We start from the raw sequence: 72,089 nt of genomic DNA, 5'->3' as shown, positions 1-72,089 counted from the left end.
TAGAGAGTTCACCTATTTTTTACACACTTGAACTGTATTATAAATCACTTGCAAGAGCCCATGACTTCCTTACATAAACACCAATATACCGTTATTAAAATGAAAATGTACCTTTTTTAATTAAGTACGCTTTTACGAGCCTCTGAACCTGAATACAGACTCTATCGAGAAAATTACGCTGTTTATTTTTTCCACTGATTAAATATAATATATGTCATTATGTATAATTAACTATATCTGCATGAAAATCATCTTTTTCTATCAAGAAAAATTATCAAGCTGTTCCGAAGTTACTCCTTTTCATCAATCAAACGAATACTAACTCCAAGCTCTTCTGTCATTCACATAATCCTGTACATGACGTGCAGGATACGAATGTAGACAACGAACGCATGGGAATTTTAATATAAGGAACTTATTGGCCATTTTTTACTGTGTGTTTAAAATTTAGGTAAATATATACAGTTATATATTATATATTAAGATAAATCCATTTTCCTAGAAAGGATGTATTATAACATACGATTTAATTGCGATGGAAGGTCATACGAGTGAGTCAGTAAAACACTGTAGTTATATCCGTAAAAGGAAGTTCTTAGAATATATAAATATAACTTACGAGTACAATTTAAACAAGCTTAATATTCGAAATTAGCAATTTGCAAGTGTAAATAAAGTGAAGGAAATAATTGAAAAACGCAATAAATTTTATGCAGCGCTCGAAAATTCTGTAACACTGTTTTACTTACAAACACTACTTCAAACGATGTGATTGTTCATTGTATACATAATTTAATTGAATGAAATATATTTTATTGTACACCACAAACATAAATAAAGAAACACACAGAAAAAAAAAAGTAAAACAAAGTTAGTAAAATACAAAAACAAAAAAATAAATGTTGATTACGAGTGTTTTACAATGGGCGGACTTATGGCTATTTAGCCATCTCTTCCAGACAACCCAATCTTAATTATGAAACTAACGACTAAAATTGCACTATTGAATAGTTATATGTCATCATTAAAATTAAAGTACTTTGTCACTTTAGAACCTTGGTGGTAGGGCCTTGTGCAAGCCCTTCTGGGTAGGTACCACCCACTCATCATATACTCTACCGCTTAGCATCAATACTTTGCTTTGTTTTCTGATTTGTAACAATTTTTAATTTTTATTTCTATATAGTTTAGTCTTTATTATGAAAAAATATTATATAAATAAAATATATGACAATGAGTTTGCATTCCTTGTCGTCATTTAATATTAGCTTTCGCTAATTTGAGGGTAGATTCGGTATAATGGAATTGAACTACGTAATACCTTTCTTTTAATAGTTAGAATTACATATTTGAAATCGTGAATGAATTGTGCATGTTAAAATCACGAATAAAAATGCTTAGTTTTGTTATTGTTCAAATAAGTAAAACGTAATATCGGTACTTATGTATTAACGCCAAGTCAGCAAAAAAGAAACCTAACCTAACTAAAAAGGTTATATTTATTTACTATATATAAAAACTAAATAAAAAAAAGATCTAACCTAACTTATATTAGCGCATTCGCAGATTTTTTTTTTTGCTGTGGTGGCGTTAATACCTAAGTACCGTAATATATTTTTGAGTAATCTTTAATCACATATCAATGAAATCATAAAGGTTTCTATCTTTATATCTATAAAACATCGCTGTTTTGTAACGCATCACGCAAAAACCGCTGCATATTTTGACATAAAATTTCCACCATAATTTTCAACATATTTCAGAGAAGAGTTTTAGCTAAACATAACATACAATATTATTGAATAACGTATAGCATAGCCACGTCAACGCCGGTTATGCTATCAAATAAATTGATCACTCATCTTGTAACTTGTATACTTTAATGATATAATTTTAGTAACGTCCGTGTCGCATAACACTTTCTGACATTCCACGATCCTTTGCGATAAGTTTCGAAATTTCGAGACTCTTTTGACTGCTTAACTCGTCAATTCTAATAATATCAACCGACTCTAGATTTAAGTATTTTATATTTTGTTTTGAACAATAATTTTAATCTGTTGCACTTTTCGCTTCATATTTATATAAACTAATTTAACACAAAGATAATGTATTTATATTTAAAGGTTAAAGTCACAAATAAGGGACATCGTAAAATACAATTGGCTTTTAACTTTGAGAATTTCGAAACAAAAAGCCCGCGCGATAAACGAAATAACAAGATAATTAGTAATGGACCTCGATACCTTTTGTTAGGATTTTACATTAATTATAGCCGAAGGGAGCAAAGGGTGCGCTTATAAAGCACCGCTAAGTATATAAATATAAAATTTTAAAATATAAGTGATCTTAATCTATACAGCTATGTATATAAAAGTCATCTTACTTTGGCTATCTCGTATTAAATATATACATATATTTGTGTTGCAATTGTGTCTGTATGTTGTTGACAAGAGCGTAGATGTTTATGAAATAATAATGGTAAAATTCTTTATTAAAAATAAATTCTTCAAAAACATTCTTCAAGATTTAATTTATATAATTTAAGATACAATTACAAATTATGATAAATTACTATTACATATAAATATATAAATAACAGATAAATACAATTTAAATTAAATTTTACCTTGAACTAGGTGAGACTAATAAATTAAAAATACATAAACTATTTACCTTACAATTAAATCAATAAATTAAATTTAATAACACCAAGTAACTCCACATATTTAATGGTTATTAAAGTTAGTTGTATTTAAGTACAAGTTACCTATTTCCAAGGAAACAATTTAGATATTATTCCTATCAAAAATATGTCACTACGTTGTAAAAGTAATCTACGTTTATGAGAATTAATTGGATTATCTAATGAAACGGTACGAAATCTCAACGGATCTTCATAACGAGACAAGCACGTTTCATCTCGATTATCGTCCGAAATAAATTTCAATTCACACGATCCCTCGTGAAAAGGCTATTTTTTTACGTTGACATTTGTATTGCGAACCTGATAACAGGTAAAACATATATTTTACGACTCAATAATGATATTTTACGCAAAACATTATAATATAACTTGATTTGGTATTGCAGAACTTCTCATAACATCCAGCTTGAAGCACAAGTTAATTTCGATATTAGATAAATCAAAACTCAAATGTCAAAATGCTGTAAAAAAAAACATTAAAAGTAAATTTACATTATTCTAGTCGCTACTATTTAACCAAAATCGCCGATAATTATTTTTCTAAATCAAGCAATTAGTCATTTCCTAAAAACAATGTAGGTTTATAAGCTTGAAAATTCATATTTAAATGAATAAAAATATGAAACGAAATTATCTTTAAAATACTATCTGATTTAATAACAAAACTGACATAATATTTGAATTAAAACTTTCTTAACTCGTAAAAAAATAACGATAGCTCAGTTATTGTTATGTCGTATATAAATCCGTTATGACGTTTGGCGTAAGCGCAAGTATCACATGCATCCACCCAACCTTTCGCATTTATTATATACTAGTTGTCGTCCGCGGCTTCGCTCGCGTTGAAAGGGGGTTGATTGTCATGTGTTAGGCAAAAATAGTAGCCTATGTACATCCTTGGAGTTCAAGTTTGCTTCAGAACAAACTTCATCAAAATCGTTTCACTTGTTTGGCAGTGAAAGAGCGACAGACAGACAGACAGAGTTACTTTTACATTTATAATATTAAGTATAGATTAGTAAGACAGAATTACAATTAACCAACAAATATACAAGTTCTATACAACAGCATATATAGCATTTTATAGCTGTATCGAGGAAAATTAATGTAGCGTATTTACAGTGCTCCTAAACGGTTAATCGCCTACGTCATAAACATGCAAGTTGACGTCACGTAATCGAATTTAGAAAATTTGTGTAATTTAATTCAAAACAACGATCAAGTATGAAAATATTTTATAAATAACGTGTACACGTTGGTTAATTGCAAACAAATTAAAACAGCACTGGCGGGTTGGATTTACAACGCCATTATGAATTTAAACTTTTGCAAAAAAAGTAAATAATGAAATTAACTGGTTAAATAAACACATTCACAATTCTTATCGACGTACAACATGAAAGCGATATAATAAATTACGGTGCACAAAGAAACTTAGTTATACTTGGTAGTACGCCTTTATGAAAGCCCATCTGGGCAGGTAACCCCCACTTATCTACAATTTCCGCCAAGCAGTAATACTAGTATACAGTTTTGAAAGGGACATGGCATCTTAGTTATCAAGGTTGGTAGCGAATTGGCGATGGGCAGTAGTGACCACTTACCAACAGGTGACCGATTTGCCAATCCATCTACCATTATCACAAAACAAGAAACTCCTTAAATGTTTAATCATTCTAATGGCAAATTTCAAAGCAAAATGTTCTTAATAAAAATATCTAGGAAACAATTTAATTGAACAAGAAGTAGTTTGAAATCATATTCGTGAAGTCAGCGATTAGCCAAATATCGTTATTAATTCTTAAGACATATGAGCAATTAATTGCTTACATAATATAAACGTTAATTCGCTTCATTGACGTAAATTCTCTACTAAAAATTAATATTTTAATTAGGTACTTGAGCTATGAACTTCGCATTGAAAATAATAAATATTTCAAACTGAAGACGTTTTTAAACATAAATTTAATAAGCTATTGTTTCGAAAAAAAAGAAAGATTGGCTATGGAAGATAGACTATCCATAGATGAATTTAAATTAACTGTAAATTTCAAATGAAAATTAATTTATTTTACTTAAAACGAAAACAATGTAAAACTTTTATTGAACTCGTAAAAGCCAATTTTTCTATAAAGTTGTTCCAATGCACTGACTAGAGATGTATTCAAAATATCACTTGGTAATGGGCTCTTCGTAAGCACTTCTTGGTGTGTACCACACAACATATATTCTACTGATAAAGAGCAAATACTCAGTACATTTGTGTCCGATACACTGGCTCACTTTCTCTTCCCACCAGAGCTCTTCAACTATTGTTAATCATTAAAATCTAAAAATGTTATGATTTATTAATTTTATCTATTTTTTCATATAAAACAGAGTCGTGAACGTTTCAAAGTTTTTGTTATAAAATTGTCAAAATAGGCTTTATATCGTGATGGAACGTATATTTAATATATTAACCTTATTAGCTATATGTAAATAATATTTAATATAAAATTATTATTATTTATAATGTATATCAAGTATTACCTAGAATGATGTTTGGATTCTAATAATATCCCTTACATACATATGTTACCTATACACATATGATATATATGTAACCTGTTTAGGTTTAAAAGTTATGATTGCGTAGAGAAATTCATGTTCTCACATGAACTGGAACGGAGAGCGATACGCTGACACAAACTTTATATCCGAAGCATCATTTCAAAAATACTTATAAACATAAAATATACAAAAAACCAATCTGACTTCAAATCCACATATTCAACTTCTATTTGAAGGACATTACTAATTCATCCCGACCTTAATCGCGTATTTAAAAAGATGAATTGAATGAAATCGCTTGAGTCCCAATCTTCAATAGAAATATTGTATTCAGCGAAACATGATCCTTACAGAACACGCTTTGATGTGTTCTATATGATATAATAAAAAAAACATACCTTAAACCTTTAGTAATAAATAATCCTGAAAAAGTAATCAATTCCAATGACTTAATATTCGAATCGATCATTGATTCGAACTCAAGAACTCAGGTTATGCAGCCGTATCAATTAACACTATCTAAACGACGGGTAATTATTAAATAAAATTATTGGAAAATTTAAAATGCAATTAAATTTTAACTTTTTCCAATTATTTAATTTAAAGAATATAAAAAAAATTACATTACATAAATGATTTCATAAATGATAAAAATGCCTGAAGTTATCATTCGTTGATTGTCATGATCGGCATATACAATCATTTAATTGTATTCAACTTACACTTGGTGGTAGAGCTTTGTGCAAGCCCGTCTGGGTAGGTACCACCCACTCATCAGATATTCTACCGCCAAACAGCAGTACTCAGTATTGTTGTGTTCCGGTTTGACGGGTGAGTGAGCCAGTGTAACTACAGGCACAAGGGACGTAACATCTTAGTTCCCAAGGTTGGTGGCGCATTGGTGATGTAAGGAATGGTTAATATTTCTTACAACGCCATTTTCTATGGGCGGTGGTGACCACTTACCATCAGGTGGGCCAATTTGCTCGTCCGCCTACCGATATAAAAAAAAGACCTTATATAACTATATAATTAATTGTCAGAAGATACAACTGAGCTTCTTGTTTGTTTCGAGTAGACATCTCAAATTTAATTTGAGTTTGTAAAGTGACATTACAACATTGCTTATAAGACAGCAACCCGAATAAAGTATATTTTAATTTGATTATTTTTGATTATCTAGTTGTCACACGTGACTATACTCGCCTTTTAATGGTTGATCATCAGGTGTTAGGCATTACCAAACCTTCTTTCAAATTTTCGAGTTATATAACGAATTAACCGACGGAATTTTATATATCTAGCTGAATCTGCGGCTTTACCCGCGCAAAATTTATAAAACACAAACTTCTAATCCCCGTTTTACCCCCTTAGGGGTGCAGTTTCGTAAATTCCGCGTAAAAAATACCGGATGTCTACACCCTACAAGGAACCTACCTGTCAAATTTTGGTATGTAGGTATTATATTTTCGGAGATTTCGTGATTAATCAGTGAGTGGTATTTCGCTTTGCTCCACTTTAATCTTCCGCTGCATCTTTCTTTTGTTTTATTACCTTTTAAAAATTAATTTCAAGCAAAATATAATATACACAGCTGCGCTTTGCAACTTCACCGGATAGAAATATAGATAATTGGCGTGACGTGAATTTCATGTTCTCGTATTTAATAAACGTCAATAGAATAATATATTCTTGACGACCTCCGTGGTCGAGTAGTGTGTACACAGGTTTTCATGGGTACGCCACTCCGAGGTCCCGGGTTCGATTCCCGGCCGAGTCGATGTAGAAAAACTTCATTAGTTTTCTATGTTGTCTTGGGTCTGGGTATTTGTGGTACCGTCGTTACTTCTGATGTCCATAACACAAGTGCTTTAGCTACTTACATTGGGATCAGAGTAATGTATGTAATGTTGTCCAATATTTATTTATTTATTTATTTATCTTTAGATAACGGAGATACCGAACGGACATCTTCTTGCAATATCTGCGGCATAGCAAGTATTAAATTCCATTTCTTGATGTTATGACAGAAATTATTCAAGACTTGAGAATATATATTGTACATCTAACGGAATTATTATCCAAATGTAATAAATCCACTTTATAGCGTACGACGAATAAACTTTTGAATTTATAGTCGAAGAGACATAAATAGTTATGTCTATTTATAGCGTTTTATTTTATACTATATCTTAATTTTCACTCGTATATATAATATTTTTATTTGCTTGTTCCACATGTATCATCCATTCCGAGTATTCTACGACTTTCGGCTTAAAAGTTGCGGCGTGAAAGTAGAACAAAGGAACTCACATTAAAATTTATAATGAAGAATTTTGCAAGACCTAATTCAAAGACCGAATTCTGAGATTTAAATTTTATATTATCGTTTGTTAGAAACATTTTATACGCGTTCATCCACATCGTGTCCGCCGATACAAGCGAGGTCCCGAGAATATAAAAAAAACGAACGTATGAATAGAAACGCAGCCAATCGGTTAATTTCTGAACCAAAGTGCAATCACTCAGGAGATACTACGAACATTTGTCATCTATACATATAATAAAATCGGAGTGTCTGTTTCTAATATTGAAATAACCGCTTTTTACCTAATCATATGCAATATGTATACACAATTTTTGTCTGTCTGTTTGTTACGGCTAATCTCTGGAACGGCTGGACCGATTTTGACGAGTCTTTCGCTAGCGGAAAGCTGATGTAATAAGGAGTAACTCAGGCTACAGCAGTAACTTGTTTGTTAAATTCAAACGCGCACGAAGTCGCGGGCACAGCTAGCTTAGCATAAATTTCATGATCAGTACTGAGCCCGATACTGTATAGCAGGTACAACCTAGTCATCATATATTCTTCAAAATCCAAAAGCCAAGTAATACTTTGTATTCGAAGAAAGACTGAGCCAGTGTAACTACGGGAAAAAGAGATATAGCATCTTAGCTCCCAAGGTTGGTGGCGCTTTGGTGTCAAGTAAGGATTGGTTATTATTTGGCGTGATATAAGAGCAATGATTAATATTTCTTACAATACCAATGTCTACGGAACGTTTTCTGGGAGCCGTCATGAGTATGTCATTGAATTGAAAGCCAAAATTATGAAATATTTATTAATAATCAATCTATCAAGTAAGTTTCTGTTGTTTAAGGTCAGATTATGGTTTTAGCAGTTAATAAACATTTAGGGTATTATTTTGTAGATCTTAAATGTAAACCTATGGATTAATTTAGTTCGTATTTCAAAAGTTTGTTCATCGGATTAAATTAAAACGACATACGATCACTGGTTGTTTATACTGCATAAATACAAGCACAAACGAGTTCAGAAAAAAAAATTACAACTCAAATAACAAGTCAATATAATGAATATTTTTCAAATCATTTATTTTTATTTTTTTGCACAATGTACAAAAATAAAAATAAAACAATAGCTTTAGATTATTTGGTTTAAAACCATACATTTATCAATCAAAGTTTTTTGGTGTGTTTCGTGTATAGAAAACACGTATTTTGGGATTCATAAAAGGGCTCAAGTATGCACTGGTTTGATGCTACTTAATAAAGTCTTTATTAAAAAAAAATAGTTTTCAACAAAACGATAAGAGACTACGAAATATACGCAAACTGTTTACATTTGAACCCCGACTTCGCGTACAAAGAACATGATAAACATGCGATAATTATAACGTAATATTTATTTAAATCCCATTGTTTCGTGAGGATTAAAGTGTGATATAATTGTGTATTCACTCATTTCGTATCACAAAGGGCGACACGGGTATTGTCTCCGAACGGATGCCGTGACTGTGACGTCTCTGCTGTGTAATAATATTCTCTATATTCTCGATAGACGTGACCTGACTCGTTATATGTGCAATGACAATATGATATTCCTCTACATTTCCTATGAATAACTTGTTTTTAAATGAAGTAAAATATACTCCTATATTTGTGTACGTCTGTGTAATCAACTATTCAACACATACGTAAGTTAAAAATCAAAAGTCAATTTGACGTAGCAACATCAGGTATAATAACAACATATCTCGTACGTCGTATGTCATCACGATATGTGTGCGTCTTACATTTGCACAATTTAAATTGACCAGCCTGAAGTCTCTCCGAGACGTTCGCATGTAAACGGGTAGAAATTAACAATATTCGATAAGGACGTAAGCGCATAATGTGTAGTCGTGTCCTTATCCTAATTGACCGCCGCTTTTAACTAACTTCTGAACGGTCAACCTTATATCACGGGTGCCTATTACATGTTGTGAGCGTTGTAAACTCGTCATAGCTAGCGTAGTTCTAAAATGGGGACCAACATACTATATAATGATATAGCTTTAGTATACTTTGGAAACTTTCTAGATGATTAAACCTTTCCTTACTATAGGACAGGATATAAGCTTTTACAGAATTTAATTTCACTAAAACTATGTACTACAATGATTTCTAGTGTAATAAAACAACCATAACGATACGATTTGAATATTTACATCCTAAATTTAACTAGAATCAAGATGGTTCAATGGTTACAATGCGTGCATCTTAACCGATTATTGCGGGTTCAAACCCAAGCAAGCTTCACTCAATTTCCATATGTATTATTTGTGTTTATAATTACAATTTATCGCGTGCTCAGTGGCAAAGGACAATATCGTGAGAAAACCTGAACGTGTCTAATTTCAATGAAATTCTGCCACTTTTGTATCCACTACCACGCATTGGAACATCGTGGGGGAATTAACTCCATCCCTTCAAAGGGAGAGGAGACCTTAGCCAAGCAGTGAGATAATTACAGGATGTTATAGTAAATTGTTTAATCTCTCGCCGAAATTTTCAATATGAATATATTATACAGTCTCACTGTTTTGTCTCTTATATGTCGAATAATTTTAATAGACTTAATAATGTTACTTTAGTAAAATTATTTCAAAGCAGTTAATCAATCCTTTAATCATTCTAAATTTAAAATTAACAGTGATCTTTGTGTATATTCCTCTATAACAGCACAAATTAAAGCATCTATTTTTATACTGTCATGTTGTTTTAAATCAAACTGGATATTTCGTGGAATGTAATTAAGTTCACACTAGCCAGTGACAAAGTTTTTACTTCAATGTTCATTAAAAGACAGTGTCATTTACGACAGAAATTTTAGAAAGCCAAATTTCGTACTTCAGTATATTCTAGAATAGCTTAAATTTTTCAGTTTTTCCGTCTTAATGATGTTAAAAAATACACATTAAATTAAACGGTTAATCAAACCAACGCCATGTGATCGATCTAAAACTAGTATAATATACAATTCAAGCTTTGGGCGGCCTGGTGTCATTAGGGAAAACGCTACGCAAAAGAAGGCAGAGGAAAAATACTCCATATCACGTATAGTAACTCAACACCTTCAGTTCGAAGCATCGGGTTTATGAAAATATAAAAATACCGTCGCTGTATCTGAGCTCACATGTTCAACAAATGTCTAATTTATGATTGCTCAAATATGTATTAATCAAATATTTCTATTTGTAATCAATAGTTTATACTTTAGTGATTCTATATATATATATATGTGATATTCTCTAACTTTGCCTTTTTCTTTCAAACGATTGTAAATAGATTTTTTTTACATTAATATTTATACAAAAATGAATACGTATTTTAATTTAATAACAGATGTATATTAAATTATTCGACTTCAAGTTCGAAAGTGGCAAATAGACGGTTCAGAAGTTCATCGAAGTGGCCGCGGGCTTGAACTATTATCAATCTCCGCTTTCCGACTTAGCGCTCAACTTGCAAATGTTATGAATTTATATTCAAAATGTTACACGTATTTTCCATTTCTATCCAATTGTTCTTAAAAACGATTTTACATTTACCATTTTCACTGCTTTAAGTAACTTAATTAATATTCGACTAGCATTTGAGTACAAAATCGTAAAGTAAATATTATACAAAAGTCAATGGCCAATGGTCTACTTTTCTATTAAGGAAAAGGTTGAGAGCTTAGTCCACCACACTGCTCCACTTCAGGTTGGTATAAAGTATTGCCACATGCTTATTCAGTGTCAGTGGTGCTCGTTTGGACTAGAACTCGCGATCCTTAGTAAAGATCCATGTATTCTATCCACGTTGCCACTTCGGTCAGCATAAAAACTAAACTAAATTAAAGGAATTCATTGTGTATTTTAATTATTTAAAAAAAAAAAAACTAATATTAGTTGTACATATATTTGTAATATGGTAAGTGAGGGTTGAGAAATGCTCGTCCAAAAATAACGTATTATTGTGCTTATAGTATGTTTGTATTGATTTAATAAGTATCTAGTTTGAACATATGGTCGTATTGATATTGAATCAAACGCTGACTAATACGCACGTCTTGTACTAAACAAACTAAGCAAGTTCGTTTGGTTACTTCGAAGCCGTCAAATCAGGTATCGCTTGATTAATAATTCCTTTTAGAGACTGCATTTAACTGGTTTTGCGTGGATACAAGTTTGAAAGGTAAACTGGGGTATTAAGAGCCAAGAGTTTATGGTATATGTTTATGGTATAAGTATAACAGAAATGAAATAAATTAAGAAAATGTATCCTGTAAATGTTTCACTGCTAAGCATACACCCAAATATATTTCCTTAATAAGTAAGAAAAAATATTTGGATCTTAATCCACTGCGCTGCCTCACTGCGGATCGGTGGGTATACATATTTTTCTATTCTTTTCAATATATGCAGGTCTTTACCACCCCAACAAAGAGATAAACCGCCTTATTGGCTACACCAGTGACAGGAGGGCTGGTTAATTTTACGCTCAGTGGATCGTAATTCCGATACGAAGACAAACTACTAGCATTATTTTTACTAATGCCTTGTGGTCATCTTCTGTAAAGTCATTATAATTTTGATCAGTATACGTTCAAAAAAAGGTTATTAGCAACATAAGTTATACCCGCGTTAAATATCACTGCTCTTTCCACGTGAGTCGAAGCGTGATGAGATGTAGTCAATATCCTTTCACATTTAATAGACTATCTATTAAAATATATATTATGAAATCCAGCAATCGAGTATATAATTGAAACACTGGAAAGCTCGCAACAAATCAAACTCTCAAATATAAAATGTCATTTCCTTTAATGTAATTTGATAAGTTCAGGAATGTTAAGCTAAGATACGATCCTTAAAGTGATATTTCGAATTCTGGACGGATATTTAGTGGTTACTTATATTTCTCCAAATTTGTTCGCAAACGCAAAAGTAAGTTTGTTTGATACGTATACAGTCTTAACTATTAGACTGAAATCTTGATTACATCATTATAATGAAATTTTACATACATCTTGTCAGGGATACAGAACAGGACATTTGTATCTCCTAGGTAACCTAACACCCGGTTCAGCTACTAAGCGTATTGGATTTTAATGTTAAATTAATAATATAATTTGAAAAGTAAATATTCCATGACCTATAAATTTTAATTTACAATCTCAATTAATAAAATCTCAATTTAGATTACCTCGGTAATATTTAGTAAACTTCGCGAAAAATAATTACTTTTAATTAATAGATAAAAATCTTTGTAGTGCTTATAAAACATAAAAGGAATATATTTATATAACATATTACTAAAACCAAAAGATTTATTTTAAATTTTATAATTAATAAAGCAGATTTCGAGTTTCAACCTTAATATTAATTCAGATTTTTACCGAACATAAAATGCTTTTACTGTGAATATTACTTTTACGTTATGGTCCTTCCTCTTGTTAGTTAACTAGCTCAAGAGTCGAATATGATTGAAGTTTGTGGTGTTTACACTACCGTGGTTCGAAAAGCACGTTCATCCTAAACTCTTACCGATCCTTTGAAGTCGTGTATGACATTATTAGAGAGAGGGAATAGAGACTGCATCTGTCTTTCTCACGCACTTTTGCTCTGATATATTTTCTGTGTTGGCTTGCTGTACTTGTCCTGTATAGCTATTCTACGCTGGTAAAGGCTGTCGTGGCTAAAATCAGTCAGGATAAGATACAATAATCATTTTTATTCATAAATAAAGAATATATTAATAAAGAATAATCAGACTAATTTGGAAACAGCCTCAATCATTCAGGAATGACACAGTTGACCAACAAACGCATCAACGATTAAATATAACTGGTGTTATATCCAACCGCAAAGTATATATATGCAGAGTTGCTTCACGATATTACTCAGTAATAATCTTAAAAAAACACAAGTAATAAACAAATTGTCTATGGCAGGACTACCAAATTTCAATGCATCTGTATAATCAATATCGTAAACAAATGTACTTAAATGTATTAAGCTTCAGTCTTTTATGATGCTATTGCAGACGAGAAGACGATGAATTCGTTTTTTATACGTACTCTCAGCACGATTACAATCTTATGGTATTATTTCTCAAGCGATAATAGACTTTACACACAATATATTTAAATATTAAAGTCGAATAAAGTATCTGTGAAACTAGAAGTGAGTCGTGAACTGTTAGCTTGTTTAACGATTAATCAATACAATTAAACATGTTAAATTGGTGTATTGACATTCAGTAACTTACGACTAAGTCTATTTCGAAAGACAAGTTTAGTTTAGTTGTTTAGTTCAGCAATTATTTCTTAACAACTTTACCGAATTAAATGCTATTTAATTTAAATGTATTGTACCGAATTTGTATTCCAGATTATTCTTAAGGCAATGACCTTATTTTATAATCAGGTCATTGTAAACGACTGACCATCGAGGGAGTCGGACGTCAAATAATAAAGAAGAAAAATGTAGTGAAATTTGTAGACACTTTTATTTATGGATAGCTGATTTAGTTATATGTTACTGTTCCGCCCGCATGAGGCATAGCGTGATGTTATATAGTCCCTTTGTTAATAAAAAAGATATTTTTCTTCAAATCGAACGAAGAGATCCTTTTTTAACAAGTTCAAACAAACATATAAAAATCCAATATATATAAATATTAGAACGCAGTTTATCAAATAGCAGGTTTTTCCACGAAATAGGAATAGACATAAGTCTATTCCTATTTCGTGGAAATAGTATAAACTTTTCATTTGCATAGGGTACAGAGAACTTTTTGGGAAATCGAAAGCAATTTAAAAAAATTATCAAAACTAAAAAAAATAAATAAATATTATTATTCATTAAAATAAAAAAACGCCTTGATTTAGGCTCGACCATCACATAAACAATCATTTTTGAATGACAGCATTGTAAATCTGTTCATTTGAAAAGAGCAACTATGCGAGTTTCTTTCCGTTTCTTCTCGCTGGAGGCTGCTTTCCGAAACAGTTGTAGTGTTTAAATATTGACGATTTAAAAACGCTTAATTGTGAAGTTTACTTGAATAAAATACATTTTGATTTGATTTGCTTTAGATCGTCACTGAAAACGGTGCACTTAAAGACAATTTTACTTTGTAATAATACATTTATTACAAAGTAATTGTCAATCCACCGTCAAATCGTCGCCAACCGTCGCAACTAAGACGTAACAACTTGTTTTCCTGTAACATCGTATCACTTATCATTAAAACCAGAAATATTATTAATATCGTAGAACGGTGAGTGAGTTGACACAGCTGAGTCTCCTTTACTTGAATTAACATTATATGTTTAAATATCCGCGCGAATCATCATAAGTAATACCACTACCATATTTTAAACATAAATTTTATCTATCCTCAAAATATAATATCGAATTTAATTATATACCAGACCTACTTATATGTTAAGCTAGATTTTACGTGTGGCTTCGACTTTATCAAATTACTTCTGCTCTGCCGATACTCGTTTCAGGATTGGTGTGCAGTCTACAAATATTCCTGAAAGTTCGAAAAAGAAATTCGAAATTTTCAACAATCTTTTCTATTTAAGATTTCATTTAAAATTTAAACTTCTTAGTTTTAACAAATGAAAAGGGTTCATACTCTTGAAAACAATATGAATTCCTAATAATTGGCATATATTATAAAAATTACGAACCAAAAAATCTTTATTTTTTTGTGAATGAATGCACATTCACAATTTTGTCAGTATTAAATACGTTTTTTCTCGTGCGAATGTATTTGTGTATGTTTCTAAATAATAACACAATAATTTCTACTAAGATTATCATTGTTACCTAGAACGACTCTTTCATAATTTAATGGTAACATTACAAATTACGAAATATGTATATTTAATGATAAAAGATAATTATTACATAAGAATGGAACAGAAATTGCTCGAAATATACGCACTGCGCTAACAATTTCAATCACTATTTCTTATTTTCTTACGAATCTCGGTAATCGTTGCCGTCGGCGCCGATGAGTCTGCCAAGTTGACCTTCCTCTAGTTCACGACCTTTATATATCGTAGGTAGCAGGAAATTCTGGTTAACTTCACGGGAAAGCTGCAGTGTTTTTGAATTCCGCTTGTATGTTTCGTTTGACGCATGCAAAACTTGCATCGACGATTTGATTTCATTATGTTGTTTTCAAAAAATATTATTTGCAACTAGTTGTTATGACTTACCTTGTTTTTCATTGTATTATTTTATTATCATTCTGTATAAGATTATGTAGATAAAATGCATCTTGTATAGACATGTCTAATTTATAATTAATTATGGTCTTTTTTTTTATGTAAGCATCTTATGTTGGTAAAAAAGTCTTGTGCGAATATTTATACAACATTTTTTTTTATAATTACAATTTTCGATGGAGGGAAGTCAACGTCACCCACAGAATGCACCAGAAATATTAACACGCCATCAACCTTGAGCACTAAGATACTATTTACCGGTAGACTCTGTGATGATCGATCCCGGTTGCTCCATTTAGTAGTATGAACACGTGGGTATGGTGTTGATTTTAGTCGATAAACTACTAAACCGAAAGCGATTTGAACCTTTACATTTTCAATCAAAAATCGATTCAATATCTGTTTGCCACCTTTCAACCTTTGTTGATTCACGTTATCAGTCGTACACAATCGACTCTTATTTCAGTACTAGTTTATGTAAATAGAAAAAGCTTTGAAAAGTACATTACTTTTTATATTATTTTAACATTTTATGTGACTCGACAGAGTTCAATCTACAGTGGTCACGATTGTAAATAGTATTTTCTTTTCAGACCTCAAGCAGACACCATGAGGAACAACAGAAGTATTATGTTGGTGCTGCTTATCTGCATTGTCGCTGGTGTCATGTCTAATCCCGTCAGAAGATCTCCAGACCTTGAAGCTAGACGTAGGAGTGCTATTGACAGGAGTATGATAAGGTTAGGCGAAAACTATTTTATTTATTTCACACAACAAACATCATAGTGCAGTCACTATTTATAATAATATATATTTTAAATCTTATTACTCGAATTTATTATTTCCTGATTTACTTAATATATTTTGTATCAAGAAAATATTACTATTTCAACACTCAAGACTTTGTATATATAGGAAGTATTTAATAGATAAATTTATAATCTTAGATTCGGAAGATCTTACCCACCGGAACCTTCAGCTAGTGACCTCAGGGACGCATTCCAACGTCCGACACGTAGAGGCAATAGCTTCCTCCGTTTTGGCAGATCTCAACCGATTTCATTCACCACCGACGACCTCATATCGTTACTCAGGACCTACGAAGACGAGTACGATAGCCCTGCCTCAAAACGTGTTTCCAACTTCGTGAGATTGGGACGTGACCCTAAGTTCATCCGCCTCGGGAGATCTACTGATGAAGATAAGGCTGGCTACGAACAAGGTGCAGATTTAGTTGTTAGTGGATATCCCCAAAGGAAAAGCAGGGCCAGGGATCATTTCATCAGACTCGGAAGGGACAGCGAGGAGTTGACCAGGGATATTGATCTTGAAGAACCTTCGGAGAGGAAGAAGAGGTCGGCTGATTGTCTCGATTGCCAATCGTAATTAATTTGTGATACTTTCAAAACCAGACGTGATCTCTCAAAATGTTTTTGTGCCAAAGTTTTAAACTTATTACGAATACCTTAAATAAAATAGAATCAGATTGATTACTTTGTTTTTATTTTATAATTATTTATTAATAAATAATGTTTAAATAACCAGATTATATTATTTACCATTAGAAAGTCAATTACTCTATAAATACTTTAATAAAAATAATGATTTTAACCGATTATAAAAATTTTGTACTTTGTTTAGGTAGCACTCTCGTCATTTTATAAAAATGGATAATTTAGTATAATCTATTAAACATAATTATATATTTACATAAAAATATTCTAATAATATGATGTTTTAAAATGAAATTTTAATATATGAAAATTGATGTTCATTCTTCATATATAAAGCAAAATACGCTTTTCCACTTAATATCTCATGTGAAATGTCTTATTTACAAATATATATATGTATATTATCAAATTTTATTACAGAACTTCAAAATAAATATTGCATCAGCTAACATCGTATTAACGAACATGACCGATCGCATCGAGACGATAGATTATATAGAGTTGCTCTAACCACATCGACAACGATTTTTTGAAAAATCGATTCCAAAAAAAAGACAAAAATTAAACAACTTTAGACCATAAAGGATTGGATTTCAGTCATTGTAGTATTTATTAGTTGTCTCGCTCACTCTGCTTACAAATTTATCTCTCTTTCTCGTTCTTAGAAACGCCATTGACAGTTATAAGCTTGAGACAATTTTTTTGGCGCAAATTATTTTTGACTATCGATTTTGTGAAGTACGATTCGATTTTTTTCTGATGCTTGCCGATGTTCAATATTTATTCTGAAGTTCTGCTTTATTTATCTTAAACTCTGATTGTGTTTCTAATATTATCAATTTAATTGGGTTTTTTGTAGTTGAAATTTCAAAGCAAGTAGTAGCTTATTGGTACTTGGCTAGTCATATATATTTTAGGATAAAATTAACATCTTTGTTGAACAATTGGTACATGTATCCAGTTTTAAGGCTGGGCTAAGGATACACGTACTAAACTTTATATAGATATAGACTCATATTTATCTCTGTGTTAAGAATCGATGTCGAATATAGAACTATAAAATTGTTAATATATAAGAAAATAAAAGGCATAAATGTGTAATGTTTCGACTGGTTTTATTTTGAAATAAAGTCATATTAAATGGACATAATAATGATTTCGTTTACTTTTAGTCCTATATAAAAAATAAATGTAATTTTAATTTTTTTGTTGAATTTTTTGCAACTATTTAAAGTATGTTTGACGTATCATTCAATTTAAAATATACTGTCATTATTACTGAGAAATATAGATATTTTAAAAACTATATTTCTCTATAAGTCTATTTAAAATATATATATATAAAAGAAGTTTTTGAAAAGTAATTAGTTTATGCACATTGCACAAGAAAATTAGACCAGTTTATTTTGTTAAAGGCTTGCGCAATAATTCATCAAAATCGTTTGCGCGGAAATAGCTGAAAATTATTTTTCCCACACATATAAATTAACATTTAACCCACACATATAAACATAGACAAATAAAGCCTTTAATAATATTATCACAAAGATATGACCAATGTAAGATATAAAAAATGTCATTAGTTTGTCATTTTGTCTAAAACTAACACTACAACAATAGCTCAAGTGACCAGAACCAAACCTACGACATTCACATCACTGAACTTTGTATACAGTAAATCTTTTATTTAAAAAAAAAAGCTAAATTATATAAACAATATATCTTAAAAAATATTAATTATGATATAAAGTTGCTTTATAGAGGACGATTCGCATGGCAGAGGCTTAGAGGCCAGCGCGGCGTCGCTTACACCATCTTTTAATTGGTCATTGAGAGCTATTAGCTTCGACTTACAATGCATTTTGTAACTTGAAGCATAATAGCTCACTTTTAGCCCGACAATATGGCGAAGTAGCGATATAATTATTTTATGCGTCAACATGCTGGATTTATTTATAACGTCCTTTCCAGGAGAGGCATTCTGTTAGAAGAAAGTCGAAACTCACCGCAGAACACGAGCGTCAAATATCAATACGAGATTGACTATAATTATTATAAATTTTTTAGGATACACGTTTAAAAATGGCATATCATTATTGTAAGACGGTTGTCAAAATTTCACGACTGAGATTCGAAATGAATTCTTACAGAGTTACACTGAAAGGACTTTATTGACTTAATATCTTCATTGCTTGAATAAAATGATATACATATATCAATCTTTTTTTTTTAATTTTTACTGATGAAATTACCAAAATCGTATCTTCTCAGAACCGTCTTCACCCAGATGATCTGCTGTATAGACCTGCTACAATATCTGATCTTATCAATGCTTAGTGCCATTAATTTAGATTTAGTTGCAATTAAGAATTAAATTTACTCGGTTTCTTAATTAACTCAAATAAATCTCAGGTTGTGGTTTTTAGCAGCTACCTACAGGTTGAATTCATCTTCGTGATCTATCTTCAAATTATTTATAGTGGAATACCTATAACCTTTACTGATATTGCCAAAATGTTTAACCATTATTTTTGACGGTAATCTAACATGTTCTACATATAATAATGACATAGATAAACGCTTGTATTATTAAATCCGTTCTTAAGGAAAGAACTATTGAGTTTCTTGTCGATTATTTTGAGTAGAATTAATTTTCCGAACCAGTGACAGCTTCACAAAAGATAACAATAGCTAAACTACTTTTAAAAGTCTTCTTGAATTAATTATATATCTTAGATTTTGAAATATTGGTTAAGTTCTATTTCTTTCCCGTTATTGATGATATTTCTCTTTTTAAATGCAATGGAAATGGATTTGTAATGGTTTCTTGGAAGATTTAAACGACCACAAACCAAGTACATTCGCTTCAATTATGAATTGAACTGAAATTGCTCAGTGGTGTTAGCCCTTGGATCGTAACTGAAGATAGCGAACCCGGGCAAGCTCCTCTTAATTAGCGTATTCCTAATTTATATTTATAATTCATTTCGTACTCGACAACTTAAGAAAACATCGTGAAACTGCTCATTACGGATGAAAATCTGATACGTTGTTTCGGTGTATGTCATAAATATGAATATAGTTAAAGTCATATTTCACGATAGTGCAGTGTTTCGCGTTTGTTCTTACAATATAAATAGAACTGATATAATAAGTCTTTGCTCATTTTGTTGATACCACTAAGAAAATATAAAATATTCTGTTTAACCCGTCACGTAAGTCCCTACCGATTTCAAAATACAACAACAAGAGACTTGTACACGATTTTTGCTCATTGGATGAGTAGTTTTTAAAAAATCAAGCACACAGTAACATACGTGTGCTTTTAAAAATTGTTAAAAATTAAATGAAATCAAAAATATGTTACACTATCGTTTTTATAATATTAGTAAGATGTATGGCGACAATGCAATCTTGTATCTTCGTATGTGAGCATCTGTAATTACGCATACAGACGTGTTAGACCATGTCTCGACGCTAGAGCCCCGTTGTCACATCGACTTACAAAGACAGACAAAGGTAATTCTAAAATACGATATTTCCGTTACAATTCAACATCAACCTTCAAATAAAAGAAAAAAAAAGATGAAGTAAAAATTTAGTTCTGTAGTTAGGGCGTGAAAAAGCAATAAATGGACCGACGAAGAGAGATACTTTGGCATTTATAATATTAGTATAGATTATCAAGAACTCTTCCTGACATCATGTTTGTGATTTTACTGCATGGCTTTTTTGTTGGAATCCATAATTATTGTCGCATTTGAGGCCTCTCGCGGACTGCGTTTCGCTCGTAGCTCGGCGTAGCTCTCCTCGGCGGACTGCACGAAATACTGTATGTAGGCAAGCGATCGTTCCGGATACAGTTGTAATGTTAGTACCATGTGCCCGTCACATTGTTATTCTCACGTTTACGTTTATTCATCAGTTTTTTAAGTATTCATTTAAATAAACACAAGCAAATTATAAAAATATATTAAGCAAACTCTAATAAGAATTATTAGGTATTTCAAAAACAATTCTATACTTAATCTATTCCAATACAGGTCTCAGTGTATAATAACATATCTAAATTATTATGTGGTCTGTTTGCATCTTAGAACCGACCTATGTATCTGCTTTTGTAAATATTTGTATATAATAATAGTCATAAATTGCAGCTATGCGGAAACACTAGTTGCCTGCGAAATTAAGAGCGAGAAACAAAATAATTCACCTTCATAAGCACGGCTAAGATACTATTATGTGGTCCTACACTCTGTGTCTGCTTTTGTAAATATCTGCGCTATTTCAGTAAAGCTTACATTTATATATAATATTTATATTATCATTATTATTAACCTATAAACATATTTTGTTTCTGCAACATTACATTTGTATATTACAATATACGTTCCGTATAACATCCCTTCTATATCCGCTGACAACAATTTCCGTATGAGCAAATTAATGACACAGACTTAGTACAAACAAAAATATTGTATTGAATATCTAAATGTTGAACGTAAATATGCACTTCACTTTTTTATCATCTAAATATTATGCCTTACTTAGAGTAATATGACTAATATGACTATACTAATCCGTTGCTTGGTCTACCAGCAGGGGTAGAAGTTTCTGTCCTTTTCTGCGCCCCTAAAACGTGTATGTTAAATTTCTATCTAATGTGATTAATAATATTATAAATATTTGCTGGCTATTGGATAAGATTTAATTATTAAATTATACGTTGCATTGACTATGCCCCCCCCTCCCCTTCAATAGCCGAGATGGCCCAGTGGTTCGAACGCATACATCATAACCGATGATTTCGGGTTCAAGCCCAGACAAGCACCACTAAATTTTCATGTGCTTAATTTCTGTTTATAATTCATCTCGTGCTCGGCGCGGAAGGAAACCTGCATGTGTCTAATTTCAGCGAAATTCTGCCACATGTGTACTCCACCAACCCCCATTTGAGCAGCGGGGTGGAATATGCTCCAAACTTTCTCCTCAGCGGGACAGGAGGCCTTAGCTCAGTAGAAAATTTACAGGCTGTTAATCTTTAAAATAATTAGTAATATAACTGATGATCGATCACACAATCGATCTATTAATTAAATTGACTGTGTGAGAATATTTTTTTTCTATTTATAAATTAAACTTGTATTTATAAAATAATATTTTATAAAACGATATATTGTCATCTAAATAGTTTCTGAAACTTTTTTTTTAAATTAACATTTATCATCTATTTTTTGTCAAACATAAGGTAAGTATTTTTTCCGTTTTTCTCATAAAAGAGCATCGAGCTACATATAAACATTCGACAACAATGAACAAACGGATTCAAATAACACTGTTCATATTATCATGTCATAATAACAGATATTACGTTGTTCGTTTTATTTTAGCTTATAAACGCTTTTAAATCAACAACAGACTGTAAACAAAAGTTTGTCACAAAGCAACAATGAGTAGAGGCAACGCGAACAACAAACAAACTTACAAAGCAAATAACACACAAGCAAGTTTTCAATAGGCTAGTTCCGAGACCAATTCTACTATTTCATAGACTGTTTTCATCGCAGTTTCCATTTCAATACCGATATCGTGAAGATTTTCGTTTGTGGCAACACCGTGTGATCGTTTTAATAGATAACTTTAATCTGTTTTATAAAATATTTAACCCTTATTATGCCCAGATTTTTTTTATATTGCAGTTTTTAGTAATTTTTTATATGTCGTTTTATATCTGACCTTAAACAGTTATTACATTTTTTTTCTGGTACACATTTTTTTCGGAGATAACTCATGCCGGAACATTAATTATTTATTATTATTATTAATACTGTACTAGCTACAACTTTATTGTTAAATTAGTTCTTTTTTTAGTTTATTTAATATTATTATTTTAAAATTATTGAACAGCTCTATAGAACAATTAATTAAAGTTTTAAATTTCAATGCATTATTTAAAATGCCCAGAAATATTACTTTTAATAAAGTAAGAATAGTCCCAATATTATTTTACTTAAAAAAATAATATTACATATATTCTTATTTTTTATTTTTATAAATAGGCGGACGGGATAATGGGTCATATGATGGTAAGTGAGAATCAACCAAACTGAGATTTTATCCTAACTCACCTAATAAATAAATAATTATACATTTTGGAGATTCCTTTATCCATACAACTGACAAGAACAAATAAAAAAAAAAAACAAAAGCGCGCGAAACCGAATAAAACCGCCATTATTTTTTCTTTTCGGGCACAGACAGTAAGGTAAGCTCAACTGTATGATTTGGTGATTTATTTTAAGATAAATACGCAGTTAGATTTATTAATTGTTTGTTAGTAAATTGTTTTAAGTAATTAAAATTATTGTCTTGTTTTAATCAATTCTGTACGCTAAATATACAATTTAAATGAATATTAGTTTCTGTTTACACAATTATACATTAATTTCGTTGCCCCAGAGGTCAGTAGATATTTTAATAATATCGATATCATCAAACCATTAATCTTACTATCAATCTTTGGTCGTAACTATTTGTCAGCCATTCCACGATTTAACACACAATGAAACGAGGGCCTTTTCATATTGAATGGATGCGAAAATCTTTTTTAATGCTACAATGACAAATGTTTAGTAATATAACATGTAATAATTCTATTACGACATTTGCAAAGAGTGAGGAGTGAGGCAGTGTGAAAAGGGGATATAATCTATATTTTTTAAAATATATTAATTCTGAAAATTACAACGATAAACGGTGAAATAAAAAAATACATATGTATAAAGGTCTTTTAAATAACTAAGCCATCGTATATTATTATGTTCATTTTTTATCTGTAATAATATTATTTAATTTAACAAATTGTATCCACTCGAATCTTCTCTTTATTTCTCTTTCTCTTTATTCAGTATCAATAAATCTTTTGTAAGATTTCCACTTCAGATGAAATTTTAAATATAATAGTTAATTACGAATGGCTTCAATTTATATTCGTTCCAATTGATGAATTATTGAATTAAATTTTAATATACTTTGATTTATTCACACGAAATCAATTCATTGTTCTGTGCCGCCGTTCAGTCTGAGTGTAGCTTTACTAAAATCTTTATCATTAGTCAAATATCCGTAACTAAACAAATTGAGTGTGTCATGACAAATGAATGTCACTATTTTATATAAAGACGACTAATTTGTCAATGTTAGATATATCTACCACTATATAAGCATAAATAATATAGTTTTTATCTGATTAAAATGATAAGGGCTTCCTATTTTCAATCCCAAGTGGCTTGTGGAGGTGGCAGTTAGAGAAAAAAAAGTAAATTTCTTTCAGTGTTTTTTTCGTCTTTTTTTTTGTTGTTACCATATACCAAATACCCAGGTACCTATGCAGGTTCTACTCATGGGTGATGCAAGTGCAAGCTTTCTCAATAATTATTATTTAGGAAGATTAGAAAAGTTAAATTTTAATCATTCAGTTGAGGAGTTGAGGTTGTAATGATACTCGTGCGCAAAGAGCGTTCGTGAAGTAGGCGATTTCTCCATTATTGTATTACGTTTTCTCTGTAATTTTTCTAAGTGATATTCTACCTTCTACTCTATGTCAAAAAATGTTAATTTCACTTTTCAGGTTAGTGTTATTCAATAGAAGTATTCTTTTTACCATGCCCCAAATTTTTTATAATGAATTACAAAATATAATAATATAAGAGGGCGGCACATTTGGAATCCGCACCGGGTGCTAGTGACCTATGCTACGCCACTAATCATATGACAATACAATAATATCAATAAATGCAGAAATATATCATAGTCATCATTTTATATAAATACAAAGTTATATCAAAAAATGCTTAGAGGCTTCAAGATCATTTAATCCTGAAATAAATTTATATTACATACACATTAATAAAAAAAAAATAAAAAAAAATATACGATTTCCATATTCCACTGCTGGCTTTCTCAGATCGTTAGGAAAAGGTTTGATACTTATCCAGCCCGCTGCTCCTATCAGGGTAATGGATACACTTATGGAAGAATAAATCGACACGTGTAAGCTCACGATGTTTCAATGAGATGAGATGAGTTACAAATACGAACTAGATACTACCTGATAACTGAGGTGTAATTAGCCACCACGTTTTATTGTATATATCAAAAAATATATAATATCCAACGTACAACTATAATAGATTCAATATTAAAATCACGCTTCATCGAACATAAACGATTTCGGCATATTAAATATTATATGACATTTTCGTGGAGAAAAATATGTTAATAAAACTCGTTCATGTGGTATACTCTTATTTTGATTTATAAATTGTATTTATATAGGCTATACTATTAATATGAAATATCAAGGTGGCCATACACAAAATGATGAGCCGAGATGGCCCAGTGGTTAGAACGCGTGCATCTTAACCGATGATTTCGGGTTCAAACCCAGGCAGGCACCACTGAATTTTCATGTGCTTAATTTGAGTTTATAATTCATCTCGTGCTCGGCGGTGAAGGAAAACATCGTGAGGAAACCTGCATGTGTCTAATTTCAACGAAATTCTGCCACATGTGTATTCCACCAACCCGCATTGGAGCAGCGTGGTGGAATATTCTCCATACCTTCTCCTCAACGGGAGAGGAGGCCTTAGCCCAGCAGTGGGAAATTTACAGGCTGATTATGTATGTTATGTTATGCATACACAAAAGGAACTCCTACTAAATAAGTTACGTTATAGTGTGCATAAACACAGGAACACTTTCCGCTTTGCCACTCTCATAATCCGAACAGCTATACCTGCTTTCTAAGGCACGGGATCACCAATACTATCAGCTTCCAAAGACCTACTGAGAATTTGTGTATATAAAACCACAATCACTTTTTATGCATTCTATCCACAGAGCACAATATAATCTCATTTAAAAATAACCACAGGACGGTCACATATAACAAAAGAGATAATGAAATATTATTTTTCAATGTAAAACCATCATGGTTGAAGTGTATTTGAATAACATTCGGAGAGAGTGTTTGGTTAGGGCGAATGTCAAGCGTGAAGTATCACATTACATTGGTTTTTGAACGAGTTTCGGGTGTCGTGAGTTTTTTAAAGAAAGCATCAAATTTACACATCAATCATATTGTGACTACTTATAGTCAGATAGCCCATTTGTCTGTCTACTTGCCTGATTATCCTTATTCCCGTATGATTGATTCCGAATGATGTATTTCCTTATGATCACTAGGATATCCGAAGTGTGTTATTATAATCGTTAGCAACATTGAATTAGCTACTCAAACGAACTTATTAGACGATTAGGTTACGAAACGTTTTGAGATTTGCATGTTTAAATAAAAATACAAGGAAAAAACAAACTATTTTAATTCGTCTCTCAATAAAAAAATTATGGGTTTTGTTGGCAGACAAGCGTATGGGCCACCTGGTGGTAAGTGGCCCATAGACAATGGCACTGTAAGAAATATTAACTATTTTTTACATCGCCAATGCGCCACCAACCTTGGGAATTAAGATGTTATGTCCTTGGTGCCTGTAGTTACACTGGCTCACTCATCCTTCAAATCGGAAAACAACAATCTATATTTGATAAGTTGATCTGATGAGTGAAAACCATTTAGCTAATATTTTAATTCACAGTGTAATCATGCATCAGTTAAAATGGATAGAAACATGTAACATGATAATCTTATTATGTAGAATCATTGCATTTATATAAGTACGGCGTAAGTTAATTACAATGCACAGTGCTTCTCAACCTTTGGTATATTATTTATTTATTAAAAAAACGAGTTTATGTATTGTAAAGTAAAGCGGAAGACTATATACCCCTGCTGAGTTAAGGTCTTCATCAAGATAAGCGACGGTTGGGAATGGATTCCACAATGCTGCTCTAATGCATATTGGTGGACAAACATGTGGAAGATTTTATTCCAACACAAGTAGTTTCCTCATGACTTTTCCTTCAACTCCGAGCACGATATTAAATGAATTAATGATTTTACGAATGCTCACGGTTCTGAGCTATTGAGCACCTGCCATTCTTCTTAAAGCATGTAATCATTAGGTCTATCCATTGGCCTCCAGGCTTATCAAGGCTACCTTTCGTCTTCCAGTCTAGCCAAATTCCAGTGTCTTCAACCTTCATGTTTCGTCTAGTTTACTATGTGATATAATTATCTGATAATTATCTGAAATATAATTATCTGAAATGATATAATTATCTATAATAATGATATGTCATAATAAATAATATTCCGAGCCTAAGAACCACTTTCCAATGTCAGCGGAAGAACTGGGATACCCTCACCTTGGCCTATGGAAGCTGCACTTTACAACCGGCATAAATTATTCATTATTCAATTATGAATCTTAAACCACAAATCATAGAATACAATTTACAATAAGATATATACAGTGAAGGAAAAGCCGCAGCCGAGTACTTTATATAATATAGGATTACTGGAATAGTTTTATGGCCAACGGCAATAGATTTTAAATCTACGTTGACTCTTACAATCCAATTAGTGTTGACACAATTATCAATCAAAGACATTTTTTACGTAAGTATACAGGCAGTTTTCCTATCTGTAATCACCTCTGTCTAAGGTACGATAACTAACACTGGTTTACTAACAATGAAAGCCGAAATAAGTCAATACGTAACTCAGTGATAAAACTAAAAAAAAATATGAAAAGCCTTATTTTTACATATAGCAAAATTGGACTGTCTGTTTGTAATATTAAAATAACCGATTAATAAATGCATATGTATGTGTTCACGGTACATATACCAAAATAACATTTTTTACAATTTGTGTCTGTCTGCCTTTCTGTCTGTCTGTTAGTTCCGGCTAATCTCTGTAACGACTGGGCCGATTTTGACGGGACTTTCACAAGCAGATAGCTAATGTAATAAGAGATAACTTAGGCTACTTTTATTTTAAATTAATATATATCATAATAATAAAATACACAATTAAAAAGTTGTAGTAAAATCTGCGAACTGAACAATATTTTTTTTGTTAAATTCAAACGCGCACGAAGTCACGGGCACAGCTAGTTTGTATAATATAAATGTTGGGCATTAGTTATACACAATATGTCCTATGTACTGTCTGATGTCAACTCATGTTTTTCTATGTAGGCCATATACCTACTTAGTTATATTAATTATAGTATAAACGTAAGCTTCGGATTGCAGAATGTCCACAGATTATTTATGTACCAGAAAGTTTATGGAAAACCAATTGATGATTACCAATTCCAATTTCCAAAGCAATAAAAAGTTTCGTAGAAGAAAAGATATTGATTCGTTATTGAGTATATTAATCTCTACAATAGACCGGTGAAGGTGAGTAGTGTACAACAATAAACGTAAGCTTTGGATGGCAGAATGTCTGGAGATTATTTATGTACCAGAAAGTTTATGAAAAACCAAATGATGATTACCAATTCCAATTTCCAAAGCAATAAAAGTTTCATATAAAAAAGAGATGAACAAAGCTCTATATAAAATAAATATATATAAGTATTATAATAGAAAAGTATATAAGACAATGAGTAAATGTATACCACGTGTACATACGACCTTCTTTTAAGTAATCACTTACAAATAACCTTCAGCAAGAGTAAAACTGATTACTTTGTTTTCATTTCAATTTGGCTAGATTCTCGGTGGTAGAGCTGTGTGCAAGCCCGTCTGGGTAGGTACCACCCACTCATCAGATATTCTACCGCCAAACAACAGTACTCAGTATTGTTCTGATCCGGTTTGAAGAGTGAGTGAGCCAATGTAACTACAGGCACAAGGGACGTAACATCTTAGTTCCCAAGGTTGGTGGCGCATTGGGGATGTAATGAATGGTTAATATTTCTTAAAGCGCCATTGTCTATGGGCGTTGGTGACCACTTACCATCAGGTGGCCCATTTCCTCGTCCACCTACCGATACACATAAAAAAAAAGATAAACGCAGATACCGAAAATCCGTAATAATATAAATTAAAAAATATTTTGTTGTTAATTAGTCCTTTGCAAACGCAACTTAATGTTTGAAATGGACATGTCTGTTCTGGACAGTGACAGGCGATTTTGACCCGTAAATCAACAAATATCTTCCTAAGATCAAACTATTTTGGGTACATCAAATCACCCTAAAGCAGTTTTACACACGACTTTGTTCTTACGAAATGACATATTTCTTTCACTCCCTTAGGATTTGTGCCTCAAATTTTCTTCGTCGTGTTTCTCTGATATATCTCCATACTACATAAAAGTCGGTGTAACGCCTTAAGCGTCGGAATGTAAAACTCGAATAGACTTATTTTTTACATCACTATAGATGTGGAATCTATAGTGATGTAAAAAAAGTAAAAGTAATTCTGGCTGTTACCCCTTCACACTTAAACTGTTAAACCAATTTTGGATGAAATTTACAATGGAGATACTTTGAGTCTCGAGAAAGTTTTTAATTCTCCCTTCTAAGGGGTAAAATTGGGGTGACACTTAATGGATAATATTTTATAAATGTCGTGCGGGTAAAGCCGAAGGTTCATCTTGTATATAAATATGGGTTTGATCAGGATATATAGTTCTTACGTCTTATTCAATTTTTATATTAGAATTATTAGCATTAATATTTATACATATACCCAATATAAATGTATTAATGTCAATATTGTAGCGATACGAAGAAATTAAACATATCGATATGTTGAAAAGCGACGGACTTACATTAATAGCATTAGCGGGCTGGCGAATTAGTGATGTATGTTATTATATATTTATCGATGTTTATTTTAATATCAGTGTAATTGACTAGGTTAAAAAAAAAATGTGCGAACACAGATGTTACATTGAGATGCCTCGGTTTATTTGATAAAAACAAATAAATATTAATGCATCTCACTTATCATACACAATAATCTTATTACTCCAATTAACATTAGGCCATTTTTTTTAAATAATAACAAAAATCCTTTATTATTAAAATTGTTAAGTACAAAACCTTTTTTGAAGGTTGTTATCATTAAGTTACATTATAATTCATCACATTTGTTTATTTCTTATATTGTTCATTATTATAGTATAGTATTTAAAAACTGTCAATCTGCTGAAGTATATTGGAATAGAAATAATTTAAAAAAACTACCACCGGTTTGGATTGTAGATTCTACCGAGAAGAACCGGCAAGAAACTCAGTAGTTACTATTTTTCAACATTTAAAATGTCTACAAAGTTAACATAACTTTGTAAAGCCAAATAAAATTATATATGTATATAATATATCCTGCCTGGAAGTCAACAAGTTCACCACCAAATACACTATACTCATCGACCCAAATATATGAACAGGCTACATATTTTCAGTTGATCGACTTGTCTTATCCATATCAATCTAAAAAACATAAACTGAAAATAATAATAACCTCTGAAATATACTATATACAATAATAAAATAATATAAGATAGTCATTATAATTTTGATTTTTTTAATTATATCGATAAAATACCCATCACTAGATTCTGTGGCGAACCACTTTGAAAATTCGATTAACGTGTTCACTTAGCATATTGTTGGCCATTGTCCCGTAGGACAAGTTCTGGTGCGGTTTCGTTCGCGATTATTTTTTGTGACTTATCATGAATTTGTGGTGACTATTAATTGGTGAGTACATTTTGTTTAATTCGCTAAATGTCATAAAAAAACCTAATAAAACCGTTTAACGACATATTAACAATTAAATTGATTGGGTAAGCGATGCAAATATTTGTTACTTATTACAAATTAAACATTTGTGTAACCAATAATTCTTGGATTATGGAGTTTGGGAGTGCAGTTTTTAGATTCACATCCGTGCGTTGAATCCGTTATTGACGGATATATTGATAAATTTTTACACAACTTAATTTAATTGTAATTCCATGGTAAACTTAATTGCATAATTATACTGAAATTAAATTATTATTAGACTATATATATAATATATATATGTGACGAAGGAAAACTTGAAGTGTTCAAGAATGTTAAGCGTTATCTTTAAATATATATCAGCGTTTACTCTTTGTGATTTAGAGCAAAAGGATATTGATGTTTTATGGTATTTGAATGTGCTTGGTATTAGGGTTATATTAAAACCCGTGGATAGATACCATCCACTCAACACATATTGTACCGCTAACAGTACTTTTAGTATTATTGTGTTCTGAGTTGAAGAGTAAGTGAGCCAGTGGAATTACAAACATAAGGGACATAACATTTTAGTTCCTAAGTTTGGGGCATTGGCCATGTATGGTTAATAGTTCTTACTCCAAAGCCTATGGGCGATGGTGCCACTCACCATCATGTAGCTCATTTGTCCGTTCGCTTAATATTAAAAAAAAATACAAACAGCTGAACGATCATTCCGATGCAACTGACAATTTTCATCAAAAAGAAACCCCTACTAGACCAAGGAGGCAATACATTATCGGATTTTCCATATGTTTAGCATAGACTAGTCAGGACAGGTTCTGACTTGGTACAGATAAAAATAAGATTCAATTATATCTGGTATGTTTTAATAAGCAGGTGTAAACAAATATAATAATAATATTAGTAGTTCCGTAGTGCACGAATCTTACCATGCGGAACACATATATTTCATACGTACATATCTACAATAATCTGACAAAGACCTGATTATCCATCAAAATTCAAAAGTACAACCAGACAAAGATAACGCTGAAGATAATAAAACATTCTGAATTAAAAATATTCTATTACAAAAAAAACCGTGACACACGTCACAAGGATAGATGTAGGTACAGATTTTTCTAAAGAAATTATAGTGACTTAAACATTTCATACAAATTGATCTTGTATCAATTATAGTTTTGGCAACGTTCGCTTAGAAAGCGCACGGACTAACAAACATCTCTCTGACTACATTGACATAATAAACTATGTATTTTTAATTATACAACATATTAACATACTATATTGCCTACGTGTATTCGGAAACTATATACTTGTTTCCGTCCCCCGCTTCAACAGGTGAGGCAGGTCAAATCAACCACAAAAGTAACAAACAAAAACTCACTTTAGCATAAATTTAACAAACAGTTAGGTTTAAAGTATAACATGAAAATTTCTTATCAATCGGACGAGTAACTTTTCCATGAGTTCAGAAAAAAACAACACCTTCACCTCTAATATTATTATTAAACTAAAATACAATTATAAACTATTAAATGATATTCAACATATATAATAATTATATAGTTTAAAACGGGTTTTATATACACATAACCCAAATACATCAAGAATATTCCTTTATTATGTTAAAACGTTTATTTTAAATCCGTCAATAAAGATGAGGGTCAATTCTATTAGTGTTAATGCATCGAACGGACATCGGATCCGATATCATAGAAGCAATATCATAATATTAAGTACTTTTACCTACATCATACAACATGTACCTACATATTTAACATGATGAGATGTGCTTTTATACATCATTTTAATTAAATAATTTATTATGTCATTATGAGACAAATTTATAATAATGAATAAGGACGCTTTTAGGGTTCTGTACTTCTAAAGGAAAAGGAACCCTTATAAGATCACTTCGTTGTCTATCTGTCAGTCTGTCCGTCCATCTGTCTGTCTGTTTGTCCATCGATATCCTTTTTCTCAGGAGCGCGTAGAGTTGTAAATTAATACCAAATACTGTTGTCTGCGGTATCTTGGAGCTGTAAAAAAATCAAAATCTCTAAGTTTGCGTCAAGTTAATCAAAAATATGGCCGCTTAAGTCGCATTTTCCATACATTCGCGAATAACATCAAAACCTAAAGGGTGCTTCCCATTGACCTCGAATCATGAAATTTAGCAAGAAGTAACATCCTGTAGCACACGTGTAAGAAAAAACGGCAAACCGTAAATTTGTTGTTAAATCTGTGTATCTTTCTGTTTTGTGTCGTGGAACCCTCGGTGAGCGAATCCGACTCGCACATGCCCGGTTATTTTGTAATGCGTAACTGAAAAAAATACGAAACCAATATACATCACACTTATACCAGAAGATGCATATTTTTAAATAAAAAACTGCGCTTTGCAGTTTCTCCCGCCGTAAAGACTATTAACGTGACAACCGCAAATTCGATGTCCTTGTATTTTATAGTTAAAACTAGCTGTATACCTAGCTGGTACATAAACTCAATGGATTTTTTTAAATCTTTATATAGAATTTGTGACCTGCCTTGCTTAAATTTATATTTATATTTATAGCATCTAAAATGGCAAAGTTCCGTACAAACTTCTATCCGAAATTTCAAAAACACTTAACCGGCTACCTATCCCGCGACTTTTTTTGAGTTTGAGTTTAATCCCCCAATTTAACCCTCTTAGATAATTAGTTTGCAAAAACGTTATAAGATTTGTCTTTTACTTATAATAAAAAGACTAAACACCGATTTTTATATTACCAACATTATAAAAGGACAATTTCTAAACAAACCTTCACACTCAATTTTATTCTCTTGCGTGATAAATTTTCAGAAACACTGTAATATTTGTCTGGTACTCGTATACTGAAGCCTAAATGCGTATTTCCATAAAAAACTTTCATTCCACATTTAACTCTATTCGGCCCTGTTTAAGTGCGATGTTTTGACGTTTGCAAGATTCGATTCAATTTTGATGCAAGGGTAACATTTTGAACCTCATTTTGAATCATTTTCAATCCAGCGAAAGAGCTCAAAACCATAGAAAATAATAGCAATACAATGTACTACGATAAATTATTAATATCAATGGAAATATTTAAATACCTGTAAGCTTATTTATATAAGTAAACAAATATATGTATATATGTATCTAAAAAGGTAATTATGTACTATTGTATATTACGTTCGTCTGGCGTTCGCACAAGGATACCAAACGCATTACTCCGATGAATATTAATTCGGATTTCGTAAAAAAATTGAGACAACGAGAAAGGAGGCAACATCTTTTAAATTGTTGTTGTTACATAAACATAATTTAATTATTATTAGCTTTAAATAGTATATGTGCTAAATTAATAGCAACATTTACAAATACATGTTCATCAAAAATATATAGTCTCATTATTATATTTATTTATACATTAAACATTTAATTATTTTTAATGAATACAAATCTTTTATTTTTAAATATCCTTTTTATTATACAATTATAATATAACAAAGTTTATAAAATGTTAAAATAAGCGTGTTGTTGAGAAAAATGCCTTAAATTGTTAAGTGTTTCCTGGTGGGGTTTCGAACGAATTTCAAAAATTTATTTAAATATCGTTTTAAAATTTCATAATCAAACTCGATTAAAAAACATCGAGTTAATTTTTTTTCTTAAATAATAGCTCAACTTAAACTTTTATAGTATTTATTTTATCGGTATAATTGAAATAAAATTTTAATTTGAAAATCTTTTAATGTGGCTTTAAATTAATCTATTGATCACTGCTACTTATTTTTTAGCGTCGAAAGAGAGATTTCAAGGAAAATTCTAGACGCTTTCCAAGTAAATAAAAAGATAATAATTATGAAATAGGTCACGAAAATTTTATAATTTTAATTAGATAATATTAATAGACGGAAAAACCTTTACCCTTGCCAAGTCAGATCACGTAGCTCTTTAGACAAATATATTTTCAGTCTTTTTACAGGTATTTAATTACTAACGACTATTTGGCGTAATGTACTACTACAATTGGCTAGTGCAATAATAGTCATAGGTTCGAACTCATCGTGTAAAATATTCGTATTAAAAACGAGATGGGTTTCTTTTCAGATCCTTGATATGACTTGACGTAAATATTCCACTACTAAAACTTGGTTTTAACTTGAACCTTATTCCATCACGGACCTCCAGTGCGGATGTAGACTCTAGAACAATCGGTTAGGTTGTGTGGTAAAACGTTAATCACACAAACTTTCCCTCTAGATCAAGGTTGAATAAAACATTTATTCTTATTTAGTTAGTAATAACTAAGAATCGCATTTACATCCAATCCCCAGCTATAAAAATAAACATTCACCTTGAGTTTCAATCTCATTAGAGCTATGCAAATCTCTTATAGAAATCGCGCAAAACTAGCACTTGCCATGATTTGCTATGTTATATTTAATATACGATGTTATTCATTTAACATGTTATGTTACGTTATTTATATTTAGCAAAAAAAAATATGCAGAAATGCCTGTGTATAAAAACATGCTTATTCTTTGGCGAGATATCTTCCAGCACATCCAGGAAGGAAGAAATAATTAAGACAAATTAATAAGAGGTAAATACGTGCAATCACACAAAATCTAGATTATAATGTTCGTATTTTTGGGGTAATCTCCGCAACTTAGAATCCAATTCTAAATTTTTATTCACTGGATTGAATTAACATCATACAGCCAAGACGGGTCGTTAGTATAGTTATATCTTACACTGAATATAGCTGGACTGATCAGTATAAAAAGTGGCTCACCCAACCACTCTGTGTAATCAGCTTTCGCCAGCGGTTTTTCCGAACCGATACTTGAGAACCTTTAAGAAAAGAGCGTACACATTTCTTAAACGCCGCACCTTCAAGTCCTCTGGTGTTGCAGATGTCCATAGGTGGTGGAATTTACTTTCATCACGTGAGCCTTTAGCTCGTTTGCCATATATGCCATAAAAAAATTACAGCCTTTAAACGTCGCACTACAAGGTTCCTGTAACGAAGAAAGATCCTTCACTGTCACGGTGCATGAATCACAGGAACTAGATTACGAGGCAATCATCGTTATGAAATGAACCATGAGAAGTTACACTTGCACAATACGTAATACGTTAGTTCTATTTTATACTGACTGCAGCGGAGACGCATTGGGGATACTTGTGAAGAGGACAAATGAGAACCACAAAGCAAATACTGAATTATAAACTAAAAGTTGCGATCCATAATAAAGATGATTCCTTTATGTATAAATTGGTCGGATACCATCCAGACCAACTGAGTAATCCAGAATCCCACGAGGATTAATAGCACCAATATTGAGTAGTCAAGAATGACAAATCCCGAGCGAATGAAAAAGTCGTCGCCGTAGATGTCAATGGAAATTATCGTTTGCTAACTTTTAGCTAAAAGAAACACTGTTTGTTTTAATTTAACACTGAATAAACAGCCTTCGAATGTTAATAAAAGTATTATACAGTCACTAGTTCAATATAAATGATTTGGTCCTGGCCACGGCGGCCAATCTTTAGCGAGACCACCTAACTGCGCAGAAGATATTATAATGCACTAGTGTGTACAAACACAGGTGCACTCTCATCTCATCTCATTCATAGTGCGATGGAACGACGACTTCGACTCGACCGGAAAGTTCGGGCGCGAACCAACGCCTTTACGTGTTCTCCGAGGCACGGGAGTGTACACACATCCAACTTCCAGACTCCGAGCTGGTACTGAGAATTTCCAATATAAAAATCCATTAACTTTTTTCGGCCCGACGTGGAGTTTGAACCCAGGACATCGAGATCTTTGGCCATATATCTACCCACTAAATCAACGAGGTTAATATAAAAGTACAAAGACAATAATCCCGTGACGTAGGTACATAATATATTGAAATAGATTGTAAGTTTTGTATAGATCGAAGTATATTGTTGAATAATGTGTTTTGATAACCTATACAATACTCACTGAGCCAGAATATTTTTACAAAAAAACGTTATATATGTATGATTCCCTCGAAATTAATTCTTTTTATTTCTCTCTTGTGATAATTTGTTAAACGACTTGTTTTCTATCAATTATTTCCAAATACGTTTAGTTATTGAAGAGATGTGATGCTTTTAAAGTAAAACAATTTCGACCTTGATCAGATAACCTTAAAATATATTGAAATACGACAAATGGTACTACGATCATGTAGGTAGGATCACGTAGATTGGCAATATTAGCATTGAGAAATTAGGAAGACTTATGCGAGGACAAAGTTTTATTTTTTATGTCTTTGTTCAAATATTACATTATAATTATAATTTCAAGGGTTGAGCCTTGAAATTAAATAATTCACATAAATTTTAATATGAACTTTGAACTGGACACGTGCGAAATCAACTCAAAGATTAGTTATTTTCTTTATTTCCGCTCATGATATGATTAATTTATTACAATACAATATATTTGGCACCAATTTATTATAACAATAAAGATTTACTACTATATTTTATTCTTACGTTCCATGTTATGTAGGAAGCCAGTATAATTGTAAAGGCCTTATGTTGGCATTGTAAGAGGCATTGAATATGCAATAAACGACTTATGCATTACAGCCTCAATAGGCCATCAGCTAAAGCTCACAGACGACTTACTTGCATTTTGTTTACCAAACTTATAGCCATATATAGCCTTATAGCAATACGTATTCATAGTCAATACAGTTGCTTACTAAAATAAACTCAATAAATGATATGATTTTATTAAATATACTTTTGTAAACATTTTGTGAACTCGTTTTCAATTCATAACATTAATTTTATAAGAAAAATATATCATAAATATTTATCTTGAAGCTGTTACATTTCTACTGGTAATAATTTAGTCGACCACGAATAAACCTAATAAATCACCGAATATCTGGCGATAAGCTACACCAAAACATAGTAGTCACGTATCTTACAAAAGGGGTTCATCAGATCGTAATTTTAGACTTTGAAGTCTTGAAATGCTGAAATAAACATTCATTTTTATACTTTAGACAACAATTTGATTTCCCTGAAATAAGTTGCTATACTGTATTCCAAGATTGGTACTGTTTATTTGTCAAGTACTCGTTGAAGCTGCTATCATTTGTTTCATTTTCCATTTTTAAATAAACCGTACAATAATATGACATATTCAAGTTTTATCAATATTATTACGTCGGGCTTTTTTGGAGCTTCATATATAATATTAGATCAGTAATTCTTGAATACGTATTACGTGTATATTGGTAAAGATTTAGCTCAAATTTTGTAATTAGATAAGGCGTGGCTCTTTAAGTTTATCTATATAGGTGACAAAACGCAAAATTTGCGCAAAAAAAGAACACATCTTTTGTAAGTAATTATTAGTACAGCCAAGAGAATCTCGGTCGCTTAAGTACTGTATATTATCTGTGGATCGCAAACTTTACTATGATAGAAATAATTTTAGCCCATGATGCGTCAGTGCATATGATTGATGTTTGATTCCAAGATTAACGTGATTCGAGTATGAGCGACTTCTAAACACTATGGTAATATTCTATAAATACGTTCCTCTCTAGGATTTAACTGGTATATTGCCAGGATTGCTGAACCAGATCTCACACATTACTGGCTTAATGCAACAATCTAACATTCACTCATAAGAACTATGAAAAAAAAAAAAAATTAGAACGTTTTCATTTTACGGACTTTATTAAGCGTTATGCCTCCTCCAGACCTTTCTCGTCTCTCGAACTCTCGTTCTCTTTCTTTTTTTTGTCTATCTCTTTCCAACGTATTATATAATATAACATTATTTAAACGTTTTTTTCTTATTATTTTAATTCACCTGGGATTTTCAATAACTATTTTATATATTGTCATTAATATAGTCTCAAAAGCTGTCAATTTATTCCATTGTGAATGTCATTTAATACATAATATATAGCCGAAGCAACTTCGTTTCAACCGAGAGTCCGATGACGCATCCCTTTATTTAATATATTAAAAAAAATTATATAGTTGCACTTGTTCTCAAACAGCAGTTGCTTGTCCCACCTATGATATCTCTAATAGCATATTATATTGAAAACAAGAAACTTTTAATCGGTGATTGCACAAACACTTATGTCTTAATTTTGTTTTGCCTAATAAGCTTATCTGCCTAATGGCTATGACGGCTAAAATCGCTCGAAAGAACAACATATAAGATATTTGCTAAAATTATATTTTAACACGAAGCAACCAACTTTAAGTATTCTACTATATGTACTAGGCTAGGACCTCCTAACCTTTTTCGAGGAAAAAGCCTTAAAGCCTATTCCACCACGCTATTACAATCCAAACTTATATATAGCATATTTCTGTTTTTTTTTTAACTTTCTCGGCATTCCTTATATATGGTTGGTATGGTATTGGTATTTAACCCAAATAATTAACCCATGTTTGATAGTTTAATTATACATTTTAGTTTTATTTACATCTAAACTACATTCTAATCCTTACTATTTGTAATTGTTCTTATCACTGAGTGGGAATACTTGAAAGTCATCATAAAGTCGATACGGACTCGGTCCATAAATTTTATAGTCGTTAACAGTCTACTAAAGCTACTGTCAATAAAACAGCGGGTATAACTTTACGAACGTATTATAAAAATCGTTGCACGATTCAAAATCATTACAGATTAATGAAAATTTCATATCAGTAAATGATCATAACCCACCCAACATTAATAATTTAAGAAATGTTAATTACTACTAATACCGGTACTGTCTTTGCAAGGGTTAGATTAAAAAAAAACACTTAATAAATAACTCGGCATTTCTACTATATTGCATGTATTATCCACATAAACTTCTCCTTAAATCACTCTGTTTATTTATGAAAACCGCGTTAATATTCGTTGTGTAGTTTAAAAGATCTAAGCATACAGGCAGTAGGAGGCGACTTTGTTTCATACTCTGTTGTATGTGGTTTTCGCAAGCAGCCAATGAGGCATCGCCCATGGAACCTCAAAAATTTAAACTATATCCTACAACTTTGTTTCACTTTGTCTTATACGAGGATACCCCAAAGACCTACTTACCCACTAATTTTTTTTTAAACGTCAATGTCTATAGCGAGATAACATATAATAACATAAACATAATCAGCCTGTAAATTTCCCACTGCTGGGCTAAGGCCTCCTCTCCCGTTGAGGAGAAGGTATGGAGCATATTCCACCACGCTGCTCCAATGCGGGTTGGTGGAATACACATGTGGCAGAATTTCGTTGAAATTAGACAAATGCAGGTTTCCTCACGATGTTTTCCTTCACCGCCGAGCACGAGATGAATTATAAACAAATTCAGCACATGTAAATTCAGTGGTGCCTGCCTGGGTTTGAACCCGAAATCATCGGTTAAGATGCACGCGTTCTAACCACTGGGCCATCTCGGCTCTTACGAGGTAACACCAAGTACGATTAAATACTTTTTCCTTTTTACCCTACATATAGAATAATAAATTTTAAGATATTACGATTTTAAAATTACAAATATTAAAATACCGCTTTTGTTAAACGCTCTTATTTCCGCCGACAGTTGGACAAGCGTACATAAGAGCCTGGTATTTTTACTTTGTAAACAGGCACTCGTGAACTGATTCTGATCAAAGGGGCGATCGCCATATGGGAAAGTCGAAACAGCAGGTGCAATGCCTTCGTTCATAATTGTCTAATGTTAAACACGGCATCGTATTATAATAGTTATTGGTTACAATTTAAAGTCCCATATATACATTTTTAAAATAAAATATATTTAAATATCGTCAAATTTTTTTAACATTCTTAATTATCCTTTTGATTTGGAAGTCGAAGATTCAATTTCTAACCAGTAATTTTTGAATGATATTATTTATAATATAATATCATATTCATAAGTAATATTTGAAAGTAAAAACATTGTTATTTGGGTAGTTACTGAATAACTATGCCGGTACTATATAAAAAGTAACTATTTTTTTAATTATCTGATTAATTCATCCAAATTTCTTACTGCAGCGGAACGGTTGTCTTATGATAATCTGAAAACCTTGTCTCATTAAATGTTTTTTATTTATGAATTAAAAAAAAAGGTATTTCTTATATGTTTGCTAAAAAAAGTTAGTAATTAATTTAAATAAAAAAAAAATGTGAAGCTTTGATTAACCGTATTACATTACATAGTATAAAACAAAGTCTCTTACGGCTGTCTGTCCCTATGTATGCTTACATCTTTAAAATCAACGGATTTTGATGAAGTTTTTTTTAAGAGATAGATTGATTCAAAAACTGAAAAACTGTGAATGTTGTAAAACATTATGTTGTATATTTAGTATCAGCATCGCACCCGTGCGAAGCCGGGGCGGTCGCTAGTTATTATATACTTAGTGAAAGAAATATCGACACTCTGAATACCAACTACTAATATTAGCTTTGTTTTGTTTAAAAAACAAAGTCGATAAAATTGTTTAAAATAACAATCAGAGAGCTTGATACAGTTAAAGCTCGAATAAGGTCAATCGTTAGATAATTCAAACCATTCTATATGTCATAACAAAGTACTTTAGTTCGTGAGTCAGTTTAAAAATTATTAAGAAACGTAATATATTTCGGGAATCAGTCAGATACGAAACGGAATTAGTTCTGCGCGAGATTCGAATCGAAACATACATGGAAAAAATCGATTCCACTTCAAATAACATAAACAATAAATTGATTTTTATTCGAATCGTTTTTAAATAATCAATTGTTTTGTTATACGGAAATGTCTATTGTTGATTTTTAAAATGTAGTATTTAATATTGTAACTTGACAGTAAAGTGAGTTATTGTATGTGTTTTTTTAAGTGACTAAATTAATATTAAAATGAATTAGTTTTAAAAAAAAATACAAAATGAAAAAACGGAAAAAGAATAAACAGCCGCGCATCCGATTCAACATGAATACTCTGGTAATTGTTTTTAATTTAAAAAGGTATTTTTTTTTTTCGGTGATTTTCGAGTTCGAAAAGTAGTGTCTTTGCTCATACCAAGGCTGAAATCTGTTAATATATGTTTAGTAGGTACACTAAACATATATGTCAATCTGAGTCTTGTCTTGTGAGGTAAGTCAATAGACTTACCTAGAGTAAAGTATGAATCGCCCAAATCGGCCTCTTCTAACAGAAGCTTTTCTTAAGTTATTATAAGGAATTTATACGTAAATATCTTTATAGATAAATACATACAAAGAGATCGGCAGTTTTGCAGACGCCCTAACCGACGAATTCTTCTGCGATGTACATTATTATACACTAGCGACCCGCCCCGGCTTCGCACGGGTGCAGTGCTGATACTAAATATAATACAAAATGTCTTACAACGTCCACAGTTTCTCAGTCATTAGACAATACAAATCGCTATGTTTCTGCGTTTTAAATCTGTAATATCTTCGAAAATATTCATTTAAATCACGTTCTGTAAAGGGCTATATTGATCTATATTAAATTTACAATGTATTTAAGGTACTTAATTGGATACGGATTAATGTTTTTACCGCTTAATAATATATATATAATAAGCATGTATTATACAAATAAACCTTCCTCTTGCATCAATCTAACCATTAAAAAAAACAGCATATCCGTTGTGTAATTTTAAAGATCTAAGCATACATAGGGACAGACAGCGGTAAGCGACTTTGTTTTATACTATGTAATGACAATGATAACTTCATGACATACGGTTTTTGTTTTCATGCGTTAATATTCTATTATTGAAAATAGTGTAGGTAGCCGACCACCTAATGGTATGTGGTCTTCACCACCCATAGACATTGGCACCGTAAGAAATATTTACCATTTCTTACATCGTCAATGCCCCAACAACCGTCTGAACTAAGATGCTATGTCCCTTGTTACTGGCACACTGATGGACTCAAAAAAAACCTTATCAAATTAATTCCAATATCATGAAACGTCTTTAACCTACAGATCCAAATCACAAAGAGCAAACACTGATATTTGTTTAGGAAAGACGCTTGAAATTCTTGTACAGTTCAAGTTTTCCTGCGTCACATATATAGGTATATAATATAGTCTTCTTAATAATATAATTTGACTCAAATAATGCTATTTAGTTTTGTACTGAGATATAAAAAATCTATGTAAAATAGTTTGTGGTTTAGGTAAATCAATTTGTCAGCAGTTTAACAATTTAGTTTACAATTTTAATCTAATTCTGCTTCTGTTCGTGTCTTCGTGATAATATGTGGAGACTTTGTTTTAAGTTTTAAAATATTTCAATTATTTATTTATGATAACTGTATGTCTTCCTCCATTATAAAAAACAAATACAATCTAATAACAAAATATAACGACAAAATCTTCGTAAACGGTCCCGATATTTCTTTGAGCATTTTTGTATTACATACATACATTTCATTGAGACATTCCTTGTAGGTTTAAATTTAGCCAAGCATACCTTACAAAACCCTGTATGTTCATATTATTTATTTATAATATATATAAAATACGAATTTTATTCGTTTAAAAAAAATCGTAGCACCGACTACCGGGACCAATTAAAACCATTCACGGATCCAGACATTCAGAAAATATATCATAAAATCATTTAGAAGAATTATTATACATACGTATAAACATGAAATATATTTAAGTTTGAAGCAATAAACGATGTGATACGATATTTGTTTATCGTTATGCCATATTTACCTCATAACGAGGACACTGGCAAAAAATGGTGGACCAGTTAAAGTCCCACTCTAGTGCTACAAAGACGTTATGAAATTGGGCTGCACATTACATGAAACTAATAGAAGAAATAATAGATAATATATTGTTACTTGGGTCAGCCAAAACAATAATTGCAATTCCAGGCTGTATATAGGCCTTCTAGGAAATATATGAAAAACAATATACTTACCCAATAATTTAATTGCCAAAGTTCAAAAATCAACATCCACGTACAAGGCGTGTGAAGATTATTGTTATTGTAAAAAAAAATCCCGGCGGTAAAATCGCAGTCGCATTTGAATGATTTCCAATTAATTACACACTTTTTTGTCCTTTGAATATTTTAAATATCAATCAAGCAAAAATTGCTGAACTTGTCTTGAATGAAATTTGGAACAGATAGCTTACGTACTCATCTCATCTCACATTACACGCTGACGGAAGTTATTTTATTTTTATGTTGTAATCAAATATTATTTTCAGTTAAAAATGAACCGTGGTTCGAGAGAAGAACTGCTTGGCAGCTCGCATGAGGCCGTGCGGAACAGCACGGTCGACTTGTACAGTTTCCAAGAGAAGCCGCTGACGAAGGAAGAGAAATCTTTCCTTCTAAACGCGGACAGAGGAGACTATGTTACTGTTAAGAGGTGAGTTTGTTTTATGCATTACTAGCTATTATATGTGAATACCTGTTTTTATATGTGAGCCTTATCTTGCAATTGATTTAAGAAGCACGATTTCGAATAGTGAATCTCCCGAGTAGCTGTGCTTATTCTCCGTGTGATACGAACTAAACCATCTGTGTAACGAACTATAAAAAATATATCTATAAAATGAACAAACTATACAGTGTTTTACACTAAAATGATGACGTCATTCTTGTTTTACTAAATTTAACACAACACATATTTACGTACTTTTAAGTTAATTTTTTTTTAGTTTTATTATATTCTCTAGTATGATCGGTATATTTAATGATGGTTTACAGACATTACTCCCATTACCTCAACATCTTTCGACCCGCGGTCATATTTGAGAGTTCTGAAATCCATAACACAAAGTTCGTTCCGTTATCTATTCGAGTTCGTTTTAATACTTTGTTCCTTATTTAAGAATTTTTCGGCGAGAGTTCTCATGAAATCCTTTGTCGTAATACAATTTTGATACATATGTTAAATTATATCATACACTCACGACAATAGTGAAGCGAGCACAGGTTACATGTGGGTAGGTACATATACATTGGTTGATATTCCTTCGATTACTGATATTTCAATTGTTTCCACATGATACATATAGACATAAAGACTTATAGATAGAAAATTTATTAATTATGTTTATACATATAATAAACACGTGCGTGTTTATCTAACTAAACTCCTCCTAAATGATTGAACCCGGAAAGATTTTGAAGAAATCAAAATAATAAAACGTATGTTTTTCGGAACGATTTCTGTTTTTGGTGAAAAAATTAAACTTGAATTCTTAAGGGATTTCAATACGTGTATAAAACTGCTATTATATTATATTATATTCATCCGTCCCATTTTAGAATTATATGTATTCGTTTTTAATATAATTTGACCCACCGATTATGTTACAAAGAAAAGAAACGAAGGATTGAATTGGGTAGACTAAAATATTCTATCTGAGACCTAATGCAAGATATATTAGATACTCAATACAAGTATTATAAATCTATCTAATAGTTAAATACTATTTAAAATTTGAAAATCGAATGTTCTAAAAAAAAATATATATCCTAGATTCCTAAATAAATATATAAAAAATAATCATTTAAAAAACAATAAACTTTTTTAATCAAAGACAATTAGATTTGTTAAAAAAAAAGTGATCAAACTTCTTACGAAACCTTTTATGTCAAATCAACAAATACAAACTCGATAAGGCTCGTCTACATAAAATATAGCATAGTATAGCGTAACATATATTTTTATAGCGATGTTTCTAACAAGGCTATAATTTTAATGATACCATGTGTCATAGCAACGAGATGAATTATATAGCGCGCTTCGCGTTACACGTCCAATGGATGCTAGGCTGTGTCATATAACTCGGCGGCTGTCGCTAAGTCGTCGCGAGAATCACTACAAAAGCTAATCCAGTTTATTGGACTAGGAACCTCTGCGAGTTGAGTCAAGGGAGGTCAAATTGTATTATTCGAATTTACTTGTATTTCTACATATGTAGTACGTATACAAATAATATAATCAAATTACTTTTGACTCACGACAATATTTTATGAAATTTACTTTAATCAAAAACTAAAAGTATGAAAATAGACTTTAAAAAACAAGAAATTTAATCTAACATATGAAGACCCTGCTTCAAGTAAATAGGAACGTCAAATAATTAACAATATTTAATATAGTTTACAATATTTATTTTTCCAGTTTTTGTTACAATCATCCATTATCTTCCGCTTTTCAACCCATATTATCAATTCCCATGTCAAATTCAAAAATATTCTTCCTCTACTTTTATTATAAAAATGTCAAACCAAAAAGTATTCATCACATTTATATAATTCTGTGATTGAATATAACTCAATAGCTAAAAGCTACACAACCTTAAATGATTATTTATAAATATTTTATATAAAATAATTTATAGGCTTACACATATATCATATGGTTTTTTGAGCATCACAGAACATATTTAAATTTAATATAAATTGTGGTGATTCGGTTGGAAGGTTGAGTGAGGCAGTGTAACAATATGCACAAGGGACATGTCAGGTGGTCCATTTACCCGTCCTACCCGGCACGTGCTCGCCGAGCACGAGATAGATATTGAACACACAAAAGCGTGTGTGTGATTTCTGTAATATTAAATTCCAATAGTTTCAATATACATATATTTTAACGTACCCAAAATTCCCTATACACAAAATTCATGCGAAAGAGGCGTTCAAAATGATTTATAACATTATATTTTTTAACTTTTAAAAAAAGGCCCTCAATAAAAGTAAATTCTTGTAAAATATCTCAATAAATATTAAGTTACATTAAAAGTAAATCGTAACAGGAAAAATTTAACTTTTGAAACATAAAAATAGCAACAGAGGCTGTGAGAAGGGGATAGAGTTATTATTTCAAGAAAAAAATATCTTATTTTTCAACTAATTCATGTACATTCCTCACGAAAAATTCTGTATTCGAATGAGAAACCTTGACTTCAAAAGTCTATTTAATGAATGGTCTGCATTTTTAAAGGAAAACTAGATTATTAAGCAGCTTAAACATAGTAAGCATTTTTACTTTTTTAATATTAATATTAAATAGTATTCCAGATTCATCCTTAGTACTGTTTAAGATGAATCATTTCGCCATTCATTATTTTCATATAACTTTATAAATATAGAAATCGTACGTCATGGAAGTTTTACAATTTTTATCGACACGTAACAACACTACGATATCTGCTAAAAACTTTTTCGTGGATTAATCTGTGTTAATATATCATTATTCTTAATTCACATTATTATTCCTAAGATTAGCCCGAACATACATACAGAAAGATGCAGAGAAAAAGACGAAAATATGTTTAATATTTCAGCTTTAGACATATTAAGATATTTTTTAAATGAGCTATACAATATATATGTATTTATTATAGTACTGTGTTTATTGCTTTATTATACAATTCAATTTTGTTCATTATTAAAAACTACGCAACCGACATTGAATGAATATCAATTTATATAATAATTAGTTTATTCTGTACTTATAACAAAATATTTAATTTTCTCAGGTTGATAGAGGTGTACGCGAACAAGCCGGAAATACTCGACATAAACTGCGTGGACCCTCTCAACAGATCAGCTCTCATCGCCGCCATCGAAAATGAAAACATTGAACTCATAAAACTCTTGCTCGGTTCTGGGATTAAAGTGAAGGTAAAGATATCAGATAAGGACACACAACAAGTCTTACATGAGTTAGATTTAAAAAAAAAGACATGTTTCAAGACAATTTTGTAGATTCGTAATTCATATCCATAAAGCATATGAATTCATTCAAAATACATCTTGTATTTTAATTACGTACAATAACATTTTTTACTTTTAACTAGATGCTAGCCCCGACTTCACGCGGATATATTACAGTTTCTGCTATACATGATTTTTGTGAAAATTTAACAGTTTACACAACGCATGCAAGAAAAGCTCGCAAAAGAAATAAGTTCCCCCCTTTTTTAGAACATTTATTGTTGATACTCCGCTGTTATCAGTCGTAGCGTGATAGTATATAGAGCCTTCCTTGATGAATGGGCAATCTAACTCAAACAAACATTAGTATAGATGTGTAACATTTCTCATATTGCTTTTCTGCAATCTGTGGGAGTTGTTTTTTGAAAAAGGACGGAACGGGCGGTATGTGACAGGGAGCGCGTATTTGATTTGGTCATTGACCGCGCGGTTCTAGAGTTACCCGCCAGATAAAATAATAATGTTAATAATAAAATATATTTAACAAGGACATTTAAATGTCTATAATTTTTTTCGCCCAGACGATCGAAATTACGATCCAACGGGGAAATGCCAATCTGGCCACCATTCCACGCGATCATTATTTGCAGATATTATTTTTTATTTGCATGTAATTAAAATGAAAATAGCTCTCACTCTCCCTTGTCACGTAAGTAGAGTAGAACCTTCTCCGAAACAATTTTTTATAGTATTACACAAATAGGTTTCTTAGTGTTTTTCAATTAAAAAAAACAATAAAAAAACAAAAAAAAACGTCTCAATTATTCTTTAACCTTTGTAAATTTTATTACGTAAAAAAAACTAAGTACACTTCCATTTCTCTTCTTTAAAACTAATTCTATATTAATTCTCTCGTCCCCAAGTTAATCTCGTTATTTATATCAGACCGATCACTCAGTCGTTAACTCTTAATACGTAAACACATTTTGAATTTAATTAAAAAAAAAACAATTGAATTACTTCTATTAGACTAAACAAACTCACACGTCATAAAAACTCTTTTATATAAATACCATAGAGTATTTATATATCTAAATAGTGTGTCATACTACAAAAGAACTAAAACAAACCAGACATATTAAATGCTTTTAACAAGTGTATTGTTCGTGTGCTAATAATAATAATATTTTATAATTATTTATACATATGTATATAATATATTTTTATACATGAAATTTCCTGATACAGAATTAATTGCAACTATTGTATATTTCGTATTGATACCATCCGACCGGGTATAATTTCCTGTAATTACACTATAGTCAAACTGAAACAGTAATACCTAATCTAGCGGCTACCACATTAAATACACACATACCATCAACCGCAACGAATCAAAAAGATCCAATACAAAAGACGCAAAACCCGGCCATTTTTACGTGAGACAACAAAATCATATTCATTGCCCATTGAGATTTACAGTTAGAATCATAAGATGGCGGTTATTGAAATTTATGGCAAAGGTATTGATGTAAACTATCGGGGAAATGATTTCCCAAAGGATGAACGCGTGTTATATTGAGACATATTATTCTTTTGGTATTAGGAAACTTCTAAGTATAGAAGTGGAAATCTATAAGTATATAAAGTAGAGTTTTTATTTAATTCCATATTTACGAAACGTATTGAACCTAATTGGAACTTAATATGATCAGACGACAACAGCAAGCGAGATAAAAAAGGACTCAAACATATCTATCGGCTTTAAAGCTGAACCGGACAGTGATGGAAGCGCTTAATTGAGCTGGGAGCTCCTCCTAAGAATTTGAACAGTGAAACAAATTGCGCCTAACGTTTGCGCAATTATAGTAAATGCACATTTGTTATTACTTTTTAACGTGTTATGACAAATGAAAGAAAAATGTTATATTATTTAGGAATTGTTACGGAAGGAATTTATGTATGTGTATAATTTCTGTTTATAAAGTATCTCGTTCTAAGACGCTCAGATGTATAACAGCTCAATAATTTGCCACATCTAAGCAATTACCCTCATTACCTAATTATTATTAATTATTCTTTTTTACTCTTTTTCTATTGAAAATAAAATTTCGATCTGATTTCACTCCACTGCTTCAGTGTTACTTGGAGGGTACTTTTTTTTCTATGCCGCTAAGCGTGGTACAAATTATAAATGCTAATAAAGCAAATAAAACTTTAATGGTACTTGAAGCCACGATTTCCAGTTTCAAGACACGTGTTCTAACCACTGAGACACAACGGATTGCTAACCTATACATTAGAGTTATGACGTTACAGTGAAAATACTTTTCACCTTTGTGGTAGGGTTTTTTGTAAGGTTCGATTTGATTCGAGTGAACCGGTGTAATTACAGGCACAAGAGACATAACTTCTTAGCTCCTAAGATTGTGTGCATGTGCGATGTAAGGAATAGTTAATATTTCTTGTATCAAATGTACCTCGTATTAAATGTTATTACATATTAACACATATGATGAGCACTTACGATTAAATGGCTCATTTGCCAAAAAAAAACAAGAACTTATATGTATGAAATACTCATATAGAAATAGATTTGCCTTTTTTCGCACTGACTTCAAATATATCTTATTATTGAGGATGTGTTTTTTCAATGTAATAAAATTGTTATTTTTCACTTTTAATTGAAGTGTGCATTCTAGCGTAAAGTCAATCACACACATATGTATATTTATAACATATGCGTATATACTGATATCAAAATCACACCGATTACTTTAAATCATAAAAAAATATGTAATATAATACTCTAGAGATATTTATTATCATGTTTTCAGAAATGATATATATAAAACTTCAACTAGGTAAATTAAATTCAATGAAACGTCAAAGCAGCGATTTTTTTTTTGAATCATTACAGACAAATCATACTAAGTACCCATTAACAACAAATTACTTAAACCAAGGCCCAATATATATAAGAATTATAAAAATTAAATTTACTAATGTCTTTCAATTTTCTAATAAATTACTCCCCACACAAAACTTTTACTTGATGAGAAGTGATTCTATAATATTAGCGGTCAGTATCATTTACTGCAATACATCATATTATAAAAACGTTGTTCTATTTTTAAATTAAACTACAAAGTTATTTCAAATATATAATATTAGCTGAACCTGGCTTTACTCATGCGAAATTAATAACTTCCGTATAAACCGTCACCCGACATTCTACCGCCTCGAGGGGTAAATAAAAAAAAGGTAGCCTGTGTAGCCTTCCCCGGGAATTAAACTGTCTCCATACCAGAGATGACAGACAGAGTTATTTTCGCATTTATAATATTAGTATAGAGTCTGACTTTTATTCACTCACCGGCTGCATCACAAAACAACAGCACCTATATATATATATATCCTTGTCTCACTCTTCCTCTCTTGAAAAGAAGATGTAGAGATGATTCCACCACACTGCTCCAGTGGCACTTGGTGACTAAATTTTATCCCGCACTTGCAAGTTTCATACAGGATAAATGATGAATAATTATAAAGATATATCAGAACCAACATGAAACCTTTTTTTGCTTATAATTTTAATCCACAAAACATGACAAGGATTTTTTATATACAATTGTTTTATGTTTAAATCTGAATGATAAGACTGTCCAAGCTTTTTTATATATTTTACTAGCTGTTACCCGCGGCTTTGCTCATGTAGAATATGAATTTATTTACAAATTAACTTAAAATATTACGTTAATGTAAGACCTCTTTGTATACCACATTGGTGTGTATTTCAGCCCTTAGGGTAGAATATTCAGAAACGCGTAAATGCGAATAAACTCATTTTTAATTGGTAGCTCAAAAATAAAATTTCGAGCTTCTAACTTCAAAATGACGAACTTCCAAACTAACCTGTATACGAAATGTTAAACTCTATTTTCCCCTTAGGCGTAAAATATCCAGAAACACTTAAATATCTATCAACTAATTTTTAATCAGTGGTATTAAAATAAAATTTCATGCTTCTAACTTTCAAAATGACAGACTTCTATACAAATTTTCAACCCTTATTTCACCACCGTAAGGTAGTATATGCAGAAACACTTAAATAAATATCTACTCCTTTTTAATCAGTATCCCAAATATTAAGTTTCAGGTTTTCTAATTTAAAAAAATCGGACTTCCATACAAACGTTCAACCCTTATATCACCCCTTTAGGGGTAGAAATTCCAAAATTCGCTCCTTAGTGGGTGTCATGATATGTTAGTTTATAAGTATACAGACTAAAATATAAGTTTTATGCTTCTTGTTCTAAAAATGACTTAAAGTTCTAAAAATACTTTCAACAACTTACAACCTTTCATCCCCCTTTTCAACTCTTTACAGCGCTTTTTCCAAATAAAAAGTAGTCTGTCCTTTCTCAAGCTATAGATTATATGTGTACCAAATTTCGTTTAAATCGTTTTGGCGTGAAAGCGAGACAGACAGACAGAGTTACTTTCGCATTTATGATATTAATATGGATAGATTAACATATCAAATCAAAGATTCTTTAATCCTTGGATTTAATTATAATTAATCATTAAAATTTTAAATTAATTGTCATTAAAGTAATAAGATAGATATTTTTTGATACTTTCAATCATTTCAACCTGTTATCTCTTACGATTTATAAGGAAATCATCATTTACAAGGTCATGTTTATTACAAAAGATACAATGGATACATGAGTTACCACATACGTGACAATTTAATAAAGTAGATTAAATTAAAATTTAGATTAAAATAGTTTTTTTAATGAATTTAGAATCTCATATATGATTACTAGATTTTGTAAATTTCAAATAGGAATTTGGAATGAGTGACTGATTAACTCGTTTTCCTTTCGATATTATCGCGATATTAAACGTACATACTTAAATATTACAATTATATTTTTTCGCTGTAAAGTCTCGTAATTTCGATAACGCATTAAAGCACCCATGCATCCTTAATTTGATACTCGACGCGAAATATAAAGACATTTCACATAGTATGGAAATAATATTATTTTAAATACATTTTCATTAAAAACTCTTTGTACAGAATTTACTACCTACCTGTCCGTACACCAGTAGACGAACAATATATGTATATAATGTATAAATCATTATACAATATCAAAATTTTGCAGTCAGCCTGATTTTTTTATACTATATGCCTATCTTAACCTTCCTTATGATTACCATGGCTATTGGTGAATCGCGTTCGGCAAACAGACTGACTTTGTTTTATGAAATAAAGTAACAATGATGAGTTTTGACCTTGTTGGTCAATATTAAAGTATTGCCTGCGCAGAAGTTATTGTAATGCATGAATATGTGCGCACACAATGTGATCTATATTGCTTCCCAGTCATTGTCCGATGAGTCGTCCATTTAACACCATTCCAAAGAGATCAGAAAGAGGACCAATGGCGTTACAACTCTCTCTCATATATTTGTATGTATGTATGTATGTATGTATGTATGTATGTATGTATGTATGTATGTATTTTCATATCAATATCAAAATCAAAATATACTTTATTCAAGTAGGCTTTTACAAACACTTTTGAATCGTCATTTAACAAACTATTTAAAGCAAAGCTACCTCCGTTTCGGAATGTAGATTCTACCGAGAAGAATCGACAAGAAACTCAGTAGTTACTCTTTTTCAATATCTAAAAATACAGTCATGTTAGTTAAATACAATTATATATGTATGTTTGTATTTGTATTATGTATGTAATAGCATGTCGTAGTAAACTTTTATTGTATGCCATCGAACGATGTTCATATGTCTTTTAGGTTTTTTATCACTCAACTTAAATATACTCTTTGGAATGATAAAAAACAGCTAACCCTTTAGTGTGGCTAGATGCTATAATCTTACCAAGCTGAATTTTAAAAATCGAACCTTATTTATCGAACGTATAATAAAAATAAAATGAAATGGCTGATGTGGTTATTTCCGAATCAAATATCGAAGTACACCTGCCACGTGAAATGACCTAGAGTACGTTAAGAAATTACGTCCCATAATCGAATTACAACGATAACCGTATGCTACTTACCAGTTGCGAATAAAAGTAGTATCCACTTCTAACTCCGTGTAGTATGACATGACACTATCCAGGTAAACTCCCAGCATCCTATAAAGAGGTTTTATTAGAGCCTAGAGCATGCCTGTAATTGTATTAGTAAGAGCGGGGTCACAGTAACCGTTTTAACTCATAACACAGGTTATGCGTCAAGATTTTTATAATATTTTATCTTGAAACTTGTAAACACCTGTTTATGAAATTTAAATATATAATGAAGAGCTATTTATATCCGTACATAATCAAAATACACCCATAAAATAAATTAGGGTTGACAAATTTTAAAGTACTTATAAATATTATATTTTAAGTGTAATGTTTAATGAACTTAATAAAAATTCCATTATTATAGTAGATCTCTTGATCTTTAATATCAAATATTAGAGATTATTCCACTAGGCTACGACAATCTGGATACAAATGTGGAAGACTTTCATTCGAGACAATTTCGCCAAACACGAGATGAATTAATATATATATATATATATATATATATATATATATATATATATATTAGGGACATAACATCTTAGTTCCCAAGGTTGGTGGCGCATTGGTGATGTAAGGAATGGTTAATATTTCTTACAGCGCCATTGTCTATGGGCGGTGGTGACCACTTACCATCAGGTTGCCCATTTGCTCGTCCGCCTACCGATAACATAAAAAAAAAAAATTAAACATAAATAAAGTTCATAAATATTCGGAGCTTACGCGGGTTTAAACCCGCAATCTTCGGTTGAGATTCACGTGTGTCAGTGACTAGATCACTGACCCATGTGGGCTCTCGCAATTATCTCAAGATTATTATAATGTCCATAACTGCTTACTACTCATAACATCATTACCATATATTATTATAAAGAAAAACCAAGTTTGACTTCCCCAAATTGAAAAAAGTCGTCTAACCGTCAATACAAACAAATTATACACTGTGTTTTGGTTTCGCTATTGGCGTATTAAACGCGAAGGATATTGGTTTACAAATCACTGCAATGACACACGCCGTACCATTCGGTTGACATTCAAAGTAGAACAGTACGTCAGGCGAGGATAGGCCAAAGTTGAAACATCGTAGCACGAGAAATTTAAGCCACAGTAACTTTCATTTCGGTTAAAAAATTGTTCTTTTTTCAAATTCCAAATACATTTTTTTTTTGGATCGAAGTTCTTTTACTCGTTGGAGTAAAGTCGTCACGTAAGGAAAAATCGTTAAGACCCAGCCGACGTCTTGTATGTACGGTTTCTGGTACTCTTTTTAGGAATAATTTTATTATTTTCATTAAATCATTTTCAAACGTTGTTAATTAATTTTATTGTGTCTGTTAAATTATTAAAATGATTGTTTTTATTTGTTAACACGTAATATTATAATACGACAAAGGCAATTTCGTTCCAACCAGGTGCCCCGTGGGACAATAATGAATTTAAAAAAAAAGACGTGTCACGACACAATGAAGTATAACTTTTGCTTGTTGACAATTGAAAATTATTAATAAATCAAACAAAAATTTGCAAAATTTACTTACACGCCGTACTAAATTTAATCTGTCATGTATGACTCTTAAAACGTATAGGTTTTTTATCAATAGTAATATAGAGGAATTTAGAACGTGTCCTGATTTAAAAGTGTATACATGGCGGCACAAAAAAAATAGTGATACCTACTCTTGAGTAACGGAAGTAATCAATTTTGAATTGTTACTAGTACTCATGTCGTGTGTATTACAATTATTCGGGTTAAAATAAGAAAAATAAAAACGTCGAGCGTTCCTTCAATAATACCATGATGGTATGATTTCCAAATCTTCTCATGTTATACACAATCAAAGGTTTTGAATAAGTCTCAGAATATTGTTAAGACACCGTGTGACTGTTACCAGGCTTTATATAAAGAAATATACTACGAGTATATATACGATGAGAGAGTATATATAAAATCAATAAATATTGTTGTAGATTAATGTTCGATTAAACAATTATTGAATTTAATCTACTTTAAAGAAATCTCAGATCATCAGATAACCTAATTTACGTCAACGTACGTGTTTATCATCAGTGCTTACAATATTAAAATTAAAATGTACACTATAAGGAAATTAAATAAGGAAACTTAGTCGAAGTTGAAATGAATGAAAAAAGTAACTTTTTACATAGATTTCATAACATTATCAAGTTATTATGTAAATATATTGGAGCCAAATTACGAAATTTAATTTATGTAATTTGCCATTAAGTACTTTTTATATTACATTTTTTCTTACATTAATAGCCTGTAAATTTCCCACTGCTGGGCTAAGGCCTCCTCTCCCTTTGAGGAGAAGGTTTGGATCATATTCTACTACGCTGCTCCAATGCGGGTTAGTAGAATACACATGTGGTAGAATTCCGTTTCAGAAATTAGACACATGCAGGTTTCCTCACGATGTTTTCCTTCATCGCCGAGCACGAGATTAATTATAACACAAATTAAGCACATGAAAATTCTGTGGTGCTTGCCTGGGTTGGAACCCAAAATCATCGGTTAAGATGCACGCGTTCTAACCACTGGGCCATCTCGGCTCAATACAAAAGTGCCTATTTGTAAAAAATCGTATTACGTATATTATTATTTTCTAATTTTATTCTAGCATTGATTAAATTACCAAACGAAACGGTTTTGCTTGTGGTTTACGACAAAAGCTATTAATTAGGCTAACAGTTATTTTACAGCTCATCAATGTTATCCCTATAATTACTTGTAAGCTTAATCTACATAGTTATTTTCAACGTGTTTACATTACAATGCGTCTATTTTATTATATTTATTTATCAATAACAGATAATAAATGAACCAAATAATAGTAAGTGGACTCATAATATATATCAGTACATTATATGAGGTTTAAGTCAGTCAAGAATGTCAGTGTCATTCGTGTGTCGTCATGTCAGTCAGTGTTATATATCTTGAACCTGTTATTAAACTAGACCACCCTTCAAACCGGAACACTGCAATACAAAGTAAATGATGTTTGCGGTGGAATAGTTAATGGGGGAACCTATAGGGACACCGCTCTAGTTTGAACGACGACGCCCCCCCCCCCAGACGTATATAAGTCCTGTATTGTGTTATGTTTATGATGTGTATTGTTATTCTTTTATGTAAATCTAAATATTTATTTTTACGAAAAGTAACCTAAATCATTATTTAAAATAATATGATTTAAATTTAAGAGATAAAATATTACATCTACTTACTTAAGCTAGTAACAGACGTATGTTATAAGACCACAGAGGGCTCGTCTTTTTATTGAGTGACAATTTCAACGTTCAGAAATATCCAATTGTAAAATGTTGAAAAAAAATGTTACGTAATTTTTTTTTGTGATAATAATATTATAATACAACATACCTTGGAAACGAACGATCGCCTCAATACCGTATCACCTGATGGTAAGTCACCACCGCCTATAATTATTGGCTATTGGCTTCCTTACATCGCCAATGCGCCACCAACCTTGGAAGCTAAGAAGTCCTTCAAACCGAAACGCAAGAATACTATTATACGTTTACAATAATAATATATTATTATTATAAGTACAAAATTACATAATTAAAATTATTTGTAAAATGAAATAACGTCTACGTGTCTGTAACACGTAATTACTATACTCGTAGTTTTACATTCATGTTGGCCGTCTGACCGGCTGACATACAAACCCACACAGCAAACGTTTGCAGCTAGAAATTGGAATTTCACACCGTAAATAGGATTAGTAGCGTGCAGAACAACCTGTCACTGGCATAAGATTTTTAGGGGATTACTTGAAATTAGGTTAATTGCGTTTCAATATTTACGATTAAATAATTTCAGAGAAGTTAATGTTACTACGAAAATCGACTTCCGTCGATCGACTAAAAGATTTTCTGCTTAAATATACTTTATATTTATTTATTTACTATATTTTTTGCTTCATATAATAATATAGTTATTATTGCTTTTTAGACATTAGACATAAAATAAATTAAATTAATAAATTAAACTAACACAAAATAAATTAAATAAGATTGAATTACTAGGTCATTGATTAAAGTAATTCAATTGACCAGCAAATATTTTCAATAATATTAAATTGAAATATAAATTAACCTAACATGTTCCACAAAATTAAAACCTTCAGTGGAGGGTATTCAGAAAACTACCGTCGGTAATATATGCGCATACAAAATTTAACATAGAACTTATTAATCCCATAGTGACATATCATTCGTTAAAACATTCGCTTGATTAGACACGATAGGCGACTTTTAGCTTGAGAAAGCTCACTGAACAAAGGTCAACTCGACTTCTTTTCAGGAGAACGGTTGTAGAGCATATTCAAACACGCTTCTACGAAGTAAATTACTGTTTAGAGATGGAGTTGATATTTAATTGGATATATGCAGATATCTACACAATGCATTTCAATACTGAGCGCAAATGGAATTATAAACACAAATTAAGTAAATTAAATCTCAGAGGTGGTATCTAGGGTTGGGTTTGAATTCGCAATCTTCTATAAAGATTCGAGTGTTCTAACCACTGAATAATTACGGATCATTGCAGATAATAACAATAATCGTGATTTTGTAATATCTGAAATTCGATCTTAGGTAATCAGAATTTCGAATCTTTTTTTTCAATTGACATGACATTTGACGTGAAATTGACATGACATTGACATTTCTAAATTTGAAGTTTTATTGTCTCCTAGCCGAACTATCTGTGACGAATTATTTATGAATGAAGATGCCTGTAAACTCGACCGTACCGTTCAATCGCCATCGTGTCTTCTCCATCGCACGTGACATTGTCGAAATAATCTGTGCTCTCTTGGCACAAATAAAAGCCAGAATAAAAAAATAAAAAAGAATGAAGATACAAATTTCTTTCATATCGTTTACTGTTTTAGGTAGTAACATTATATACTAGCTTAAATATAAACGTGTTATTGTTTCGTATTGAAATTAAAATACTTCATAAGATGAGAATAGTTCTTTATAACATTTTTTGTTCACAGGATGCGTTACTGCATGCGATCAAAGAGGAGTACGTGGAGGCTGTGGAATTGCTACTGCAGTGGGAAGAGGAAAACCATGTCCCCGGCGAGCCTTATGTAAGTTTCGTCATATTAAAGACAGAATATATAAATATAAAATGAATCTTCCTTTTAAAAGTTACTTTTTTACAAAGTTTATAATTTCACCTGTTGATTCCAAGCGACCGACCGATTACTTACTACGTTTGTACAAACTCTTGGCACTTACGACAAGTCTACTTATAACATAAGAGTGAAGTAGTTTCTATTACGATTTTATTATTATTTTGATGACCTCCGTGGTCGAGTAGTGTGAACACCGGTTTTCATCGATACGCCACTCCGATGGGTTCGATTCCCGGCCGAGTCGATGTAGAAAAAGTTAAAAGTTTAGTTTCCTATGTTGTCTTGGGTCTGGGTGTATGTGGCACTGTCGTTACTTCTGATTTTCCATAACACAAGTGCTTTAGCTACTTACATTGGGATCAGAGTAATGTATGTGATGTTGTCCAATATATGTTACACTACCACGGAAATACTACGAAACGCTTTTGATTCGGAATAAAGATAGCCTACACACTATATTAACACAAAGGCTACCTAACACATTCCTCATCCCTACATTTCCTTTTTTTTTTTAAATCTATGATTATGCTATACGAGTAAAATATAACACTGTAAATAATTAGTACACGTTTTATAAATATACATTTTTTTATAAACAAAATCTTGTATACATATGTATAAAGTTATGTTTACTTCGTTACTTTAAATGTCTCGACTAAAGTACTAAACGTAGTTTACGTTACGATAATATACATTTTAATATTAAATTCTACCTTACGTTTAAATATGTTAAATAATATTAATGGACTATTAAAGTAATAAACGGACTATGCTCAGTTCGTCGTAAATCTTCGCTTAGAATAATTCTAATGATTTCTGTACGAAATAACATACTTGTCACAGAGCTGGGAATCCGTAGACGCGGCAGCGGCAACATTCACCTCGGATATAACACCTCTGATCCTAGCAGCGCACCGCAATCACTATGAAATACTAAAATTGCTGCTGGACAGAGGCGCCACTCTACCCGTGCCCCACGACGTCAAGTAGGTACAGGCCTTCGTAGTTTATAGCATAAATTACAAATAGATAATAAAAATATATAGATATTGTATAATATAACTTTTTTTTTTTTAAATTAATATATCTTTATCGACACAGACGAAATGGATCTGTCTATTCATTTATTTGTCTATGCAGGCCTTACGCTTAAGTTCTCGGATTATAATGAACTTAGCTTATTGCGTTGATAGTTTTATTTTATATACGGAACGTATTTTGATAAACACTGTAATATGGATTGAAGAAATACTCTAAATTAGTGTATTTAAGAAACCTATCACTGAAAAAAATTACATTGTGGAAAATTGATATTTGATAGATAGGACTTCAATTGTACTGAAATATTGTGTTAGTTATAAGCACCATTACTGTTCATCTGTAAAAATCAGAATTAATTTCGATCTCGCTCAAAATAAATAAAGAACACCAAAAAAAAAGTTTAACACAACATAATAGATAAAAAAAAACAATTATTAATGGTATACTATAATGGTAACTGTATGACATTACAAACTAATTAGTAATTATTCTATAGTTCTAGTTATTTGTAAGCCTTGACGGTAGTGCTGTCATTTGAAATTCGATCTTAGACAAGTCAAAGATTGTATTCATTTTCGATTTTCAATTGGATATCCAAAATCACTATTACAAAATAATTTATTAATAGCTAACTAATTAATGAACTAATGTTACGGGCGAGAGTGTAAAAATTTCTCTGTCGTTTTATCAAATCAATCAATCATCAAATCGTCAATCGAAATATTCAAAGGAAAACTTATCATTAAATGTGGCTGCGCTTAAGAAACAAGAAAATTTAAAAAAAAAAACGGTGTATCAAAAATAGCAGTCTTATAAAATATAAAACACTTTCAACCATAATTGAATACATTAAAGTATTATTATATAAATATTTAAATTAATTTTAGTAATACGGGCGATAATTTATTTTTCAATATTGCGATTTGATTTAAAAATTATAAATATCTTAAAATAGAACCCCTTTAACAATACCAGATGTGGATGTGACGAATGCGTGAAATCATCTCAAGAGGACTCATTAAGACACTCCCAAGCTCGTATCAACGCGTACCGTGCATTGAGCTCTCCTTCCCTCATCGCCCTCTCGTCCGCCGACCCTCTGCTCACCGCCTTCGAACTGTCTTGGGAGCTGGGCAGACTAAGCCGCATGGAAACTGAATTTAGAATAGAATACAAGGTAACCTTTGTTACTAATGCAATGACGGTCATAACAAATAACTTACACATTACTGCCTGACAGTGTTTATATATAATTAGAGCAGTGCTCGCCAGCTGGGTGTTGCTCTAAATGTCAGGAATGCCCGCCCTATTAACAACAAATATTACCTGATCATTATTTTTGTGCTATTTTTCTTTTAAAACTCTCGATTAGAGCCAATATTTTCATAATAATAATAAAATTTATTCGTTATAAATACGTTCAGCATAGTAATAGTTAACAAACGAGTTGCAGTCCGATTCCTCCTCTTTTAAGTTACAAAACTATTACGTACAATATGTTTTCTCTTTATGGTTTTTGTTTATGATTTTTTTTTTTCATTATCGTTAACAATTACGTCGTTTTTAACTTTATGCTGCTAAATAAACTATATTACTACGAAAAAAAACCGGAAATAAAATACAAGATTATCTTTCTAAAAGGAAAAATTTATTGCTCGTCTTCTTATATAAATATATATTCGAACCGATGATAATCTCTTCTTTTCCTATAGACCCTTCGTCAGCAATGCCAAGAATTCGCCACGTCTCTTTTGGACCACACGAGGACATCCCAGGAGCTGGAAATCATGCTAAATTACAACCCCTGGGACTTTGACAGCTGGGAACCGGGCGAAAGACAAACGCTTGGAAGATTGAAACTGGCTATCAAGTATAAGCAAAAAATGGTAAAAAAAAAAATTTAAATTGCTATATTTCATTTAAAAAATTAATAATTTGTAATTCTTTTAAACGACATGAATTTGAACATATGGAATAAATAAATAATATTGACATTGTAGACATGATAATTAAAAAATTCTACATCATAATTCGCTCCATAATTACAACTAAATACATAATTATCAGAATACTATATAATTCTCAATAAGCAACATAATTACGCATCTCAGCGCCATTAAAGCTTGTAACGAGGGGTTGTTATTTTTTATTTAGCTTGTAATTTCTAACCTAAAATAATATATGACCTAGATTAAAAATAAGCCACGAGGTTAGAAAAATAGCCACGAAGCGTAATCTCATTTAGTAAACTAAGGATTCATGAACCCTTGTAGAGCTATCATTGGATATTAACTTGTTTATATATTTTTGTATTCATATAAAACGTAATTATTAGCAATTTAAAATGTTTCTAAAAAATTGCAGACAAAATAAATATAATTAAACTTTATAGTATATGATGAAACATTTTAGATATAAATATTATAAAAATATCATCCATCTTCAAGATAAACTCTGAACTCCTTTGTTTGTTTTATAAATGTTATACAATTTTCGTTATATTTTATTACAGTTCGTAGCACATCCGAATGTACAACAATTATTAGGAACTATTTGGTACGAAGGTCTGCCAGGATTCAAAAGGAAGAGCATAGTAGGACAATGTGTACAGGTTTGTGAGTTTGCACAGCTACATGTTATGACTTACTTGCGCAATCGAGTTTGCTCAGGCAAATAACTACAAAATCAAGCGGTGATATTTAATCAGCGATTAGTTAGTTAAAATCTTTCAAGTCTCAATCGCTGATATTAAACTAAGTAACTGTATACACGTCAAATTTCTCGTGTAACTTTCACAGTACGCCATCACCAGTACTAACCTGTTTGCGCAAGTAAGCACAAATAAAAAATTGAGTTTATCATATTACTAATTATTTACTCTGTATATACGCTAAACTATGTAAGTATACTTGCTTTCTTATAAATTATAGACTGAAATTAAAGAATAATACAAGTACGAATACACAACATAGTATATATAAATAACAACCAAGTTACTACTAAATACTCAGGTACACGTTTTCGTTTGCGTGCTTAAGTTTTTAAAATAATATTTACTGTCATTATTTGCAACAGGTGGCTAAACTCGGCGCTATGTTTCCCGTATACTGCACGATATACATGTTGGCACCGGATTCCGAATACGGCCAGTTTATGAAGAAACCCTTTGTCAAGTTCATTAGTCATAGCTCCTCGTACATGATGTTTCTAAGTAAGTATCAAGTGTGAGGAGACGTTGAGTCTTTTAGTTTCCAAGGTTTATGGCACGTTAGCGTCGCAAGGATTGATTAAATCTTCTTCAATTTTTTATAAGTGGTGACCACTTACCAATAAGTGGATCATCCGCCTACCGTATATACCGCATATCTTATATAGAATAATAAAGGTATAAAAACACGTTTTCAAGGATAGAAGGTTAACCTAGCATATGCACCCCCTTCCTTTCACACGCCGGCAAAGCCGCAGGCAGAAAATACTAACAAATAACATGTCTCGTATTGCTGCATTTTACTTGAGTAAGTCAATAAATTCTAAGTTATCCTTTGACTATGAATAAGATCTTATTTTAGCAAAGACTTACCATCAGAGCAACCTCTGCGTCCTACTCTGTAATATTTATACTTTAATATAAATTAAATTAAATTCCTATTATTTCAGTGTTACTGTCCCTGGCTTCCCAAAGAGCTGAATATTTAGTTCTGGAATGGTCTGGTATATCTTGGTTGCAAGAGCTGGTCGAGTTTTGGAAAACCCGCGAACGAGGCTCTCTACCTGGTCTGATAGAATCCACTGTCATCATCTTCATAGCAAGTAAATTTGAAATTTTGGCATGTTTCATAGTTTCTGTTACGTTTTAATATATAAATTTCCAAGTATATTATTTTTTGCAATAAACACCATTCAATTTCAATTGCTAATGGACTTCAGCATAGAAATCGTTCAATTTACTTGTATAGGGCTTTGTGCAAGCTCGTCTAGGTAGATACCACCCACTCATCAGATATTCTACTGCCAAACAGCAGTACTCAGTATTATTGTGTTCCGGTTTGAAGGTTGCGTGAGCCAGTCTAACTACAAGCACAAGGGACATAACATTTTAGTTCCCAAGGTTGGTAGAACATTTCTGATGTTAGGAATGGTTAATATTTCTTACAGCGCCATTGTCTATGGATGGTGACCGCTTACCATCAGGTGGCCCATTTGCTCGTCCGCCAACCTATATCATAAAATAAAAAAATAAAACCAGATATTTTCTTATTTCTTGATATCAATCGTCATATATTTTCAATATGTGTTATATGTGTAACCTTCGATTAAAATAAACATCATGTATTTAAAAACTCTGTTATGACGTAGGTATTGTATGACAATATTCTTATAAAAGTTCCCCACTGTACTTGTACAATGTGAATTGAATTTATTTATTTCAGGTTTAGTATGGGGCGAAATAAGATCACTTTGGGAGAACGGACTCTTAGAATATTTGAGTGATTTATGGAATATAGTCGACTTTATCACGAACGTCTTTTATATAGCTTGGATAAGTTTGCGTTTTTCTTCATGGTATATTGTACAGGTATGACATAATGTTTTTTTTTAAATATATCGAAATTTATGTAATTTAATAATCTTGAGGGTGAATGGTTGTGCACGTTGCCGTACTATCTTATATATAAATCGATTAATTATTTAATTCACAGCGGGATTACCAAAGCGGCAAGGATCCTTGGTACCCAAGAGAACGCTGGGATTCATTCGATCCAATGCTGCTCTCGGAAGGCGCCTTCGCAGCCGGCATGATCTTCTCCTTCCTTAAGCTGGTCCACATCTTCTCCATCAATCCCTACCTTGGGCCGCTCCAAGTGTCTCTCGGCAGGATGATCATTGACATCATCAAATTCTTCTTCGTCTATATGCTTGTGCTATTTGCCTTTGCCTGCGGTAACTACAAAAATCCTTTCAATTTGAATACTTCAAACTTCTATATTAAATAAATCAATTATAAACTGTTATTATTTAAATTCGTAATGAAAATCAACTTAATGCATTATTTTATTAAGACCTTTTTGGTTGATATGAATAAAACATGTTTTTTTAAATAAATTATTTAAAAATTGAACTGATTCAACTAATTAACATAATTTAACAGTAAAGACCATTTAATTACAACTGTCGAACTAACTTTTGTTTTATAAATAAAAAGTAAATCTATCAAGTAAAGCTACATTTGCTAATGTACATCAGATATTTTTTTCACCAGGTCTAAACCAGCTGATGTGGTACTACGCTGAGTTGGAGAAGCATAAGTGCTATCACCATGCATCTGTTATTCCTGACTTTGATACTCAAGAAAGAGCTTGTAGTATTTGGAGACGTTTTGCAAAGTAAGTTGTTCCGGCACAAGCTTAATACCGTGATTTCAATATTAAATAAATTTAATCAGTTCGCACACAGTCAGTCAGTTGTGGTGACAATACCTTTAGTATATTGGCATTAAATTAATATGGAGATAAATATCTTTGACCTAATCAGAGATTCGAACCCAGGACCTCACGATCTTCAACATTATAAGCCAGCTACACAATCAGTGGCAGCTAAAACTACTTACTAATGTTTTTGCAATCTCTTAATCCACAACATAAATACTTGTGTTATCATATCTGAGTCAAAATCTGATTGATTTTACCACTTAAATCATACTTATAATTTTTTCATATTTTACAGCTTATTCGAAACATCCCAATCACTCTTCTGGGCTTCGTTTGGTTTAGTCGACCTTACAACCTTTGAGCTAACTGGTATCAAGAGCTTCACCAGATTCTGGGCGCTACTGACCTTCGGCTCGTACTCCGTGATCAACATCATTGTACTCCTGAACATGCTCATTGCTATGATGTCCAACTCTTATCAGATAATTTCCGTGAGTCTAAGAAACCAATAATAGTTGGCTTAGCCAATTATAATGAAGAGTAGAATATCGGTCACCATATTGATGATATGTCTGTGCTGATATTATAAGGCTGGAGAGTTTATTTGTTTGATATCGTCAATAACTATCATTTCGATTTACCAAAACATTTTGTTTACAGAAGTCACAAAAGTGTCTAAAACAAAATGACAAATTTCAAAGGCTGACAATGCCAAAAGTATTCCTGTACAAAAAAAAATTGATTGGTGCAAATGATACAAAAATGTTACGTTTATGTAACAGTCATAAAGCATTAAAGTTTAATGTCAACAAACTATATACGTAGCCAATAATAAAGTCCCAACATTTTCAAACAATATTTAAATTAGAGCAACAGCTTCACCGTATTTTATCGTAGACATTAATACATATTAATCGAATCCTCCTTGAACTAAATCATGTTTTCTTAAGTTCAAATTCAATAACAAAATTACGATAGATGGATATTTTTGTTTTAACTTAGAATATTTTTGCTTCAACCATACAAGTGTCCTTGTATTATTGAATACGTTATGTCATTTGCTAATGTATGAATATTAAAATTCTTCTTAACATTAAATTTTATTTACTACATACATTTTAATATTTTTATTTAATAGGAAAGGTCCGATGTGGAATGGAAATTCGCTCGAAGCAACCTCTGGATGTCGTACTTTGAAGACGGCGATACGGTACCGCCCCCGTTTAATATTATCCCCACTCCAAAACATGTGAACGGCTGGATACAAAAGGTTTTCCACAATAAAGAAAGAGGATCTATAATTGTAAGTAGAAGTTTGTCATATAAACACAATTCCATCGTTTACACTTGTGAAAATTATACAGTGGTACCGACGTTATCACTTTATATGATTAATGCCCGTTATTATAAAGCTGATAAAATTATCGAAAAAACAAATAGACGAATAATGTAAGTGTTTTTTTTTTTGAGCAAAACAATTCACACGGAAAATAAAACAAAGTAAAACACTATTTGCAAAATTAGTTCAATAACCTGTAAAAACAGCAACGCCGCGCGGCAGCGCGAGCGCTGGACGGTCGCAACCCCCCACCCCCCTCGCCGCTCCCCGCACAGTCCCCTTTGACTTCGGCCAGCATTACTTGAGGTTAATAATTGCGAATTTGTGAATGAATAGTTTGGAACGTTTGACCTACTTTGGCCATAAGTTATTGCCTGCTAGTATTTATGCAACAATATCTCCGATAACGTTAGAATGTTGTAAATAAATAAAATGAAAAATTATGTGGCAAGTTATTGAATGTATTTGAATGTTTTTTGTGTTTGATCTTAAAACGATCACATATTATTGGGAATATAATTTAATGAGTTGACGTCACAGCCGCATTGTATATAAATATTATTTTCGACATAAATAATGTTTAACTTGATTTGTTTTGCGCTGCATTATATTCGTAGGTATTATTAATTTATTGTTATTTATATTGCCATAGTTCATTTACTAACTACCATACCAACTAATGGAATCAAAACTCATACCGTTTTTGTGGCCATATTTAAGTCGATTTTGTGCATCATAAGTATCTATTTTGTAAATGCAATTATTGCTTTGCTGTAATATTGCGCCATTTATTCTTATTTATAATTATTATTCAATATATTTTTGTATTTATAGACACTTTTTTTATTATAATAGTCAAAACAATCAACGAGTAAGCGAAACCTTAAGCTCAAAATTAAAGGAAAAGAATCAAGAGTTATGTGATTTTATCTGTCTTATTATCTCGATTCGGGGAATGTTTATCCATTAATATCATGAAAGCCTTACGATTCTTTCGAGACTTGTTTTATTTTGGCTTTTCTCTTTGGAGCAGATAATGGTGTGAATATGAGCAAAATTAATAAATCCTTTATTCACAGAATAAATCACGCGAGAAGGCCCGTCAACAACACGAAGCCATCATGCGAATCTTGGTTAGACGATACGTAACAGCGGAACAGCGAGCCAGAGATGAAGTCGGGGTAACAGAAGACGACGTTATGGAGATCAGGCAGGACATATCAACACTGCGCTTCGAGTTAATAGATATTTTAGCCAACAACGGAATGAAAACGCCGAGGATCAACCTTCAAGATACAACAAGTAATGTCTTATTAAATACGATCCATCTATTTGTCGTAACACAAAAAACTTTTCGATTGATTTTATTCAAACTAATAAACTAAACTAAGAAAGGAAAAAGTTACACAAATAACAGATATATTATATTTTCTTACTGAATATTTATTAGCGCCTACTTCTGCTTATCCCCTACCCCTTACTTATAATATAGGAGGCTATTTAAGGGAATTTTGGATAAGTGCCAGGCAACCCACTAAAAACAATCTTTACCCACTCCACACATCTCACAGCCAACGCCTTAGGATACTTAAGCTTTCTACCGGTAAGGTTGTACCAAAAAATCTAACGTAACTATATTTTAACACAGTATCGGGCAAGAAAGGTAAAGTGATGGAGAGGAGGATCCTGAAGGACTTCCACATTGGCATCGTGGAAGGAATAATAAAGGACGTCATATCGAAGGAGAGCAAGCCCAAGGACGTGTTCAGTCAGATCGCAAAAGCTATTGTGAGACGAGGAAGTGAAAACGATAAGTTAGTATATATTAGACTATCAGAATATGTATAGTTCAATATACTATGTTTAACGTTTTTATTAATATATTAAAAAATAAAACAAAAGATCCACCTTAATTTAATTCCTAGTTTTAAGATAAAGATTACATAAAACCAACGATATAGCATTATTAATCTAAAGATATATTACCAAAAAATATAGTACTAGTGACAAACTTGTTATTGGATGAGGAGGTCTGGGCGCTAAATGTTCATAAAGAGGTACCAATACACCTAAACGTCTATTCGAATTTGTTTTTTTTATGTTTTTCACAGGAAGAAAGACTGGAACGCCAAAGTGCGCAGAAGCACAATACGAAGAGACCCCATCGGAACAACTGCTGAAGCTGCAACAAAGAAGAGCAGACAATCCCTGAGAGCCCATATCTTGGACAACGTGTCAGCTAGGACTATTGATCCTCAAAAACTCTTGCGTAAGATCTTACTTTATAATATTTTAGTATTTATTGTACTATTAGCAAAGGAAAACGAACACATGAATAAAAATAAACATATATTCAGACACAGGTATACTGATGCACGTGTATATTAAATATTTCCCAAATAAAAAAAAATGTTATAGTAAATATTATTTTTTCAATTAAGATATTCTAGAATATATCAATATTTTTAATAACTTCTAGAATACAATCCAAACCTATCTTCGGTAACCCCGACCGCTCGCGTCGCGTACGCTAAGTTCATGAGGAGCAAGATCAAGTCTGACTTTACTGAGACGGAGTGCAAGCCAGATGATGAAGAAGATGCTGCAGGTGAAGCATCCGTGGCTAAAGAATCTGAATCTCAGGAAGCTGGACCTGAAGAAGTAAAGAAAGGTAAGATAAAAATGAAGTACTTATTTTTTAATAAAATATATTCGCATAATAAATATACACAAAAATTACGTATTTGGTGGTACCATCCACTCATCAAATACAGCCAAAGAACAATACTCACTAGTGTTGTAGTCCGAATTGAATAGTGAGTAAGGCATAAGGCAGTGTAAATTCTGGCTTAAGGGGTAATCTTAGTTCCCATAGTCGGTGGCGGATTAATATTTTAAGGAATGATAGCTCTGTGTTCGATTACAATACAACTTACAACTGTTAGTTGTTAGTTTTAATATATTTGTTTGGAAAAAAAACTAAATATCCACTATTTAAATTGATGAATTGCCAAATAATAGTTTACATCTTTATTTTACTTATTCAAGTTACCAACAAAGTACACAATAATACGTTTTAAGGAAAAAAATATCTATTATAATAATAAGACAAATGTCAATAATACGTCTAATAAGATAGTAACATAAAAAGAAACTGGCTGCACCTGCGGCTTTACAAAACTTAACCGATAGTCAAACCGTCACTCATCATTTTACTCCCTCGAGATTAAAAAACAGCCTGTGACGTTCCCGGGGACTCATAGTATCTCCATTCAAAATCTTATCTAAATCTTTAGCGGTTTAAGAGTGCTGAGACAGGATTACTTTCACATTCATTTTAAAATTACAGATCATTTAACCGAAGTATAAAAGACTTAAAGTAGAAATTTATAACTAAGGAATTATAGTTGTTACTTAGTATCAAATAAAAAAAAAGGATACATTTAAAAATTTCGCTTGGGAATCGCCAAAAATATCAACATTGCTATTCTTTGAAATACGATTATAGGATTTAATGACAATTTAGAATAGTTATAACTTATTATAATGCAATATTTGTCAAAGGGCTCGTTGAGAGTTTCCTCCCCGCGATAAGCATAAAAACTTAATATAAGACTTCTGTAACATTAGTTCAATTTTAAAATGAAGTCTGGATTTCTTCACAAGATTGATTTAGTTAACATAATCTATCTACAAAATTAAATTTTAAATTGCAGCTTCATAGTTATGCTACGTTTGCGCAACTGTTTTAAATTTTCCATGCAAACACATTGTTTGCATAATCGCGCAGTACTCGATTTATTTTCGAAATGTTTTCCATGTAGTATTTTAAAACTGAATAGTATAATAATGTTATAAAGTTTGTTTTAATTATTCCTCATATATGTATGTATATATCTTTACTCTATAATTTGGTTAACTTAAAATAACATTACAAATAATATTTGTAAATTCAATGGTCAGAATATTTATAATATATTTCGCATGGCTTCAGATGATCCACCTGACGGGGGAAAACCACCAATACAAGAAAAACCAGAAGATAAAAACGTAGAAGCAAATAAAATAAAAGTAGAAGCTGATATCGAAAATAAAGGTTAAGAATTTTTTGTTTTAATACAATTATTTTAATTCCAATACACATTATTTAATAATACTAATAGTATTTGATTTTTAATTAAGTTTGTATTTTAACGGTTGCTTAATATTTAAGGTTCTCAAGCTAAGACCGAAGATCAAAAACAATCAAAGTCTTCACCTCAAGAACCGACTAAATCTACTGACGCAACAGCGTCTAAGTCCGATAAGGAAACCACACCTCAGAAAAATGGCGAATCAAAAGACCATGTCATTCAAATAGAGGAACCAGAATCACCAACCAGTAGCCTATACATGACTAAGGAAGAAGATAAAAATCTGCAAAAACCTATCTCACCTACACCAAGTGGACCTTCAGAGCAAATTCTATCAGCATCTACTCTAGAATCCGATCAACAGAAGGATTCGAAAACTCCATCCGTTACAATTACGGTTGAAGAGCCTAAAGATGACCAACCAAAGGAACCTAAAAAGAAGGAACCAAAACCGAAGGAAAGCGCAGGAACTTCCAGACTGAGTCCATCACCAGCTCCACCGAAACCAGGAATAGTGACGGATAAAGGGAAATCTAAAGTTACTGGTAAAATAGTTTCGGGATGGCTTTAGGTCGTTGTGAAGAAAAAAAAAACTCACAATAATATTTATACACGTATATTTACAACATTTACAGCTATTATTTCTGTCTTAGATATTTTTATTTTTCTTTGACGTATGTAATAGTTAAATATATAATTTTAAAGTTAGCTAAGTGCCTTAAATATGATTTTATTTTTATTACAGCATACACTTCTATAATATATCAAAGTTATTGCACTATAAAAATCTCATTAAACACAATGAATTACACAGTCGTAGTCCAATTACATTAATCGTATAGCTTCTAGAAATTTAATACGATACATATTTCCAGTAAATCAGTAACAATTAAATATTTACAAGTTTTATTTTTCATAATACTGTTTTACTATAATTTTTCCCAATAATATCCGAAAGTTTTATTCATATAAGCATATATACACTATATTACTAACTTCGTACATAAACTAAATTCATATTATAATAATATATTTTTAGAAGATAATTTTATGTAAGCTTCTTTAATTTTCGACACAACACAAACATATTTGACAT

The 72,089-nt window shown here is 31.4% G+C and overlaps 2 protein-coding genes across 2 annotated transcripts in view; both read left to right on the top strand.

The window, feature by feature from the left end:
• Positions 1-17,736, top strand: part of LOC113396590 (FMRFamide-related peptides-like) — a 22,082-nt gene extending 4,346 nt beyond the window's left edge. Inside the window, exons 2-3 of the mRNA XM_026634583.2 lie at positions 16,430-16,576; positions 16,784-17,736. Coding sequence (XP_026490368.1) covers positions 16,446-16,576; positions 16,784-17,222 — 570 coding nt within the window. The 5' untranslated portion in view covers positions 16,430-16,445 and the 3' untranslated portion in view covers positions 17,223-17,736. The remainder of the gene's footprint in view (positions 1-16,429; positions 16,577-16,783) is intronic.
• A 13,108-nt stretch (positions 17,737-30,844) lies between these two features.
• Positions 30,845-71,744, top strand: LOC113396601 (transient receptor potential protein). Its single transcript, XM_026634596.2, has 21 exons — positions 30,845-30,975; positions 44,278-44,441; positions 47,569-47,713; positions 58,908-59,003; positions 59,895-60,037; positions 61,068-61,269; positions 61,805-61,978; positions 62,605-62,703; positions 63,168-63,303; positions 63,750-63,902; positions 64,523-64,668; positions 64,793-65,033; positions 65,353-65,476; positions 65,817-66,012; positions 66,660-66,824; positions 67,940-68,162; positions 68,509-68,674; positions 68,972-69,129; positions 69,340-69,531; positions 70,855-70,956; positions 71,074-71,744. Exons 2-21 carry the CDS (start codon positions 44,284-44,286, stop codon positions 71,562-71,564), a joined length of 3,510 nt encoding a protein of 1,169 aa, XP_026490381.2. The 5' UTR covers positions 30,845-30,975; positions 44,278-44,283; the 3' UTR covers positions 71,565-71,744.
• The last annotated feature ends 345 nt before the right edge of the window (positions 71,745-72,089 follow it).

This window comes from Vanessa tameamea, chromosome 22 (assembly GCF_037043105.1).
Source record: "Vanessa tameamea isolate UH-Manoa-2023 chromosome 22, ilVanTame1 primary haplotype, whole genome shotgun sequence".
NCBI classification, from domain to species: Eukaryota; Metazoa; Arthropoda; class Insecta; order Lepidoptera; family Nymphalidae; genus Vanessa; species Vanessa tameamea.
This window is presented reverse-complemented; position numbering and strand designations above follow the sequence as displayed.

Bases quoted from the DNA above. Each gene is read 5' to 3' on its own strand.
- LOC113396601 (XM_026634596.2), top strand. From the start codon at position 44,284: ATGAACCGTGGTTCGAGAGAAGAACTGCTTGGCAGCTCGCATGAGGCC. The intron at 64,669-64,792 runs GTATGACATAAT...TTTAATTCACAG, and splicing joins CTTCATGGTATATTGTACAG to CGGGATTACCAAAGCGGCAA. The intron at 68,675-68,971 runs GTTAGTATATAT...TGTTTTTCACAG, and splicing joins CGAGGAAGTGAAAACGATAA to GAAGAAAGACTGGAACGCCA.